General features: G+C 44.6%; 1 protein-coding gene and 1 long non-coding RNA gene across 2 annotated transcripts; one reads left to right on the top strand and one right to left on the bottom strand.

Moving 5' to 3' along the window:
- The first annotated feature begins 32,197 nt into the window (after nt 1–32,197).
- LOC127487344 (uncharacterized) lies at nt 32,198–35,205 on the top strand. The gene is made up of 3 exons (XR_007914116.2): nt 32,198–32,274; nt 34,676–34,754; nt 35,109–35,205. It is a non-coding gene; the product is annotated as an uncharacterized lncRNA (long non-coding RNA).
- A 1,586-nt stretch (nt 35,206–36,791) lies between these two features.
- Nucleotides 36,792–68,541, bottom strand: STMND1 (stathmin domain containing 1). Its single transcript, XM_008274133.4, has 5 exons — nt 68,394–68,541; nt 57,553–57,733; nt 51,919–52,070; nt 38,959–39,090; nt 36,792–37,234 (listed from the first exon to the last, which is right to left on the bottom strand). Exons 1-5 carry the CDS (start codon nt 68,472–68,474, stop codon nt 36,944–36,946), a joined length of 837 nt encoding a protein of 278 aa, XP_008272355.3. The 5' UTR covers nt 68,475–68,541; the 3' UTR covers nt 36,792–36,943.
- Nucleotides 68,542–71,678: the final 3,137 nt, after the last annotated feature.

Below are 71,678 nucleotides of genomic sequence, written 5' to 3'. Positions count from 1 at the left end.
AGGAACTACATTCCAAATGTTTCCTAGGGACTTTTTTCAATGTGAAGGTTAAGAATTATCATGGGGGCTGGCGCTGTGGCTTATTGGGTAAAGCTGCCGCCTGCAGTGCCGGCATCACATAAGGGCACTGGTTCAAGTCCTGGCTGCTCCACTTCCGATCCAGCTGGGATGTCAGCACTGCAGGCCTGGGCTTCAACCTGCTGCACCACAGCCCCAGGCCTTCCCTAGGAGACTCGGTCCTGAAGGTGGGCTCCTCATGGAAGGAAAGAGGCCCCAGGGGGATCGCTGGCCCCTCAGACTTGAGAGGGCTCCCCAGGAAGAAGGACCTCTGTGAGCCAGGAAGCAGGCCCTCTTCAGACACCGGGCATTCTGGCCCCCTGGTGCCTGACTTCCCACACTCCAGACCTGTGAGCAGTGAATCTCTGCTGTGCATAAGCCGCCCACGTCACGGGATTCGTGTTCGAGCGGCCCAAACTGACTGCAACAGGGAGATTACTCTTTGTGATTATTTCAGCTAGCCAATGGGAAAGGCTAGGATATCATCATTTCAAACCTCCTAATGAATTGAAGGGTCTGTGCTATGATCGCCAGTGGCTGCCGACATCAAGGGGAAACTGGCTAGGTGTTTTATTTCTCCAGATAGAAGAACGTAACCCCTGCTTATATGAAGCAGTCTTGAAAAATCTCATCCTGATCCTTATCAAGCCTCTGGACCCACCTATCCATTTACAGGAAACTACAGAGGACAGAGAACCCTGCCAAGACCCCAGAGGGTTCTGATGAGCAGATTCCAGCTGGGAAGCGCTACACGACAGATCGCTCCATTTCTTCAGCACCAGCAAAAATTTAAGGAAGTGAAATGACAATAGAGGATCTTACAGATGCCTTAAAAAGATGTATTTATTTGAAAGGCAGAGCTGGGGGGCGGGCAGGGTGCAGTCAGGAGTGAGCTTCCATCTGCTGGTCCACTCCCCAAACAGCTACCGCAGCCAGGGCTAGGCCAGGCTGACTGCAGGAGCGAGGAACTCCATCTGGTGTGGCAGGGACCCAAGCACTTGACCATCATCTGCTGCCTCCCCAGGTGCATTAGCAGGAAGCTGGATCAGAACCAGGATACTCTGCTATGGGTGCCAGTGTCGCAGGCTGCGTGTGACTTAATCCGCTGCACCATAAGGCCGGCCCCCAAATCCCATAGATTACAAGAGACTTGGAGACATACTAATCAATTACCATTGATGGGCCTTAAATACATCTTGATTCAAACGAACCATTTATAAAGATTAAGATGCACACATTTATGCATTAGTGAAATAATTAGAAGTCTGAACACTGGGCACTGACAGTTGGTGATAATGTACAATTGCTTTAATTTTGAGAGATGAGGTAATCATAGCTTATTGTAAGAATTGTCTTTTTATAAGGTGGATTAAGGACCCACCCTCATGACCTTATTTAGCCTTAATTACCTTTTAGAAGTCCTACCTCCAAATAGAGTCACACTGAGAATTAGTGCTTCAACATCCGCATTTGAGAGTACGCAATTCGGTCCCCAGTGTTCCTCGTGCAGGACTCTGCTGCCCAGGACTGGGTCCAGGCCAGGTCTTTGTGGATAGCTAAGTACCTGAGAGGACCCAGATGCATGAATATTTGCTGGGCTTCACGACAGTCCATATGGCTTGGCACCGTCTTCTGGCACTTGGCTGAATTAATTAGATCAAATCAAAGCAGAGCATCTGATAGGTTACTGCTTTTTGCTTTTCATCATAAGACCAAACACTGAACATAATTAATCAGTCACAAGGCAGAAATGGGAAAGGGGTGTGTGTGTGTGCATGTGTGTGTGTCTGTGTGTGATTTAGTTTGCTTCAGTTTTCAAAACTTTTTCTGTGACAGCAGTGGCAACAGATTTAGCTCACCTGCTTTGAAATAGTTTTATTTTTATTTATTTATTTGAGAGGAAGAGAGAGAGGGAACGGGGAAGAGACAAAGAGGGAGAGAAAGGGCTCCCATCCACTGGTTTACTCCCCAGGTGCTCGCAACATCTGGAGCTGAACTGGGCTGACCAGGAGCTAGGAACTCAATCCAGGTCTCTCGCGCAGGTGGAAGAGACACAGCTAGTTAAGCCATCTCCTGCTGCCTTCCAGGAACTGCATTAGCAACAGGAAGCTAGAATCCTGAACAGAGCTAGAACTTGAACTAGAGCGGGTGCTCATGGGATGTCAGCATCTCTTTTTTTAATTTATTTATTTATGTATTTGAACATCACAGCTACTGAGAAAGAGGGAAAGACAGGGAGAGAGAAATATCTTCCATCTGCTGGTCCACTCTCCAGATGGTTACAATGGCCAGGGCTGGCCCAGGCTGAAGTCAGAAGCCAGGAGCTTCTTCCAGGTCTCCCATGTGGGAGGAAGGGGCCCAAGCACTTGGGCCATCTTCTGCTGCCTTTCTCAGTCCATTAGCAGGGAGCTGAACTGGCAGTAGGGCAGCTGGGACACAAACCAGTGTCCATATATGGGATGCCGGCATCACAGACAGTGGCTTTACCCGCTACACCACAACACTGCCCCCTCGAGTGGTATCTATAGTCTAAGCCAAATGCTAGCTCCTCGCCTGCTTTCCGAAGTGTGAGTAAAGAATGTGGAAACAACATCAGATTCCACCAGCAATACTTCAATATTAGCAGTAGTTGAAAAGGAGGGACGTGGTAGGGAGAAAGGACTGGAAAAAAAAAAAAAAAACAAAAGAAATAAAGTGTAAAAGAACAGTAGCACAGGAGGAAGTGCAGGGCAAGCTGGGAGAACAGGCAGGAAATTACACAGGGAGTAGGAGCTTGGAGAGCTTCTTAGAGCAGACACGGGGCTCAAGAACACCCTTCACCCCTGACGGCATCTGTTATGATTTTGCTTTTCATGAATAGTCATTCTGACTGCAGTGAGATGATATCTCATTGTGGTTTTAATTTGCCTGTTATTGATGCCTAGTGATGGTGACCATTTTTTTTTCATATACTTGTTGGTCATTTGCACGCATTCTTTTGAGAAATGTCTATTCAGGCCATTTACCTATTTTTAAATCAGATTAGTTTTTTTCTGTTGAGTTGTTTGAATTCCTTGGATGTTCTTAATATTAATCCCTTGTCAGATGGATAGTTTGCAAATATTTTCTCCTGGGGCAGGCTTTGGAGCAGTAGTTAAGATCCCACATTCCATATAGGAGTGCCTGGGTTCAAGTTCTACCTGTGCTTCTGATTTCAGCTTCTGTCTAATGCACGCCTTGGGAAGCAGCAGGTTACAGGTCAAGTACCTAGGCCCCTACCACCTACATGGCTTCAGTATGGCTCAGGCCCAGCTGTTTCAGGAATTTGAGCTGAATTAGAGGATGAAAGACTCTCTCTCTCTCACTTTTAAAAAATAAATAAAATTTAAAAGCCATAAAAAAGTATTGTCTCCCATTTTGCAATTTACTTTTTCATTCTGTTGACTATGGTGAGGATGTGCAGAGAGGGGAACTCTTTTTTTTTAAAGATTTATTTATTTATGTGAAAGGCAGAGTTACAGAGAGATAGAGAGAGATCTTTCAGTCACTGGTTCACTCCCAAAATGGTACCATTATCCAGAGCTGGGCAGATCCAAAGCCAGGAGCCAGGAGCCAAGAGCTTCCTCTGGGTCTCTCAAATGGATGCAGGGACCCAAGCACTTGGGCTATCCAGGTGCATTAGCAGAGTCAGAAGTGGAACAGCTGGGACTGGAACTGGTGTCCATGTGGGTGGCAGCACCGTAAGGCTTAAGCTGCTATGTCAATGCACCGGCTCTGAAAGGGGAACTCCTACACAATGTTTATGGGAATATAAATTAGTAGAGGAGCCATTATAGAAAACACTAGAGTGGTTCCTAAAAAACTAAAAACAGAGCTACGATATGATCCCCAAACCCTACCGCTGGGTATAGATCCTAAGGCAGTGAAACCACTGCATCGAGCAGGTTGTTCACACCCCAGCCGTTGCAGAGCTTTGGGGACCGACCCAGCAGGTAGAAAATGCAGCTCTCTCCCTCCCTCTCTGTAACTCTGCCTTTCAAATAAATAAAATAATGTTTTCAAGTGGTAATTTTTTTTTGACAGGCAGAGTGGATAGTGAGAGAGAGACAGACAGAGAGAAAGGTCTTCCTTTTGCCGTTGGTTCACCTTCCAATGGCCACCACGGCTGGTGCGCTGCGGCCGGCGCACCGCGCTGATCCAAAGGCAAGAGCCAGGTGCTTCTCCTGGTCTCCCATGGGGTGCAGGGCCCAAGCACTTGGGCCATCCTTCACTGCACTCCCTGGCCACAGCAGAGAGCTGGCCTGGAAGAGGGGCAACCGGGACAGAATCCGGCGCCCTGACCGGGACTAGAACCCGGTGTGCCGGCACCGCTAGGTGGAGGATTAGCCTATTGAGCTGTGGCGCCGGCCTAAAGTGATAATGTTTTGAACAATGGTGGTGACATCTTTTCTAATGGGAGTTGGATCCACATGACTGATGTTCTTTGCAGCTTTGATGGATGCAAGCTACATGTAAGAAATAGGGGCTTTACGGCCGGCGCCGCAGCTCAATAGGCTAATCCTCCGCCTGTGGCGCTGGCACACCAGGTTCTAGTCCAGGTCGGGGCGCCAGATTCTGTCCCAGTTGCCCCTCTTCCAGGCCAGCTTTCTGCTATGGCCTGGGAGTGCAGTGGAGGATGACCAGTGGAGGCTTGGGCCCTGCACCTGCGTGGGAGACCAGGAGAAGCACCTGGCTCCTGGCTTCGGATCAGCGCAATGCGTCGGCTGCAGCACACCGGCCGCGGCGGCCATTGGAGGGTGAACCAACGGAAAAAAGAAGATCTTTCTCTCTCTCTCTCTCTCTCTCTCTCTCTCTCTCAATGTCCACCCTGCCTGTCAAAAAAAAAAAAAAAAAAAAGAAAGAAAGAAAGAAAGAAAAGAAAAGAAATAGGGGCTTTGTTATGGAATGGAAGAGTGGAGGGCTGAGACGAGACCCACTGGGGTAGGACAGATGGAGGAGGCAGTCTAGTTGTGCATACAGCCATACAGACTTACCTTTAAGGGTACAGCCTAAGAACTTGTCATGGGGCTCCAAACCCATAAAAATCGGTGGTATAAATGGCATCTTCACTATTAAAATGATATTAAATGTTAAAGACAACATACAGAAGTCTAAGCTTCAAAGTGATCATATAAATAACATAAAGTAACCGGTAAAAATAATAGAATTAAAAGGGAAGGAAAGTCCAACATGGGCAGCAGTCCACACAGCAGAGTCCTAGAATGACATTCTCTGTAAATAACACCCTGACCTCAGAATCAACCCTTAAGGCTTCCTGGTCTGGCTGAAAGGCCTGCAAGAGCATTTCAGGCATGGAAGCCAAGACTCTGTGGCAAAAAATATCCTACACAGAGGATCTCTGTGAGACCTCAGAGGAAAGGGCCATCAAAGAAGGAGACACTCTTCTCTGAAGGGAGGAGAGAACATCCACTTTGCTTATGGCTGTGTCCTAATACTGATGGAGTCTATGGTCACAAAAGGCTTCCATAGCCTTGGCAGCCCATGACAATAGCCTTGAATGATCACTGATGTCATAAATAAGTGTGTTAATTGTTAAAGGAACAACAGGAGTCACTGTGCACTTGCTCCGTGTAGGACCTCTGTCCCTAATGAATTATAATATGAGAATTGACTGCAAATTTTCTTCTCAAACTGTACTCTATATGTTGTGTGTGTGCATGTGTGCAAATTGTTGAAGTCTATGATTAGCATGGAGTTGGTCATCTGTATATAAAGTCATACTAAGAATGAATCATGGCTGGTGCCGCGGCTCACTAGGCTAATCCTCCACCTTGCGGTGCCGGCACACTGGAAATCACCCTCTCCTCTACTCCTTAGAACATTCTCCACTGACTCTGCTTGTTTCCCCCTCCCCCTGCTTGCCCCTCCTCTAAGGAGCCTGGGAAGGTTTCCTAGGAATTGGGCTGCAGAGTATTTTGAACCCTATAGCCTGGTGTTCGGGGTTTCTTTCCAGGAAAGAAACAGCCTGTGGCATGCACTCACGGAAGTGGCATTGTCTAACTGTCTAAAGGCGTTGTTAATCCTTGCTGTGGCTTGTTTGAGACTGGGCTCTCAGCCTGTCTACCAAGTGCTGTTTGGAAGTTCTCAACTCTGTCATCCAAAGGCTTGGGGCTTGCAGGTGCATCAGTGCAGCCCCTTTGCAGGCAGTGCAGCCAGCCCAGTGGTGGAGCGTGGGCTTCCTAATTCCCACCAGCCAGGCTGTGTGTGTCTATGCAGATGGACTGACTGCTTTCCTTTTATGTAAATGTCTGATCCACAACAGCTCTATTCTCTGACTGCTTTCATCTTGCTCAGCCCTTTTAAGGTAGGAAGTATTTGGCAGCTCCATCAGAGATGTTGGCCTCCTTATATCAAGAGCTAAAATTTCTGACACAGCCCTGAAATTCTTTGAGACAAATAGTTCATATATTTTCAGTTTGATGGTTGCATTAATCATGAGTTGGTTTTCCCCCCTTTGGATGTGATAAAAGATCAAGTGAAATTAGCTTAAGCTCAGGAAGTGATTTAATAGGATAGTAGTGGAGTTTCTTATATAATCAGAGGAAGGGTTGAACAAACAGCCAAACTGCAAACTACTCTTGCAACGATACGGCTCCACCCAAGGAGAAGCTATGAGCAGAGACTTGAACGTCACAAGGCAAAGCTTTGTCTCAGCTTCTGTTTACCTCTGGACTCCATTATCACTACAACCTGATGCAGATTTTACAACTGGCTGTCCCCACAGCCAGAACAGGATAGACTTTCACTCTCACTAGTCCCAAGGTCAAATACAATGCCAAAGAAGGGCTGTGAATGGCTGAACTCAGAGAAGAAGTACCTGTGTGGAGAAGCTGTTACTTCCAGACAGCATATCAACTTGGGTTGCCATCTGTGAGTCTCACTGTGTCACCCCCAAGGCACCAGCGCTGCAAATGTGGATTATGTTGTCACGTTCATGTCTCTGAGGAAATCGGTGCTTTGAATATGGCATTTGCTTCCTCTAATACAATCATTCTGGAATAAGTAGATATCCACTGCAGCAAAAAACCTTTTCTATTGCAAGTTTATTAAAATGAGACTGATGTTCTGCTGACGGACCTCAATGAGGCGCTATTGTGTGAAAGCTATTGGATGCTATGGAAAAATCTATAGATTTATTAAGCATTACATTTAACATGACTAGGTCTCCCACATGTGTGACCTGGATCCAAGTACTTGAACTATCACCTGCTGCCTCCCAGGATGCTCGTTAGAAGGAAGCTGGATCAGAAGCGGCTCTGGGACTCAAACTCAGTGACTTGAACATGGATTCCAAGTGATGTCTTAACCCCTGTGCCAAAAAGCCAACCCTGTGGTTCTCATTTAAAAGCTAAGGCTTGGTAAATACCCCAGACCTCCTTTCTCTTACCGTCTATGCTTATGTGTGTGTTCGTTCTAAGTGTTTACATGTATGCTTGTTCCAATCTTCTTTGGAGAATGATTCTTAGAAAGAAGACAACATGTTCATGGAACAGCGACAAGGCAGATGGAAGGGCACTGCATTTGGGAGTCAGGGGCTTGGCTAACTCTCTCCATGGCTGACTTGGCCCCTAGAGGGTGACAAGAAAAAGAACCAACTGGCAATCAAAGATAGTGTCACATAAACACTTAGACACTGAGATCCTCATCCAAGAAATGGTTGTGAATGTCAAGTCCATTGTGTTTTCTGAGGCAGGATCAGATGGTAGCCACACATCAGGCTATGCCAATGCAAGAATGAAATATTACTGCTATTTTCCCTGCTCACTCATATCAGGTTTTTCTGGACTGACATCTCTCCTTATTTTGGGGGAAAATGGACATGGCTTTAGCCTTCTTTAGCTCTTGATGTCAAGCTTGGTTTTATAACTGAAGCACTCAAGGATATTCCAATAGTCTCTCTATATCAACGTAGATGCCAGAAAGAAAAACCCATGAGGAAGGGTCTATATAAATGGGTACAATTCGGTGGATGAGCAAGAACCTTGCCCTTTCTAGAGTGGCTAAGAGAATGCCAGTCCCAGGTGCCTCTGGGAATTCTGACCCAGCTTCCTGAGAAGGGAGCTGTGATGGGCAGCAACTGCATCCTGAGTGATGCGTGGGCCTGGCCTCGCTTCTGCTGAATACTGTATGTTATTCCAGCTGAGGACTCAACCCCAGGCTCAGGGCCATGGGTAAGCCCTTTTGTGTTGAGAAGAGTCAGGGACACTTCCCATCTAATCTGGTCTCAGATAACATCCCAACGTTTTAATCTATAAGCATTAATGCAATTCTCTGAGGTCTGATGTGTGTCTGGGTGTTTATATATAGATGATGGAAGCTGTATTTCATTATTGGCTTTCATAGAAAAATTGGAAGCTAAATGCCTGTAAGATGAAGCCTGTGAAGCCACTTAAAACCTATCCTTGTCTTAATCATTGAGGGGAAATGTAGAATTCAATCAGATAATAAAGTAAAGTTTTAAAATTATAGACAACATTTGAATGGATAGTTATAAATACTACTCCAGCAGGCCTAACTTTCTTTCTCAGGTAGCCAAAGATAAGAAAGCCATTTCTGATTGCTTTTGACCCAGGTCTTGACTGAGTAGCATTTCTGCCACAGGATGCAACTTGAGTTTGTCTACAGAGACATTTACTGTGGCATACTGGAGGTTTATGAGTTTGTCTAGAATTTATCTAATGAATAGGTAATTAAGTATTGCTGCTAAAGCCTCAGCACTCACAGCACAATGGGTTAAGTTTCGTTTGGAGAAGTGGTTTTTAGCCGATGTTTCTAATCTGCACACATGTGTATATTTTACATATTGCCTTAGTAAATCCAGCATAGTGAGCGTAAGCAGCCATTTCCAAGGCAAGTCAGAATAGCAAGTGTTTTAAGGCGGGGCCTCTGGTGTGGCACAGTGTGTTTCGTTGCTGCCAGTGACGTGGACATCCCATATCGGACTGCTGATTGGAGTCCCAGCTGCTCGGCTTCTGATATCCAGCTCCTTGCTAATCCTCCTGGGAAAGCAGCAGATGACTGGGGCCCTGCCAGCCACACAGATGACCCAGATGGGAGTTCCAGCCTCCTGGCTTCTGCCTGGTCCAGCCCTGGCCGTTTTGGTCATTTGGGGAGTGAACCAGTAGATAGAAGTTCTCTCTCTCTCTCTCTTTTTTTTTTTTTTCTGTGTATGTGTCCCTCTCTCTGTAATTCTGCCTTTCAAATAAATAAAATAAATCTTTAAATTGTAAAAAGGAGAGTTTTGAGATCATTCCTTTGAAAACTCAGCTCCCAGTATGGAAAACCAGCCTTGTGGATTAGTAATGGACGAGAGTGCAGAGATCTTCACAAGTTCAGCCTTGCCAAGTGCGCATTGTCTTCAGATCTCTGTGTCTTCATACCACTTAGCCTAATGACAAAAACTGAGTGCACACAGATTCCATTAAGTTGGTGCCACCGGTTAATCAAGTTATGGCTGACAAAGATAGATAGCCCAGCTGTTTAAAAAGTCAGTGGAAGGGGCCGGCACTGTGGCGCAGAGGGTTAAAGCCCTGGCCTGAAGTGCTGGCATCCCATATGGACATTGGTTCAAGTCCCCGCTGCTCCTCTTCTGATCCAGCTCTCTGCTTTGGCCTGGGATAGCAGTAGAAGATGTCCCAAGTCCTTGGGCCCCTGCACCCACGTGGGAGACCTGGAAGAAGCTCCTGGCTCCTAGCTTCGGATTGATGATGCTCCGGCTGTTGCGGCCATCTGGGGAGTGAACCAGCAGATGGAAGACCTCTCTCTGTGTCTACCTCTCTCTGTAACTGTGTCTTTCAAATAAAAATAAAATAAATCTTAAAAAAAAAAGTCAGTAGAAAAATGGGACTCAAAGATCAGTTCATTTTGGTGCAAAAAATGTTCTGAAATTCATGTAGTTTTTTATAATATGCATTTCTTTCTTTCTTTCTTTCTTTCTTTCTTTCTTTCTTTCTTTCTTTCTTTCTTTCTTTCTTTTTCTTTTTCTTTTTGACAGGCAGAGCTAGATAGTGAGAAAGAGAGAGATAGAGAGAAAGGTCTTTCTTCCATTGGTTCACCCCCCAGATGGCTGCTACGGCAGGCGTGCTGTGCTGATCTGAAGCCAGGAGCCAGGTACTTCCTCCTGGTCTCCCATGGGGTGCAGGGCCCAAGCACTTGGGCCATTCTCCATTGCCTTCCCGGGCCATAGCAGAGAGCTGGATTGGAAGAGGAGCAATCGGGACAGAATCCGGTGCCCCAACCGGGACTAGAACCTGGGGTGCTGGCGCCGCAGGCGGAGGATATGCATTTTTAAGAACCTTTTGAAAACCCTTTGTTCCTATGCATGGATTAAGCAGAATCTTAGCCACTGTGTAAATCGACCCCCATTCCAAGCCTTTTAACCCCTCCCCCCCACCAGACTGGAAGCAGTCACATTATAGGGCACTTGAACCCTGAGCACCCAGCCAGGGGCTCCTTAGGCTGTAGGTGTAGAGCACTGATTCTCCACCTGGGCTGCACAATGGGATTTTTGTATAATGAATTCACCTTGGAGACCCTGGATAATTGATGTGTAAGCAGTCTGGGCTTTGGGAATTTTAAAAGTTCCCCACATGATTCTAATGTGCTGTCATTGTGGAGGGCCACTGCTTTCAGGAATAAATTCTGCAAGTGAAGAAATGGCAGGATCAGGACCAGCACTATGGCACAGTGGGTTAAAGCCCTACCCTGAAGCTCTGGAATCCCATATGAGCACTGGTTCAAGTCCTGGCTGTTCCACTTCTGATCCAGCTCTCTGTTTATAGCCTGAGAAAGCAGCAGAAGATGGCCCAAGTCCTTGGACCCCTGCACCTGCGTGGGAGACCTGGAGGAAGCTCCTGGCTCCTGGCTTTGGATCAGCTCAGCTCTGGCCATTGCTGTCCTCTGGGGAGTGAACCAGCGGATGGAAGACCTCTCTCTTGCTCTGGCTCTGCCTCTCACTGTAACTCTTTCAAATAAATAAAATAAATCTTTAAAAGAAATGGCAGTATCATCTCTCTCTGAGTTACTAGAGGACAACAAGAAGAAAGTGGGTAATACAAAGCCACTTGGGGATCTGCCTGTGCCCCACGGCTCTGTGCATGTCCCCAGCAGAGTTGCCTGGGAGAATCTTGTCATTGAGATGAGTGGAGAAAAGCATTGAAGGGCATTAGAAAGTTCCCAGATAATCAGTTAATCTCTGCCATTGATTTCTAAACTGTCACACATGAACACTTCACAAGAAGAACAATAAACTGATTATAATAAAATTATTTTAATGATATTCAGGGTTAATGGTGATGGTGTGAAACTGATTTTCAATGAACTGAACCATTTTGCAAATCAACTACACACATGTTCTCACCTTTTGACTCCATAATTTCCTTTCTGGGAGTCTGTTCTAAGGGAACAATTCATGGTATAGGAAAATCTGAATGGAGAGAAATGCTCATCCTGTTGTCTCCAAGGATGCAACATCAAAAGCAATCAAAGTATTCTCAATAAGAGAAAAGTTTAGAAAAATGTGTTTTAGGGAGCGGTGCTGTGGCACAGTGGGTTAAAGCCCTGGTGTGCAGTTGTCGCTCCCCCTCTTCATGGAGGAGCAACACAGGACCCTGCGCTGTTCTTTCGTCTGCTTGGCCCTTCCCGGGTTTGCTGCTGGTTCTTCCCGGGTTGGCTACCGACCCTTCCACCTCCGTGGAAGGGCGGTTCCCCCTGCCACTTTCCCCACTTCCACGGGGGAGCGGCACACCGCCGGCCGGCTCTCTCAGGGGCTGCTCAGGTGTTATTCGGATAGATGTTTCTGGTGCATGTTGTCTCTCTCCACCTTTATAGTCCTCTTCCACCAATCCCAACTCTGCTACCCACACGCTGAGTACGCTGCTCTCCTCCAATCAGGAGCAGGATCAGCTCCTGCAGGTCATCACTCAAGTTGGCGAGAGGCAGCTGCGTAGAAGTTGTTACTCCCTTCTCAGTGCCATATTGTGGGAGAGCAGATGCATAGAATAAGTCTTAATTCCAGTAACAGTCTAGTCCGAGTTACTCCCCACATGCAGTGCCAGCATCCTATATGGGTTTGAGTCCTGGATGCTTCACTTCCGATTCAGCTCCCTGCTAATGTGCCTGGGAAAGTCCCTGGGCCTCTGCACCCGTGTGGGAGACCCGCAAGAAGCTCCTGGCTTTTGGCTTCAAATCAGCTCAGCTCTGGCCGCCTCAGCCATTTGGGGAGTAAACCAGTGGATGGAAGACATCTGTGTCTCTACCTCTCTCTGTAACTTTGTCTTTCAAATAAATAAAATACATCTTTAAAAAAAAAGTTTAGTCACTGGGTGGATTTCATGCTTCCATTGTGAAAATTGGTAGAAATGCAAATCATCTTGCATGTAGAGATGTAATGTTGTTTGTAAATGATGATGTCACTTGGGTTTTTAAAAACGCTGCCTAAGAGATCATCAGTTCCAAACCCCCAACCTAGCCCTTAGAAGGATCTCTATTCCGATAGGCAACATGTTTGCCTTGTATGTCAGTGGCTTATGATAGCTCCATGTTGAGTTCCAGGTCTTCAAACTGTCTATCCTTGGAAATAACTATTGGTCCTTCTTGTCAACAATTACCATGGGAACAAAGGCTTTTCAATTTTTTATCGATCTATCTCGTTATGACTTTTTGAAAGCCAGGGAGAGGCGATGAAAGCCAATGAAGTTCTCTCTGTATTGCCTATGGGAGAAATGAGAAACCCATGCAATTCACCTTTCTGGTGATATATGCCTGGGACCTCACCCCTTCAAGTAGAAACTTTCAGATGTTCTTCCAGACCTTGCCAATCAGCTTAAAATGCCATCAGCTACCAAGGCTCAATATGGAGAGACAAGAATTTCCAGCTTGGGTGATGTGAAAATAACTAAGCAGGGATGTGGTTGTACAGGTGGGGCACTGCTACAAAATGAATAAGAAATGCCTTGAAAATCCATCTGTGAAAGCTGCAGAATGTATATGGGTAGTGGAGCTTTGGGTAGAACCAAAACCATTACAAAGGAGAAAACAGAGCTGCAACTGAGCCCAAACAGCGCTCCTTGATTGGGAAGGACTGAGCCACAGCCAACCCAGAGGCAACTGATGACCACGTCTCCGGAGAAATGCACAGTAAGTGGTGCCAGAGTGCTTGACATATATTGTTAACTTACTATGATATATCATTAAATACTTATTTGAAAAATTATTTAGTCCAAGAATTTTCTACATCATGGCCTGAAGGACATATAAGGGGATTTTTTTTTTTACAAATTTTGTGGAAATTGAATTAAAAGAGAAGTTTGATTGGGTGCAAAAAGTTAGACTTCCATGCATACTTTTTCATAACACTTCTTTTCCACAAGTTTTTGGAGGCCCCTGATACGCATGGTTTTTCAAAATTATTTAGCACCGAAATAAGCTTATGTTTTAATTCTGTTTTCCATGAAGTTTTTGAAGTGTCTAAATATTTTAAAATGAAAGTTCCAAAAAGAAAGCTACAAACCAATATCCTTGATGAGCATAGATGCGCAAATTCTCAGCCAAATACTAGCAAGCCAAATCCAACACATCAAAACAACACATATAACAATCAAGTGGGATTTATCTCAGAGACACAGGGTGGTTCAATATTTGCAAATCCATTAATGTCATAAATCACACCAACAGAATGAAGAACAAAAATCAACAGAATGAAGAACAAAGATCATCTCAGAAGAAGAAGAAAATAAAAAAATCTTTAAAAAAATCCCCATTCTAACAGGTAAATAAAGTTCTCCTATGACATATACACTGCTGGAGAATCTGCTTCTATTTGTTGGCTTACGTTTTCTTCTAGACTGGGTTCTTTGAGCACGTTTGCCATGTTCCCCTCTTTTCCCCTTGCAACTGTCTTTTAGTTTTGCTTTGTTGAGTCTAGCTTGTTGCCATGGAATACCTGCAGAGCAGACAGTAATTTCTCATGCTTTCATAAACAGCTTGCTCGGTTGTCTTGCTGCTCTTATGTGGTGTAATAGATTCTACTTGACCTGTCCCCCCCCCCCCCCGCCCTTATTTTGAGACCAGTTTGTTCACTGTGCCTTTCTAGTTGCAAGGACAAGTGTAGCTTTTGGTTTGCTTTTGTGTAGGCTGATGATGTGATCAGGGGAGCAAGAGAGTCAAATGGAGGTTAAAGTCTGGGGCTGGGGGTCAAGAGTTCTGAAAATTCTGTGAGATGCTGTTGAGTGGAACAAGGGCCCACATGACCCACCAGGGGGACGTCCAACTCTGACAGGGGTCGGCTCTTTACCCTCAACTCAACACGGTGCTTTGGAGGGTGGGAAGTGCTGATGGCCTTCCTGGTATCTCTTAGGGTCTCATAGGGAAGGCAGGACTTCTGAAGTGGGAGACTTAGCCACAGGTTCTCCCAGGGATGTCAGTGTACGCCCTTGGTCCTCTTCTCTGGCACCTGGAAGGCATTTGTGATCATGCTCAGGGTGCTGTTAACTTGGCTTCTGCCCTCAGCCGTGTTCTGGGGGAGGCGGAAGCAGACACCATATCGTATGCTACAGGATGTCTTGGACCTCCCGTTGATGGCTCTTTGAAAATGTATGGCATAGAGCTGTCCCCCTTTGTGGGTGTAATTGCAATTGTATTGTTTCCCTTTGGAATTGTGCTTGTTTACAGTATTTCGCTGGTTGTGTTAGCTTCTGGGGAGAGATGCGACGAGCTGGCTTTGTTCTGCCATCTGTGCTATGAGTCCAGCGGTGCCGCACTTCGTGATCTTTTCTCAGGACTCATCTCCCTCTTCCTCCTTGTAAGCTGTTCCGCGCCCTGGCCCCCGCCCATATCTGACCCATGCCATGAGATGTGTTCCTGCTGCTTCATCCTGGGGTCTCTTTTCCTGACTGATCTTCTCACTACAGTGAAGGTGTTGGAGCGTTCTCAGGGCTGCTTCCCACTAGAATTCCCCAGGGAACATTTCCGAACCACTTCACTCTCAAGCATTGTAATGTAATTAGCCTGAGGTTGAGTCTGGGCATTAGTATTTTTTTTTTTAAACTCTCCAGGGGATTTAAAGAGTGACTCAAAAGGAGAGTGACACCAGGGCTCTCTGCAAAGACAGCCCCTCCCGGCTCCTAGGGTCTCAGCAGCTGGGGGGTGGGGAGGACGGGGGGGGGGGGGTGGAGTTGGAATGGGGGTGTGGGTGTGGGTGGGGTGAAAGTGGGGGTAGGAGTGGGGGTGGGGGTGGGGAGGCTTGCCAGTCCTTCCCATTCCCCAAAAGCTCCTTAATGTTAGCAAGAGGGAGGAGATGATTCCATGAGTAAAAATAAATAGATGAAACACACACACACACACACACACACAGAATGCAAAGGTGGTAGCTGGAGAGATTTCAGAACTGGTGCTCCAGGTGACTTTGGCTTGTCTGTGGCCAAAGAGGGTTTCAGAAATGTCTCACCCACTGGCTTTCTCTTGGTTGGGGAGTGGGGGAGAGGTGGGGAAGGTGTGCTGAGCTATTTGGAACAAATAGCTTTGATCTGCCTCAAACCCCCTTCATCCTGCACCCATTTTCTGGAGCCCTGGGTCTCAAAGCCGAGTGCGCATCCAAGGCAGCGGATACCTTATGACAGCATGGATTCCTGCCTGCCATGCATGATGGGAATTTCAGATTCTGCAGTCTGAGGTTGGTCCTGAGAGCTTGGCTATCAGGTGCTGATGTGGGGTCACCGTGGATGCCCCCAAACAGATGGGTGCTGCCTTTCATGTTAATGGGACCGAGTGCACCGAGGGAGCAGGGATGCAGGAGCACAGGCGCGCCCGCCTGGCCAGCAGCATCTTGCTCCACTTGGCCTCTCGGGCTCAGGCATGCACACATTTCCCTGTTCTGCCACCGGGCTGTGTTCACACCTACAGCCTCTGCTCGCACACTTCTCCCCTGGAGTCTTCTCCTCTTTCTATCTTGGGCAGACTCCCACTCATTAGTCAAGCTTCCACTTGAATGTCACTTTCTCACAAAACCTTTACAGAACCTTTCAGGAATGGAGAGTTTCTCTCTCCTCTCCTTTAGAACGCATCTCAGTGCATTTTGATTGCCTCTTTGCATCTCTCTCTTCTCCTCTTGGAGATCCTGGGCTCCTTATGAATCCAGCTAAGTTTTGTTCTCTTGATCCTTGGAGGGTCTGCATTCCTAAGACTCAACATAGCGTCCTTCCAACACAGAATACAGGCAAATAAACCCTGCACAAAAGATTGGCTGGTGAAAAGAGAACTAAAGGAGGGTCCTCCAAGAAGTTCATGAAAGATGGAATTAAAAGATGATGTGTGTTTCCCACAAATTCACACGAGCAGAGTGGGCTGTCTTTTTTCCTGATAGTGTGAAAACCTTAGAGGGGAAAAGGCAGAAGCATTTTAGGAATGGGGATTCCACTTCGCTGGATCTGAAAATAGTTTCCAAGGCTGGAGAGGTTGGAAAAGATGTAGATGTCCAAAGAAAATTTCCTTAGCTCACTGGACTCTCTACACAGGAATGAACACTGTTCTCCCCATTCCCTAATCCCTTCCCCAACAGGGCTGAGTGTTTTAACTCTGATTGGTCCAGAAGAGAGTCTGAGCAAATAAACTTGTAGACTGCCTCACCTGAAAAACAGCTGGAGAAATGAGCCCTTCACACCTGACAGATAAGACAACTACTATTGGATGGCTGGAGACCCTGAGTCCTTCCTTTTGTATTAAGATGAATGCAAGTATCTTGGGATTTAAAGACGTAAATGGTCATGGGACAAATTGAGCATAGTTCCAAATACTGAACGACAGGTGTCTGTTTTCAGGTTTTTAAAATGTTGGCCAGACTCTGCATTCATAGCTGACTCTGAGTGTGGGGGTGATTTTCTGTCCCTGGCTAATATTTTGTAAAACGTGTCGTCGGGGTTCAGCCTTGTAGAATTTATGTCACAAAGAGCCGTACATTCAGATAGAAGCTGGCTCCAAGAACGGAAGCTGTTGGCAGAGCATATGTTGGTGGATGATTTACCAAGGTGCATGAGCTGGTTTATTTGGAGTTTCCATCTTCCCCATCAATAAAGCATCGAGCAAGGACTTGGAGATGTGCCGGTGCTTGTACTTTGGAAGGGCACAGCCCGGCGTGTCGGGAGTGATGGGTGACGCTTGTGTGCCGAGAACACTGCTGGGATGCACCTTCTCATTCCATACCCAGCACTCAGTCATTTGTTCACTCACTCAGCAAGTTTGCAATCGAGGGTCAACCATGGGCCTGGCGCTCTTCTTGGGCCTGGGCACAAGTTGCAGCGAGCACCGCAGACACCAGTCTAGTTGCTGTGTGCATGGATCTCACAGCCTTGCTGGGAAGAGACCGGCAAGGCAGTAGACGTTGCTGTGGAGGGAATGGAAGCTTGAAGCCAGCTGCAGTGTAGCCAGAGTGGTGAGACTGGTGACAGACGTTGCGGCCAAGGATGAGCCCTTTCTTGGTCTGAGAGAGGTGCACGCATGGCCCGTGCAGCCATCTGGAGAGTGCAAACAAGGACAGAGGCTTGGAGTGGGCCCTGGAGGAAGCAAGGGCTGGGATGCCTAGAGTGAGGGAGGGTGGAGCAGCCAAGAGGAAGCCCAAGAGAACCATGGAGCCGGCTCACCTGTGGTCTCGTATGCCGCTGTAGCGGTCTGTCTCTTCCTTGCTGTGGGCTGGGCCATCTTCGTTGCTGACTGGGGGAAGTGGTAGGATTCAGCTACTGCCCTCAGGATGCACTGAAGTGAGAAGAAGGTAGGAAGATGAAAGAGGGGGCTCTTGAGGTCACTGTGGCTTGGACAGGATTTCAGTACATGGGAGATAAGTAGGGGGCAGTCTGCGTTCTGGAAACAGAGCAGCCAGGTGGTGCTAAAGCTTGGGTAGCAGGTGCATGGGAGAGAAAGAGAGAAATCAAGAACAGCTTCAAGGTTCTTGGCTGGGATTTATTGAGATAGGAAAGGCTTTTCAAACAGTCTTTGTTTTGTATTGTAAATCGACCTGATTGTATGTATTTATGGGGTGCAAAGTGATGTTATAATTTATGAAGACAATGTGGAGTCATTATGTCAGGCTGGGTAATAGCACCATCTCCTCAAATCTTTAACATCTTTTTTGTGCTAAGCACATTTGAAATTTGCTCCTGGCAGCCTTGAAATGCAGAGTACTGTGTTATTAACTGTACTCTCAGTGCCATGCATGCGACAGAGCTCAGAAAACCCCACCCATTCCTCCTGTCTGAGGTTATGTTCCTTTGACATCCCCTTTCCACCCACCCGCTAGGAAAGGCCTGGAGAAGCAGAGAGAGCTCCATCCGGCTGTGTCTGGTTGAGCCTCTTGGCACTTCCAAGTGGGGTCTGGACCAAGGGGACGGCGTCTCTCTGCCTGGGAGATCAAAATGTGGGCGTCCTCTGCCTATAGATGGCATTTTGTCCATCAGGCTGACGAGCCCAGGGAAGATGAGTGTGTGGGCAGGACAGGGGAGATTTCTAGAAGAAACCCTGTGTGCTGTGCCATAGGGAAGCTTAGAGAGCAGCCCGTGATGAGAGAGGATACCCCCCTCGGGGGATAGGGGTGCAGTGTACCAGAGGCCAAAGGGAGGCAGGGTTTTCAGGAAGAGGAAGGACCAGCCATGGCAGAAGCTCCAATCCCAAGGATGCTGAGAACTGAGAGGTGTCCAGGGGATGTAGCAAACCTAGACCCTGAGAACAGTCCAGCGAGCAGTGGGATGAAGACACCACCAGACTGGGGCAAAGGGAGAGGCAACTGGAGGGCGGAGGGTGCAGGTACCTCCAAGTACCTGTGGCTGTAAGGGAAAGAAAGACTGGGCTGGGACCCAGAGGGCAGGGGAGATAAGAAGGAAGTGCAGGTATCTAGGATGAAAGACAGAAAAGCTTATGTGTGTGAAGTTTGGAAAAGCTTAAGAGAGGGGCTGTTGATGATGTGGGAGAGGGGTGCTTGGAGGACTGATGTCCTAGAGTAGCTGAGTTGGGATGGGGTTCGATGAGGGGTCTACATCAAGAATGAAGGTCAAGGGCATGGGTGTGAAAGCAGGTGGGTGGGTGGATCTGGGGTGTGCGGATGAGAAAGCTCTCCTCTGATGACCTCTATGTTAGTTAGCAGTGATGTCCAAAGCAAGATCATCACCTTGAAGTCTGATTTTTGCCCAAAGAGAGGGAGGAGGAGAAGCAAGTCTTGGAGTTTTCAGGGAGGAAAAGGCATCTGGGGGTCAGCAGGGTGGAGCTGAGCGAGTGGACTAGGGAATGACTTGTGAAGAATCACAGCATGTTAGAGATCCCGAGTCCAGTGCGAGACGGCTCAGCACAGGGTAGGCAGTGCCTTAAAGGGGATCACAAGGAGAGGGCAAGTGAAGGAAGTGAGAAGTAAGGATCACACTCAGGTGAATGCTGGAATCACCAAGAGTTGTGACAACAGAAGTGCTGGAGAGAGCAGCCTGCACTGTGGGGTACTCCACTAAGCCTCCACCTGTGGTGCCAGCATCCGATATGGGCACTGGTTTGTGTCCCGGCTGCTTCTCTTCCATCCAGCTCTCTGCTATGCCTGGGAAAGCCTTTGGGTCCCTGCATCCATGTGGGAGGCCCTGAAGAAGCTCCCAGCTCTAGGCTCTGGATCAGCACAGCTCCAACCATTGCAGCCATTTGGGGAATGAACCAGTGGATGGAAGACTTTTCTTTCTGTCTGTAACTCTGCCTCTTAAATAAATAAATAAATAAATAAAATCTTAAGAAAGAAACGTACTTGGGAGAGTAATAGTGAGGCAGGACTTAAAATATTCAAGGTATCAATGATCACAGTTTTGCTGGTTCTGCAATCAAGTAGAAAGATTCAAAATACCCCCAAAGCCTGACAACATTGTAGTGCATTTACAAGCATCGTGCTGTTTCTATCAACTATCCTTTGGCGCCACCTGCTGGACACAGACCAAAGCAAATAACTATGAGAAGGCTGGAAAAAAACAGTTCTTGCAATTTTAATAAATTTTACTCAATTCACAGAAAGTGGAGAAAAAAAGAAAAATTCTTAAATCATGATCACTTTAGGACTTCATAAGAGGTAATAAATTTCATAAATATTGGATTCTGAAAGATCTAGGGAAGAAATACAAGGATACTTCAGTAAGTTTGTGGAAAATGGAGTTAAATACTGAGATTATTTTGGTGCAAAAAGTTCTGAAATCCATGCATAGTGTTTGCATAATATGCATTTTCCATGAGATTTTGAAGAGTCCATATGTGAACATGTGTTTCACATTCCCCAACAGGTTAACATTCTCATCTTAGGTTGTTGGGTTTTTTTGTTTGTTTGTTTGTTTTTTGTTGTTATTGTTGTTGTTTATCTTTTAAGGACTACAAATTTCATAAGTACAACTTTAGGAATATAGTTAATCTTCCCACCATACCCTCCTTCCAACCCCTCCACCTCCTCCCTCTTTCCTTCCCAGTCCCATTCTCCATTAAAATTTGTTTTCAATTAGCTTTGTACACAGAAGACCAACTCTATACTAAGTAAAGATTTCAACAATTTGCACATACATGTGCACACACAAAAAACTGTTAGAGAGCTAGTTTTACAGTTAATTCTCATAATACAACTCATAGGAGACAGAGGTCCTGCATGGGGAGTTAGTGCACAGTGACTCTTGTTAATTAAACAATTAACGCTCTTCTGTGTGACATCAGTGACCACCGGAGGCTCTTGAGATGAGCTGCCTAGGTTATGGAAGCCTTTTGAGTCCACAAACTCCATCAGTATTTGGACAAGGCTATAGGTAAGTGGAAGCTCTCTCCTCCCTTCAGAGGATAGAACATCCTTCTTTGATAGCCACTTCTTTCCACTGAGGTCTCACAGAGATCTTTCATGTAGAACATTTTTTGCCATAGTGTCTTGGCACTATGGCAAAGCTCTAGTGGGCTTTTCAGCCAGACCAGGATGCCTTAAAGGCTGATTCTGAGGTCAGAGTGTTTCTTAAGTGATTGTCATTCTCTGAGTCTGCTGTGTGGACTGCTTTCTGTTGCAATATTCTCTCCTTTTTAATTCTACCTATTATTATTACCAGACACTTGATCCTATCTATATGTTCACTTTAACACTTAGTACATTCATTTTAACACTTAAGATGACATTTTTATGACCCAGCTTAATGGGATTTGGAATCCCATGACAAGTTTTTAAACTGTACCCTTAGAAGTAAGTCCGCAGGAATGTATGCAGAACTATACAGCTTTACAGTTGCAAACTTCCTCCTCTTTCTCTTATTCTCACTCTTAATTTTTACTGAGATCCATCCTTAATTGACTTTATACACATATGATTAACTCTATGTTAAGTAAAGAGTTCAACAATAGTATAAAGAAAAGAAAAAGAACAAACAAACAAACAAAAACCCCGAAACTGTTCCTCCACAGTCAAGACAAGGGCTGCTCAAGTCACTTCACTTTCCTATTTCTTTTGCAGTACAGAGACTTGTCAACTTGATGTAATCCCATTTGTTAATTTTGGCTTTAATTGCCTGTGCCTCTGGGGTCTTTTCCAAGATATCTTTGCCTTTGCCAATGTCTTGCATGGTTTCCCCAATATTCTCTAGTAATTTGATAGTGTCAGATCATAGATTTGGATCTTTAATCCATTTTGAGTGGATTTTTGTGTAAGGTATAAGGTATGGGTTTTCCTCACACTTCTGCATGTGGAAATCCAATTTTCCCAGCACCATTTGTTGAAGAGACTGTCCTTGCTCCAGGGATTGGTTTTAGATCCTTGGTCAAATATAAGATGGTTGTAGATGTTTGGATTGATTTCTAGTGTTTCTATTCTGCTCCATTGGTCTATCCATCTGTTTTTGTACCAGTACCACTCTGTTTTGGTTATAATTGCTCTGTAGTGTCTTGAAATCTGGTATTGTGAAGCCTCTGGCTTTGTTTTTATTGTATAAGATTGCTTTAGCTATTTGATGTCTCCTGTGCCTCCATATGAATTTCAGCATCATTTTTTCTGGATCTGAGAAGAATGTCTTTGGTATTTTGACTGGTATCACATTGAATCTTTAATTGCTTTTGGAAGAATGGACATTTTGATTATATTGATTCTTCCAATCCATGAACATGGAAGATTTTTTGTATCTTCTATTTTTTCTTTAATGCTTTATAATTCTCGTTGTAGAGAGCTTTGACATCTTTGGTTAAATTTATTCCAAGGTATTTTATTTTTTGTAGCTATTGTGAAGAGGATTGATCTTAGAAGCTGAATCTCAGCCTTGGTGTTGTCTGTGCATACAAAGGCTGTTGATTTTTGTGTATTGACTTTATATCTTGCTACTGTACCAAATTCTTCAATGATTTCCCATAGTCTTTTAGTGGAGTTTTTGCATTCCCTATATCTAGAATGATGTCATCTGCAAATAGGGATAGTTTGACTTCCTCCTTCCCAATTTGTATCTGTATCCCTGAGCTTTCTTTTTCTTGCCTAATGGCTCTAGCTAAAACTTCAAGGACTATATTGAATTGCAACAGTGAGAGTGAGTATCCTTTTCTGGTACTGGATCTCAGTGGGAATGCTTCCCACTTCTCTCCATTCAATAGGATGCTGGCCATGGGTTTGTTATAATTGTCTTGATTCTGTTGAGGAATGTTCTTCTATACTCAATGTGCTTAGAATTTTCATCATGAAAGGGTGTTGTATTTTATCAACTGTTTTTTCTGCATATATTGATATAATCATATAATTTTTGTTCTTCAATTTGTTAATGTGATGTATCACATTGATTGATTTGCTAATGTTGAACTGTCCCTGCATACCAGGGATAAATCCCACCTGGTATGGGTGGTTGATTTTTCTGATGTGTTGTTGGATTTTATTGGCTAGAATTTTGTTGAGGATTTTTGCATCAATGATCATCAGGGAAACTGGTCTGTAATTCTCTTTCTCTGTTGCATCTTTTTCAGTTTTAAGAATTAAAGCGATGTTGGCTTCATGGAAAAAAATTGTGGGGATTCCCTCCCTTTCAATTGTTTTGAATAACTTGAGAAAAATTGGAGTTAGTTCTTCTTTAAATGTCTGGTAAAATTCAGCAGTGAAGCCATCCAGTCCTGGGCTTTTCTTTGTTCGCAGGGTCTTTATTACTGATTCAATTTCTATCCTGGTTATCATCTGTTTGGATGTTCTGTGTCTTCATGGCTCAATTTAGGTAGGTTGTATGTGTCCAGGAATATATCCGTTTCTTCTAGGTTTCCCAATTTGTTGGCATATAGCTCTTTGTAGTAATTTCTGATGATTCTTTTTATTTCTGTGGTGTCTGTTACATTTCCTTTTTCATCTCTAATTCTAATTTTACTTATTTGGGTCTCCTCTCTCCTTTTTTTTTTTTTTTTTTTTTTTTTTTTTTTTTGGTTAGTTGGGCCAAGGTGTGTTGATTTTGTTTAAATTTTCAGTAAATCAGCTCTTCATTCTGCTGATCTTTTATATTGTTTTGGGGGTTCAATTTTGTTGATTTCTTCTCTAATTTTAATTATTTCATTTCTTATAATTTTTGGTTTAGTTTGCAGTTGTTTTTCTAGTTCTTTGAGATACATTGATAGCTCATTTATTTGGTGCCTTTCCAATTTCTTGATGTAGGCACCAACTGCTATAAACTTTCCTCTTAACACTGCTTTTGCTTTTGTACCCCATAAGTTTTGATATATTGTGTTGTCATCTTCATTTGTTTCCAGAAATTTTTTAATTTCTCTTTTGATCTCTTCTATGCCCACTGTTCTATCAGGAGCATATTGTTCCATCTCCATATGTTTGCATATGCTCTAGAGATTCCTGAGTTGATTTCCAGCTTCACTCCATTGTGGTCTGAGAAGATGCTTGGTATAATTCTAATTCTCTTGAATTTGCTGAGATTTGCTTTATGGCCTAGTATGTGGTCAGTCCTAGAGAAAGTTCCATGCACTGGTGAGAAGAATGTGTATTCTGCAACTGTAGGATGAAAAGTTCTATAGATACCTGTTAGATCCATTTGGCCTATAGTGTCGATTAAATCTGCTGTTTCCTTGTTGATTTTCTGTCTGGTTGATCTTTCCATTGTTGAAAGTGGGGTATGGAAGTCCCCCATTACTATTCTATTGGAGTCTATGTCTCTCTTTAGATCCCTTACCATTTCTTTTAAATAGCCAGATGCCCTGTAATTAGGAGCATACCTGTTTATAATAGTGACATCTTCCTGTTGAATTGATGCCTTAATCATTACATAATGCCCTTCTTTGTATCCTTTAACAGTTTTTGTGTTAAAGTCTATTTTGTCTGATATTAGGATGGCTACACTAGCTCTGTTTTGGTTTCTGTTGGCATGGAAGAAACCAAAGAGTATCTCCACAAATGCCGAACAACAAATGCTCCAATCCAAGAAACAAGAATAAGGAAGACAACATGATGCCCCCAAAAGAACACAACTTTTCAATAATAGATTGTGAAGATGATGAGATTGAAGAAATGCCAGAAATGCAGTCATCCTTTTGCTTTCAGTCTGTGTACATCTTTGTTGGTGAGATGTGTTTTTTGTAGGCAGGAAATAAATGGGTTTTGTTTTTTAATCCATTCAGCCAGTTTGTGTGTTTTAACTGTAGAGTTGAGACCATTTATATTCAAGGTGACTATTGATAAGTAAAGACTTTGCCCTGACATTTTCCCAAAAACATTCCTATATTTTACTTTGGGAGATTTTCTTCCTTTACCTTCTTTCGTAGTAATGACCATGTTTCTGTGTTATTGTGTGCAGCACATTCTTAAACATCTTTTGTAGGGCCAGATGGGTGGTGACAAATTCTTTCAATTTCTTTTTGTTATGGAAGGTCTTTATTTAACTTTCATTCATAAATTAGAGCTTTGGGGGGTACAGTATTCTGGGTTGATTTTTTTTCCTCTTAAGACTTGGGCTATATCTTGCCATTCTCTCCTAGCCTGAAGAGTTTCTGATGAGAAGTCCACTGTAAGTCTAATTGGAGATCCTCTGAAAGTAATCTGGTGTTTCTCTCTGTCTCTTTTCTTTATGTTTTACTGTGGTGAGTTTGATTACAATGTGTCATGGTGAAGATCTTTTTAGGTCATGTCTATTAGGAGTTCTATTTGCTTCCTGTACTTGAACGTCCCTTTCTCCAAATTAGGGAAGTTTTGTGTTATTATTTCACTGAAAAGGCCTTCTAATCTTTTCTCTCTTTCCACACCTTCAGGAACTCCTAGAAGCCACACGTTGGGTCATTTGCTAGTATCCTTAGATTTCTAACAGTGTTTTTTAGTTTTCTAATTTCTTCTTGTTATTTTTTTGTCTGACTTATAATTTCCTGCAATTAGTCTTCTAAGTTGGATATTCTTTCTTCTGCTTCACTGATTTGGTTGTTAAGGCCTTCCACTGCATTTTTTATTTGTTCTATTGAATTCTTCATTTCATTTTGATTTCTTTTTAAGATCTCAATTTCATGGGAGAAACTTTCATTCATATCATGTATGGATTTCAGTAGTTCATGCATTTGCTTCTGATTACTTCTATGTAATCTTATGATCATTTTTTTTGACTGCATTTCTGGCATTTCTTCAATCTCATCATCTTCACAATCTATTATTGAAAAGTTGTGTTCTTTTGGGGGCATCATGTTGTCTTCCTTATTCTTGTTTCTTGAATTGGAGCATTTGTTGTTCGGCATTTGTGGAGATACTCTTTGGTTTCTTCTTCTTCTTCTTCTTCTTTGGGGGGGGGGTGTGGTGGCTTTTATCTTTGTACTACGCCTCTGTAGATAAGTGGAGTGTCTGCTTTCAGTGAATATCTGGAGGCACTTGGTGGGTGTGTGGCCAGGGAGCTCTGTTCAGTTCTCCAGGATGAAGGGCGTGTCTCAGGTGACACACCCAGGTTTGGCATGGTAAATCCTCCCCCCCACCTTTTTTTTTTTTAATCAAAATGGAATTTTATTCTGCTCAGCTGAGTTTCTCTCCTCAAAGGAGACCAGTGCCTGAGTGCTAGTCCCAGTGGGTATAATATTTGTTCACTCTGCCACAAGGACCACACAAAGGAGCTGTTCAGTCCTCAGTGTAAGCTCAGATTCCCCAGCAATGTCCCTCACCAGGTAACCAGGAAGCCCTGAGCATGTGGAATTTCCCGCAGTGACTGCTCAAAGTCCCAGCCACACCATGAGTTCTCCCTCACAGCCTCATTTTTTTTTTCACAGTCCCAACACACAAGCCTCTCACAGTCATGGGAACCCAGCCCCTGTTAGTTCTCCCCATCAGAGTCAGGAGTCTCCACTCGGCTGGTGGCTGGGTGCAGACAGAGCTGGCTCAGCTGTTAGGTATGTCCAAAATGGTGCCCATTCTATGGGCTTATTACAGGACGCCATTGTAAGGTGATTGAGGAGAGAGAACCGTGTCCCTCCTTTTTTTTTCTTCCTCTAGTTTGGCATGTACACTATCCCCCAAGGGCTCCAAGTTGGGCTCCAAGTTGGGTTCCCTTTAGTCTCTTCCTACAGCTTTATCGCCAGTGGCTAGGACTGCTGTGATCCGATATCACCTCACTCTCCAACGCTAGTGCAGAAGCTCTCGGCTGCTGGGGTCCTGAGTTGTGGGCGTCCATGCCCTCTATGTAGGTCCACTGTGTCCCTCTAAGTTGTGTAGTGTTTCCTCTGCTGTTTTCTCCCTACCCCTTCCCTGAGCTTGCATTCTCTCCACTTTTTTAAAACTATCTTCCTAGACTAGAGCAGTAAGCTCCCACCCTACTCTGCCATCATGGAAGCTCTTGTCATCATATTAGTTTTAAAACTTACCTATTTATTTTCATTTTATTTGAAAGACAGAGAAGTAGAGGGAGATGGATGCAGACAGACAGATACAGAGATCTTCCACCTTCTGGTTCTGTCCTCACATGCCTGCAACCTCCAGGACTGGGTCAAGCTAATGCAAGGAGCTTGGACTCAATCCCAGGTCTCCCTTAGTGGTGGGAGAGACTCATGCACTTGGGCCATTATCTGCTGCCTCCCAGGGTGCACACCAGCAGGAAACTGGAAGCAGAAGCAGAGTCAGGACTCGAACCCAGGTACTTTGATATGGCATGTGGGTGTCCCAAGTGGCATTTTAACAACTGTGCCTGTCCAGGTAGCTTTTTTAAAACATTATTTGTGCCATGCTCACTCTCCTATTGCAGCTTGAAAGAGTAGATTTAATATTTACCAAAGATTTAACTGAGAGAAGCAATTAAGATGAAAGATAATTGTACAACAATGTGAGTATATTTGATGCTACTGAATGGCACACTTAACAATGTTAAGATGGCAAATGTTTGTGTCATCTTAAAAACCACAATGAAAATTACAACAGTTTAAAAAGTAGGTGAGCCCCGTTGTGATGGAAATGTTTTCTGCACTTTGTCCAAGTCATAGCCTCCTGATCGCAATGTTTCTTGAAGGATCTGTCAGATGTGGCCCCAAACCAACAGCATTTCTAAAAAAGGCTATTAAAAAGCCAATAGAATAGCCAGGACAAATAGCATTCATAGGTCTCAGGATAAGCAAGACCTACTCTTGGTAAATATTCACTTGAGCCCAGCTATGGCACACAATTAGGGAGTGAACCAGTGGATGGAAGAGATCCATTCTCTCTCTCTCTCTCTCTGCTTTTCAAACAAACATTAAAAAAAAAAATCACCTAAAAGCCCTGTTAATACCCAGACTGCTGGGCCCCAGAATCTGATATAGTCTGGAGGGTAGGGTCTGAAAACTTCCATTTATGACAAAATCCCAGGTGATGGCCTGGGCTCAGGCTCTGAGAACCACCGGCACAGGCCAGTGCAGCAAGCTGGTGAATGCTGGTTAAGTGATAATCCTCTGTCCAGTCTTCCTGCTATTCCACAAGGGAGCATCACTGTTCATTTTAAATGAGGCAGGAAAAAGCATGGTTTCTTTGTCATATGTGTTTTTCTGTGATATATTATGTTTGGTATACAGATTGCATTGTGTCGTGAGAGGGGAAATTTGTGTATTGATTACTAGAAATTTATTACTACTGACACTGATATTTGGAATATTTATATTTGATGCTTAAAATATTGATCTATTGATTTCTTAAAAATTTATTTTCACTTTATTTAAAAGAGAGAGAGGGAGAGAGAGACACACACAGAGAACTTCCATTCACTGATTCACTCCCCAAATGCCTACAATAGCCAAGACTAGGCCAGGCCAAAGCCAAGAGCTTGGATTTCAGTTTGGGTCACATGGGTGGCAGGGACTTAAGTGCTTGAGCTATTGTCTGCTGCCTCCCAGGGTGTGCCTTAGCAGGAAGCTGGAATTGGAAGTAGAGCAGGGACTTGAACTCAGACACTTGATTTTTATGTCTGTAATTTCCTTTTTGAAAACAAGAGAAAAGGATTCAGAGCCTTAACTGCAAACACTTCTATGACAATAACATTGTGCAAATGTAGCTGGTATTTTTACGTGAGCAACGAACAGTCAGCTTGGGTAGAAGGATACAACCACCCCTCTTTATGATCTGGGCTTGGGCAGTGGACTTGAGATCTCAGGGTCCTAAAGAGAGCTGTCTTGTGAGGAAGTCGACTTTCCTGAATCCGAGAAGGGTCCGGAGGTGGGTATGCAAAACTGAAGGCACCTGATCTTCTGTGTGCCTTGGCACTCATGGGCTTCCACCGCAGTGCAGCCATTCAGAATAAACAGGGGCTGACGCTGTGGCACAGTGGGTTAAGCTGCCACCTGCGATGCCGGCATCCCATAAGAGCATTGATTCATGTCCTGGCTGCTGCACTTCAGGTCCAGCTTCCTGCTAACGCACCTGGGAAAGCAGTGGAAGATGGTCTAAGTCCTTGGGCCCCTGCACCCACGTGGGGGACCTGGCTCCTGGCTTTGGCCTGACCCAGACCTGGCTGTTGTGGCCATATGGGGAGTGAACCAGTGGATGGAAGATCTCTCTCTTTCTCTCTCTCCCCCCACCCCTGTGTGTGTGTCTTCCTCTCTGTCTCTGTGACTCTGCCTTTCAAATAAACAAAAATAAATCTTAAAAAAAAAAGAATAAATACAGGGGCCGGCGCTGTGGTGCAGTGGGTTAAAGCCCTGGCCTGAAATGCTGGTATCCCATATGGGCTCTGGTTCTAGTCCTGGCTGCTCCTCTTCCGATCCAGCTCTCTGCTGTGGCCTGGAATAGCAGTAGAAGACGTCCCAAGTCCTTGGGCCCCTGCACCCATGTGGGAGACCTGGAAGAAGCTCCTGGCTCCTGGCTTTGGATCAGTGCAGCTACGGCTGTTGTGGCCATCTGGGGAGTGAACCAATGGATGGAAGACTTTCTCTCTCTCTCTCTCTCTGCCTCTCCTCTCTCTCTGTAACTCCGACTTTCAAATACATAAAATAAAATAAAATAAATAAATACAAAACTGGGTAGTGCTTTGAGCAAAGTGACAATAGCAGTTTCTGTCCCACAAAGTATGTAGACTGTTGTGGTTTAGCCTTAGTGGCAGGTGAGAAAGGGGATGGTTCACATGATTCACTTAGCAACCCTGTCAAAGTAGATGGCAAAACATAGAGCACAATTGTCTTTCACTATGGGAACCCTTGGAAACAAAACAGGGAAACCAAACACAGTGACATCACTAAGAATGATACTGTGGAAGTAGATTTTTTTAAAAAAGGAAACACAAGTATTACTGAGTGAAAAATACACGGTATAAAACTGCATATGTAGGCCGGCGCCGCGGCTCACTAGGCTAATCCTCCACCTTGCGGCGCTGGCACACCGGTTCTAGTCCCGGTCGGGGCACCGGATTCTGTCCCGGTTACCCCTCTTCCAGGCCAGTTCTCTGCTGTGGCCAGGGAGTGCAGTGGAGGATGGCTCAAGTGCTTGGGCCCTGCACCCGCATGGGAGACCAGGAGAAGCACCTGGCTCCTGCCTTCGGATCAGTGCAGTGTGCCAGCCGCAGCGCACTGGCCATGGTGGCCACTGGAGGGTGAACCAAACCAATGGTAAAAAGGAAGACCTTTCTCTCTCACACTGTCCACTCTGCCTGTAAAAAAAACAAACAAAAAAAAAAACAAAAAAAAAACAGCATATGTAGTATGTATGAGTTGATGATTGCAAGGAAAAAATGTTGAAGTGAGTTCATTAAACATCACTAGCAGTGATTTTAAGGGGAGGGGGAAGTGTTGGATTCCTGGTGTATTTTGCTTTTTATGTTTTTCAGTGTTTCCTATTACTTGTTGCTTTTCTACTTAAAAAAAACAAAGAAGCAGTTATTATTTTTAAAAAGCAAGTACAAGTGACAGAATATAAATGACATCTCCTACAGTTTAATTTTTAAGATGTATTTATTTATTTGAAAGTCTGAGTTACACAGAGAAAGGAAGAGGCAGTGAGAGAGAGAAAGGAGAGAGAGAGAGAGAGAGAGAGAGCTTTCATCCACTGATTCACTCCCCAAAAAGCTGCAATGTGCAATGGCAGGGTCCAGGCCAGGACAAAGCCAGGAACCAGGAATCAGGAGCCAGGAGCTTCTTCCAGGTCTCCCATATGGGTGCCGGGGCCCAAGCACTTGAGCCATCTTCTGTGCTTTCCCAGTACATTCGCAGGGAACTGAAATGGAAGTGGAGCAGCCAGGATTCAAACCAGCATCCATACAGGATGCCAGCATCAAAAGCGTCAGCTTAACCTGCTATGTCACAATGCTGCCTTCCCCACCTCCCCACCCCAGTGTATTTTAAAATGATGCCATAGGGCCTATGTTGTGGCATGGCGAGTTAAGTTGCAGCTTGCAACACTGGCACCCCTTATCAGAGTGCCAGTTTGAGTCCCAGCTGCTTCCCTTCCAATCCAGCACCCTGCTAATGCACCTGGGAAAGCAGCAGAAGATGGCCCAAGACGCCTTGGGTCCCTGCCACCCATGGGAGACCTGGCTCCTGGCTTTGGCCTGTGCCAGCCCTGGCTACTGTAGCCATTTGCTGGGTGAACCAACAGATGAACGATTCCCTTCTCTTTCTCTCTCTCTCTCTCTCTCTCTCTCATGTTCTGCCTTTCAAGTAAGTAAATAAATAAATCTTTTTTTTTTTTTTTTTTTAAAGCCCTGGGACTGGCGCTGTGGCTTAGCAGGTAAAGCCGCTGCCTGCAGTGTCAGCATCTCATATGGGCGCTGGTTCGAGACCTGGCTTCTCCTCTTCTGATCCAGCTCTCTGCTATGGCCTGGGAAAGCAGTAGAAGATGACCCAAGTCCTTGGGCCCCTGAACCCATGTGGGAGACCCAGAGGAGTCTTCTGACTCCTTGCTTTGGATTGGCGCAGCTCCTGCTGCTGCAGCCAATTGGGGAGTGAACCAGAGGATGGAAGACCTCTCTCTCTTTCTCTCTCTCTCTCTCTGCCTCTCCTCTCTCTGTGTAACTCTGACTTTCAAATAACTAAATAAATCTTTTAAAAAAGCCCTTTATTCACTTAGTTCATAAGTTCCACTATGTTTCATAGGAAGGTCCTGGGAGTGAGTTTACAGGATATACATGTAGCTTGTAGCTGCTGCCACAACTTAACATTACGCTTCTTCAGAATGTAGTATTTACTGTATAATTATTCCTGCAAATACTAGCTATTTACCAGTCGTGGGACAAAAAGAGATGGAAATAGACACAGTTATAAATGACTGCTAGTCACTATAGCAACACTACAAAAATGTTCTATTTTTGTCCCTGTGATAATAAATTTACTAACATATATGTCTTACAACATGCATTATTTTAAATATACATGAAACATTTTGAGATACACCTCCAAATTTTATTCTAAGTGTATTTCCTTAAATATAACATCCATAACACATGCCAACCACCCCACGATAAGGTCACTCAAAATTAAATTACCTTCTATTCCATACAGCCAGGTCGTCTTTCACAAGGAAAACTACACAGGTATTTTTCAGTTGCCCCCAACTAAGGTGATTATAGAAATATTTACAGAATCGTGTGCTGTTAAGATTTGAGTTTGGCTGAAATACACTCGTGACTGTTCCAAACTTTATGTTTTAAGAATGAGAAAATCAATTATGCTCTTTCAACACCCAAATCTCCATCTTTCTGTTTGTTTACTCTTTGGTGCAAATAATTCTATAAAAGGAGAGAAAGCAAGATGATCTTGGGATCAGTCTCCTGTGCAGCTGAGGTTTGTAAACAATGTTTCAGGGTCGGGGGTCTGTATCCCACTGGAGGCAGAGCAGGACTTGAAAGTGGGCGTCACCTGGCTTGGTGACAGGCACTCCGTGTCTGCGGGAAGCAGCTCAGCGCCTTTGAGCCTACTTGCTCCTCTCTGCACCATTGCTTATCTTTGTAAATAATAATCTATATAAGGCTTGGGCACATTTCCCCAGCCCCAGGTACTGCATGTTCTCATCATCTCCCTTCTCATCTGGTATGGTGGAGAGTTCCACTAGTGTAACAACACACAGACAATCATTTAGGCTGTGTAACTCTGCATATTCAACTCTGTATACGTAAAGAGGTTTGCAAACCAGGATATCAATGATAATGTTCACATCTACACCAAGTAGCTGGTCCTCTGTGTCTCAGGCAGACTGCTTCCAGAAAGCCCCTTGGATACCAGCACCCGTGATGCTCCAAACCCTTAGATAAAACATTGCAGTTTTTGCATATGACCTATAGAACCCTCTCATATACTTTAAGTACTCCCTTTACCACAATGTAAATGCTGTGGAATAATTGTTACAGTGTTATTTAGGGAATGTTGGCAAGAAGAACTGTCTGTACATGTTCAGTATAGGTGTAGTTTTTTTTTTTTTTAAAGATTTCTTTATTGATTTGGAAGACAGAGTTCAGAGAGGCAGAGGCAGATGCAGAGAGAGAGAGAGAGAGACTCCATCCGCTGGTTCACTCCCCAGTTGGCCGCAATGGTGATTCAAAGCCAGGAGCCAGGAGCTTCTCCCAGGTCTTCCAAGCAGCTGCAGGGGCCCAAGGACTTGGGTCATCTTCTATTGTTTCCCCAGACCATAGCAAAGAGCTGGATCAAAAGTGGAGCAGCCAGGTCTTGAACCAGCACCCATGTGGGATGCCGGCACTGCAGGCAGCAACTTTACCCACTATGCCACAGTGCCCTCCCTATAGGTGTAATTTTTTCCAAAGTGCTTTTGATCCATAGTTGGTTAAATGTTTGCCTGTGGACTCCATGGATGCAGAGGGCTGTTGAGTATATTTTAATTCAACCAACCTGTCATCCAAGCCAGTGACTTCAGGAGGAATTTGTATGTTGGTATTTATCAAATTTGTGAATTCAGCTTACAATGGGTATTAGAAATTTGTATTGAATGTATTTTGCAACCATTTATTTAAAAAAGATTTATTTTATTTATTTGAAAGACAGAGTTACAAAGAGAGATAGAGACAGAGAGAGAGAGAGAGGTCTTCCATCTGCTGGTTCACTCCCCAAATGGTTGCAATGGCCAGAGCTGTGCTGATCCAAAGCAAGGAGCCAGGAGCTTCCTCCTGATCTCCCACGTGGGTGCATGGGCCCAAGGACTTGGGCCATCTTCTACTTCTTTCCCAGGCCATAGCAAAGAGCTAAATTGGAAGTGGAGTAGCCAGGACTCGAACTGGAGCCCATATGGTATGCCTGTGCTGTAGGCCAGGGCTTTAACCTGCTGTGCCACAGCGCCTGCCATTTTGCAGTCATTTAAATTTTACCATTTGTGTGTGTGTAACACTGAAATCACTTTTTGGGCCCCTTTGTATAACTTTTCAGCTAGTTTGATATTTGGTAAGATTGGCACTTGCCACTAGAAGGGGCACCTCTGTAGAAAAGTTGTGGGCAGATGGAAAACATGACGTTGCTGCAATGAGACTTTACATAAAAACAGGCCATAAACATTGCCAAATTCCAGTTTATATGGCTCTTTTACAAGCAACACTTCCTTGATACAACTCTGTGATAGGCAGTTATCCCAAATTAACATCTGAGGCATCTTCAAGAAGCTCACGGAAAGTGCATATGAAAAAACCACGCTGGGCTGATGTCCTTAAGCCTCTGCCTGAGACACTGACATCTCGTATGGGCACTGGTTCGAGAGCCAATTGCTTCACTTCTGATCCAGCTCCCTGCTAAGGCACCTGGGAAAGCAGCAGAAGACGGCCCAAGTGCTTGGGCCCCTGCACCTACATGGGAGACTCGGATGAAGCTCCTGGCTTTGGTCAGGCACAACCAGCCATTGTGGCCACTTGGGGAGTGAACCAGCGGATAGAATATCCCTCTCTTTATCTCTGTCTGTCTCTCCTCTTCTCTCTGTAACTCTGTCTTTCGAATAAAACAAATAAGTAAAAAGACAGAAAAAAAGAAAAAGAGAAAAAATGCATGGATTTCAAAATTTAAAAAAAAAATGTATTTATTTATTTGAAGGACAGTTACAGAGAAAGAGGGAGAGGGAGAGAGAGAGAGAGATCTTAAACTCGACTTGAACAGGTGCCCCACTATAGAACGCTGGCATTGCAGGCAGCAGCCTGGAATTTCACCTATTTTTTGCAGTAAAATAAACATCTTTGAATTCCCTTTTCCATAGGTTTTAGGAAATGTGTATGAGGAAATGGAGTTGCAGAGAACATAGAATACATAACTTTCCAACTTTCCAAGGCCCCATGGTAGGTAGATGGGGGGGGGGGGGTCCTCTGACCTGGTGGTTACGATGCCTGCATCCCGTGTCACAGTGCCTGGGTTTGAGTCCCGGCTCTGTTCCTGATTCTCACTTCCTGCTGATGCATGCCCTAGGGGGCAGTAGATGACGGCTCACGTAGTTGGGTCCCTGCCGCCTATGTAGGAGACCCCGACTGGGTTCCCAGCTCCCTGTTTCCATGGGGCCCAGCCCCAGCTGGAATGAATAAATGAATGGGAGCTCTGTCTCTCAAAAAAAAAATTTTTTTTAAAAGAAGTAAGTGCTGAATCTAAAGGTTTGGGGTCTGCAAATCCCCTGCTCTTCTTCCCCGATCTCCCCTCAGGAGTCTGAAGGCTGTGAACCCCCAAAAGGAATACACAAAGAGGAGGTGCTGAGTGGTTCTCAAGTCTGCCCAGTCACTGGCTGCCAGGAAAATAAGCCGCCTCCTATGGTTGCTCTACTGTTTTTCCAGGACGGATGGGCACATGGATTTGTCTGCTAAAGCAACACCCAGCACCTAGGCGTCATCTTCTCTCCAAGGCACAGAAAATGTAACCCTGATCAGACTGGGAACATCTAATGACTAAGACGGGAAAGTATCCCAGTGCTGAAGGCAAACACAAGAAACTCTGGGCGCCAGAGGTGACTATGAGGGGTGGAGGGTGGGGCCCTCTCCTGGACCAGGGGTTGGATGGAGGGGCATTTGAGTGAGACAGAAAATCAAGAAGGCACAGTGAAGTCAACTAGCAAGAAGGGGCGAAGGGAAGGAGGGAACAGCATGTGCAAAGGCCCAGAGGCTAGGGAGAGTGCTGAGAACAGGGAGAAGTTCAGTTTGGATGAACTGTGAAAGCCCAAATCCTCACCAGCCAAAAGGAGTGTGGACTTTATCTTGGCAATAAGAGTGGGCCAACAGGGCTTTCAAATGGACCACCATCACACAAAGATAAACTGCGGGAGTCACCCAGTTCAACGATGGTGGGGTGGTCAAAACTTGGTAGTGACAGGGAAAAAGTATAGACACTGGGGGTCGGCAGGTAAAGCTGCCACTTGCAGTGCCGGCATCCCACATGGACACCAGTTAGAGTCCTGGCTGCTCCACTCCCAGTCTAGCTCTCTGCTATGGCCTGGGAAAGCACTAGAGAACGGCCCAAGTCCTTGGGTCCCTATACCTGTGTGGGAGACCTGCTACACCTGTGTGGGAGACCTGGAAGAAGCTCCTGGCTCCTGGCTTCAGATGGGCGCAGCTCTGGCAGCTGCAGCCAATTGGGGAGTGAACCAGCAGATGGAAGACCTCTCTCTCTCTCTCTCTCTCTCTCTGCCTCTGTCTCTGCCTCTCTGTAACTCTGCCTTTCAGATAAGTAAGTAAATCTTTTTTAAAAAAAGTATAAACACCGGAGCAAGTGTTCTTTAGGGACACTTTAGTGAACTGCTCGGGCCTGAGCAGGCCTGGCTGTCTCTAGGAGGGAAGAACAAGCAATCATTCCAATGGGATCAGGCAAAAGGCTGAGGTCAGGGAACTCCAGGGAAGAGACGGGTGGACAAAGGGCCAGCTCTCAGAGCCCCGTCCCCCACCTCCTGTCCCCAGCCCCAATTGAAGCTTCCCTTCGTTCGCATCAAGCAAGCTCCACTGGTGACATCATTCTGAGAACCGGATATTGCTCCTTTAAACTCTAGGCATGAAACCAATTCGGCCAACTGGAAGAGACTGCTTTATTCTTTGGTAACACAAAGAAAAATTAAAAACAAACACAAAACCCCACCAAATTAAATGTACAGCAGTAGAAGCACGCAGGTGGTAAAATCATTAACACAAACTCTTGCAATTTGTCTTAAAGGATGTCCACGAGGACGGGCACAGCGAGGGGCAGGAGCAGAAAGGCTGGGGTTCCTTTGGCACACACCTATTTTGTAAGCTCATCAGTGAAAGGCATCTTCACTGGGTTTCAAGGCACACAGGAGGGAGGAACAGCCCAGCTGCTCCCGCCGGCCTCCCTCCTTTTTTCTTAGCAGGTACAGCTGTTTGTTTTACTCAACTCATGTTCAGCACATTTAGCTCCCTAAGGCCAAGGCAGAAATCCCAATGGAGTGACGTCTGATGAGCAAAGGAGGAGAGACACTAAGCACATCACACAGGGAGAGAACAGACGCTGTCTTAGGAAATCCACAAGATCCGGCTTCTTAGAAAGCGTCCTCCTCTCGGTTGTAGGACATGTCTGACTCCACAGCGCCAACACTTCCATAATCGGAGTTTCTGTCGGTGGAGGTGGCCTCACGTTGATCCTGCTCCTTGCTCCCGGGCTCTCCTCTCCGCAGGACAGGGTCAGATGGTTCCAACATGGCAGAACTCACTGTGTGACGTCCCTTGGCAGGTGGCACCTCGGCCCCGCCCACTTCTGCTACCTCTGAGCCCTGGGCTGGGAACAAAAGTCGCTCGTGCTGTAGCCTTTTTCTTGTTTCTTCTTCTTTAGTCTGAAAAGCAGTATAAAAGAATGAAAAAGTGCCCAAGTAACTTTTTTTTTTGACAGGCAGAGTGGACAGTGAGAGAGAGAGAGAGAGACAGAGAGAAAGGTCTTCCTTTGCCGTTGGTTCACCCTCCAATGGCCACCGTGGCCGGCGCGCTGCGGCTGGCACACCGTGCTGATCCGAAGGCAGGAGCCAGGTGCTTCTCCTGGTCTCCCATGCGGGTGCAGGGCCCAGGCACTTGGGCCTTCCTCCACTGCACTCCCTGGCCACAGCAGAGAGCTGGCCTGGAAGAGGGGCAACCAGGACAGAATCTGGCGCCCCAACCGGGACTAGAACCCAGGGTGCTGGCGCCACAGGCAGAGGATTAGCCTATTGAGCTGTGGCGCCGGCCCCAAGTAACTTTCTTACTTATATTTTGTATTCAAAGGGAGAGAGAGAAAGAGAGAGGGAGGGAGAGAGAGAGAGGCACCTCCCATCCCCAAATTCCATCAATGGCTAGGACAGGGCCAGGCCACAACTGGGAGATGGGAACTTAACCTTCACCTCCCATGTGGGTGGCAGGGACACAGGTACTTGATCTATCACCTGCTGCCTCCCAGTCATGCATTAGCCAGAAGCTGGACTTGGGAGGGAATCTGAGACATACACCCAGGCATTCTACTATGGGATGTGGGCATCCCTAACAGTGTCTTCAGCCTGAATAATAACTTTCTCCAAGTTATCCTTCACCTCACTCATCATGAATGATCTGGCTTCTCTCCTCCATTACCCAGGCAGGTGACAAACGTGCTGAGCAAGTCCCATTGAAGAAGACAGACCCAGGACTTACACTGAGTTCCCCTCTCTGAGAGGCCAAAGGAGAGATGGGAATAAAGTCAGCCTTGGAAAGCTGACTGCTGCCAGGTGCACACAGAGGGCTTGCTGTCTGGTGGTCTGGGAATCTCTTCTCAGCCTTATACCCCACCTCTGTCCCTCTTCCACCCCTGCTCCAACACAAGTTTTCTTTGTTTCATGGGAAGACAATGTCATACTTCACTTAATCCTAAGAATTACAGGAGTGGGGCATAGAGGCATAGTGGGTAAAGCTGCCACCTGCAGTGCCAGCATTCCATATGGGCACCGGTTTGAGTCCTGGCTGCTTCACTTCCAATCCAGCTCTCTGCTATGGCCTAAGAAAGCAGTGGAAGATGCCCCGGTCCTTGGGCCCCTGCACCTGTGTGGGAGACCTGGAAGAAGCTCCTGGCTCTTGGCTTCAGATCAGCACAGCTCTGGCCATTTTGGCCTACTGGGGAGTGAACCAGCGGATGGAAGACCTCTCTCTCTCTCTCTCTCTCTCTCTCCCTCTGCCTCTCTGTAACTCTGCCTTTCAAATAAATAAATAAATCTTAACAAAAAAGAATCATAGGAGTGTTTCAAAAACTTAATGGAAAATGTACTCCAGAAAAACCAGTAATAGATTACAATTTTTTTGCCTCAAAATAAACATCTTTTTATTGCATCTTCCACATTTCGGGAATACCCTACACAGGAAACTAATTTTTCACCAACCTCAAGATATCTCTTTATTCCTTCACAATACACAGATAATTAAAATCAAACACTAAACACCCAGCTTAAGGTGCAGGCAGGTCATTCATAGTGAATATTGACCATTTGTGTTGAAGCTGCTCGTAGGACTGGTCTGACACGAGCTGGTGTCCACCAGCACTGCCACCCACAAGCCCCACTACCTTGCGGCGCGCCTCTGCTGCCTGCATTTTCTGGTCTCTGTCTTTCCTTGTGAAGTCTTTCTCTGTCTTTTTGATCTGGAGCTTTTTCAGTCTGGCTGGCGGCTTTCTCTGTGGCTTCTCAGTTGTGTGCACCTGAAAGAAGACCCTTTTTGAAGTAGAGAAACAAGATTGCTCATGGGCAGAGGAGAAAGGCAGGAGAGGTAGTAGAATCAACACAGTTTAAAACATAAATCCTAAGAATTTAAACGTTCCCATGGCAGATAGAAAACAACAAGATGAAAGCAGGTAAGAACAGAATTCCTAAAGGGAAAACCCCGTAAATGTCTCAAAACGTACACGGCGGGTGCTAAGAGTGTAAGGTGTTCTGTAACTGAATAGACAAGGGCTCATGAGAAGAAAAAAAAAAAACCAAAAGGAAATAAATAAGTAAGAGAAGAAGAGGAGGAGGAGGAGGAGGAGGGAGAAGGGGGGAAGAAGGAAGAGGTTGGAGGGGAGGAAGAAGAAGAGAAAGAAGAAGAAACAAAACCTTGGGAATATATATCAGATGGGAAACTGTGGCCAACAAGCAATAAATTTGTAGTTCAAGGTAGAAAGTTTAGGGTAATACTCCATAAGCTGGACTTACTTTCATTTGGGGTAGAGATTACTCTTGGTCTCGTGGGACAGAAAGACAACTAACAGTGACTGAGCAACAGCTCTGAACCGGGCCTTGCTGTTGGCCCTTTACAAATGTTTTCATGACAGCAGGGGAAAAAGTCTCATTTCATATGATTCACTACTTTTTCTTCATTTCGAGGCCGTAATGACTTTCTAATATTAATTTTTAGTTACAAAAAAGTCAAGTGGTTGTCAGGCATTTAAGAACAAAAATACCCAAAATTTACATGTCATTCTTTAAAAATGCACATTCTACAATATGCATTGGCTATGAAAAATTAAGGGGCCGGCACCATGGCTCACTTGGCTAATCCTCCACCTCCAGTGCCGGCATCCCATATGGGCACCGGGTTCTAGTCCCAGCTGCTCCTCTTCCAGTCCAGCTCTCTGCTGTGGCCCGGGAGTGCAGTGGAGGATGGCCCAAGTGCTTGGGCCCCTGTACCCCATGGGAGACCAGGAGGAAGCACCTGGCTCCTGGCTTCAGATCAGCGCAGCACGCCGGCCGTGGCGGCCATTAGGGGAGTGAACCAATGGAAGGAAGACCTTTCTCTCTGTCTCTCTCTCTCTCACTGTCTAACTCTGCCTGTCCAAAAAAAAAGTTAAAATGATAAATACATGATTTCCGGATTCTTGGTTTAATCACCTGGCTTTTGGTCTCACTCCTTGCCATGAAGCTTTGTAAACAGTTCTATGTGTGTCTTCATAGATTCTCTTTCTTTCTTTCTTTCCTTCTTTCCTTCTTTCCTTCTTTCCTTCCTTCTTTCCTTCCTTCCTTCCTTCCTTCTTTCCTTCTTTCCTTCTTTCCTTCCTTCTTTCCTTCCTTCCTTCTTTCTTTCTTTTTTTTTTTTTACAGGCAGAGTGGACAGTGAGAGAGGGAGACAGAGAGAAAGGTCCTCCTTTTGCCGTTGGTTCACCCTCCAATGGCCGCCGCGGTGGGAGTGCTGCAGCTGGTGCACCGCACTGATCTGATGGCAGGAGCCAGGTACTTATCCTGGTCTCCCATGGGGTGCAGGGCCCAAGCACTTGGGCCATCCTCCACTGCCCTCCCGGGCCACAGCAGAGAGCTGGCCTGGAAGAGGGGCAACCAGGACAGAATCCGGCGCCCCAACCAGGACTAGAACCCGGTGTACCGGCACCACAGGCAGGGGATTAGCCTATTGAGCCGCGGCGCCGGCCTAGATTTTTTTCTATGCATGCTTATAGACAGGCATTCCTTGGAGATATGGCAGGTTCAGTTTGAGATCACAAGGCATATATGGCACACAATAAAGAGCCAGGGGATTTTCTTTGGTTTTTCCAGTACATAAAAATTTATGTTTACACTACACTGGAGTTTACTAGGTACACATTAGCATTACATGTTTTTAAAAAATTTATGTATTTATTTGAAAGACAGAGAGAGGTTTCAGGGGGAGAGAGAGAGAGAGGTCTTCCATCCGATGGTTCTCTCCCCAGATGACCACAATGCTGGAGCTGCATGGATCTGAAGCCAACAACCAGGGCAGGACCTTCCTCTGGGTCTTCCACATGGGTGCAGGGGCACAAGCACTTGGGCCGTCTTCTACTGCTTTCCCAGGTCATAGCAGGGAACTGGATTAGAAGTGGAGCAGCTGGGACTTGAACTGGTGCCCATAGGAGATGCCAGAACTTCAGGCAGCGATTTTACCCGCTAAGCCACAGCACCGGCCCCAGTATTACATCTTTTTAAAATGTGCACATCTTTTTATAAGATGTGCACGTCTTAATTTAAAAATACTTTATGGCTAAAAAAAAATGCCAACACTTATCTGAGCCTTCAGCAAGTTGCGAAGTCTTTGCTGGTGGACGGTCTGCTGGTAGTGGCTGGGGTGGCGCTGGCAGTTTCTGAAAACAAGATGACAGTAAAGCTTGCCCCACTGATCGACTGTTCCATTGAGGAGAGATTTCTCTGCAGCATGTGACACTATGTGATACTATTGACCCATGCTTGAACTTCTTCTAAATGGGAGTTAATGCTCTCAAACACTGCTTCAGCTTCATCAACCACATTTCTGTAATATTCCAAATTCTTTGCTGTCATGCTAGCAATGCTCCCAGCATCTTCCATCTCAAGAAACCACTTTGTTTTTGTTCATCCTTTAAAGTTCTGTCAGGACATTGAGCTGCTTCGGTCACATCTACAGACTCCACTTCAATGCGCTTGCTGTGTCCACCATCTCTGCTGAAGTCTTGAACCCCTCACGGTCAACCTTTGAGGGTTGGAATCCACCCTTTCCAAACTCCTATTCATGTTCATATTCTTACCTCCTCCCATTAACACAACTGTTCTTCATGGCAGCCAGAACGTTGAATCCTTCCAGAAGGTTTTCATTTACTTTGCTGAGCGTTATCAGAAGAACCACTGTTTATAGGGAGCTGTCACCTTACAATATATTTCTTCAATAATAAAGCTCGGAGGTAGAAATGGCTCCTTGATCCACGGGCTGCAGGAGGGACGTTGTGTTAGCAGGCATATAAGCATTAATATTGTGTGCATCTCCATGAGAGCTTTTGGGTGACCAGATGCAGTATCAATGAGCAGTAACAGTTTGAAAAGAATCTTTTTTAACAATGGGCTTAATGTATTCAGTAAATCATGTTATAAACCATGACAGATGGGCTGTCATCCAGGCTTTGCTGTTCCACTGACAGAGCACAAGTGGAGTAGTCTTCTTTCTTTGTTTTTTAAATTGTTTTATTTATTTAAAAGCACAGAGAGACAGGGAGATAGATAGATTGATCGATTGATCGACTGATCTATCTTCCATCTGTTGTTTCATTCCCCGAATGGCCACCAGCTGGAGCTGGGCCAGGCTGAAACTCCATCCAGTTCTCCTAAAAATGTAGGCGGGGCCCTAGGCATTTGGGCCATCTTCCATTGCTTCCCCAGGAGCATTAGCAGGGAGCTGGATCTGAAGCAGAGCAGCTGGGACTTAAACCAGTGCTCACATGAGATGCCAGTGTCACAGGCAGTGGCTTAACCCACCGCACCACAATGGTGGCCCCAAGCAGAGCAGATTTAATGAATTCTTAAGGGTTCTAGGATTTTTGGAATAATAAATGAGCACTGGATTCAACTGAAAAGTCGGCAGTTGCAATAACCTCTAACAAGCGTCAGCCTGACTTTTGAAGCTTTGAACCTGGCTGTTGACTTTCCCTAGCTATGAAATTCCTAGATGACATCTTTTTTCAATATAAGGCTATTTCAACTGCGTTGGAAATCTGTTGTTTAGCGTAGCCCCCTTCCTCAGTGGTCTTTGCTGTTTATTCTGGGGGGACAACTTGCTGCAGCTTCTCCATCAGCACTTGCTGCTTTGTCTTGCTCTCTGATGTCTTGTAGGTGGCTTCTTTCATTATCCTCCGTGAGCCAGCCTCTGCTAGCTTCAGACTTTTCTTCTGCAACCTCCTCCTCGCCTGTCACAGCTTTCACAGAACTAGAGGGTTGAGGCCTTACTCTGAATTAGGTTTTGCTTTAAGGGAATGTTGGGGTTGGTTTGATCTTCCATCCAGACCATTGAGACTTCTCCACGTCAGCAGTAAGGCGGTTCCACTTCCTTATTCATGTGTTCACTGGAATGGCATTTTTAATCTCATTCAAGAACTTTTCCATTGCATTCACAGCTTAGCTGACTGTTTGGTATGAGAGGCCCAACCCTAGGCCTATCTTGGCTTTCAACATGCCTTCCCCTCTAAGTTTAATTATTTCAACTTTTGATCTAAAGTGAAAAATGTGCAACTCCAGGGGTTGGCACAGTGGTGTAGTGGGTAAAGCCGCTGCCTGAAGTGCCAGCATCCCATATGGGTACTGGTTCGAGTCCTGGCTCCTCCTCTTCTGATTCAGCTCTCTGCTATGGCCTGGGAAAGCAGTAGAAGATGGCCCAAGGACCCCTGCACCCATGTAAGAGACCTGAAGGAAGCTCCTGGCTCCTGGCTTCGGATTGGCGCAGCTCCAACCTTTGTGGCCAATTGGGGAGTGAACCAGCAGATGGAAGATCTCTCTCTCTCTGCCTCTCCTTCTCTCTCTGTGTAACTCTGACTTTCAGATAAATAAATAAATCTTAAAAAAAAAAAAGCATGCGACTCCTGCTTTCATTTGAACTCTTACAGGCCATTGTAGGGTTATAATTGGCCTACTGTCATTTAAATATCACTGTGTTTCAGGGACTGGGGTGGGGGGCTGCACAGACAGAGACAGATAAGGGAACAGCTGATGAGTAGAACAGTCAGAACACACTTCATAGCAATTACCTCTCAAATTTACCAGCTTATATGGGTGTGTCTTGTGTTGTCCCCAAGCAATTACAGTAATAATATCAAAGATCTCTGGTCACAGATCACAATAACAGATATAACAATGAGCAAGTTTGAAATATTGTAAAAATTACTCAAGTGTGACACAGAGACAGGAAGTGAGCACACACTGTGAGAAAACAGGTGCCAGCAGACTTGGGTATCACAGGGTTGTCACAAACTTCAATTTGTAAAAACCACAGAATCTATGAAGTGCAATAAAGCAAAGTACAATAAAACACAACGTATGCCTGTGTATGTGCAGGACATCTACAATGTGGACCAAAACCTCCATGAGATTATAATATACAATTTTCTTTCCTTAATTTAATACAGATATCTTTCTAGGTCAACATATAGAGGCTTATTATGACTGTGGGAAGGCCTGAATAAACTCCAAGTCTTCATTATAAAGTGAACTGAGTATTATTCTAGATAATTTCTCTAAAGATGTTTTTAAGGGCAGTGGAGCTCTTAGCATTTATTATAATTTCCCAAAGACTCTCTCCTCAGACTACAGTGCTGTAGGTACTGAGAAATTAAATCCAGCAAAGAGAGTTCAGCACAGTAGAAAAATTTATCTTTCTGACGGGAACTCAGAAAGAACTGGATTTGAGTCCTGGCTTGGCTGTGGAATGACTTTCCACAGATTCTTAAACTCTGCAGGCCCTAATTTCCCCCTTTAGATTACAACTGGTATGCAGGATTCTCACAAGGAGAGTGAAGGAGAGTCGGAAGTACACGGGAGCCCAAGTGGAACCAGAAGTGGAAGGCCAGGGAGCTCTACTACCAACTTCTCACTGGACTCCATGTTCTCAACTGTAAAGTGGGAATAGACTTTTCCTTCCGGTTCTAAAATCTGGGTTCTTCAGGAAGTCTTCTAAAGGGAAAACATTTCTTGAAGATTTGGCTCAGTTACAGCCATCAATTTTACACCACGTGATGTTTTTCACCACATGAAAACTGTGGGGTATTCATCAGGGCAAGTCCTCCCTCTTTGTCCATGTGTGTTATTCTTTAAGACACCTGGCTCCTGGGCTTCTTGTTGGCAAAAGCTGTCTGCTGAAAGAGGGACACACTTGCTCTAGGGCTCAACTAGCGATATGGTGAAGTGGGTAGGAAATCGGTTTCCCAGTGATACTCACTCATAGAGCAGTAAGAGGGAAATCAATCCAAGACCCAGTAAAGAAATGCTGGGGCAGGCTTACTTAGCATTCTGAATGTTGACTCAAATTATGAGAGCAGCCAGCAGTTTCAGAGTTTAGATTTTCTGGTATGGGTGGTCTCCTCCCGTGGTTTGATCCTAAATGATGCCTGCAAAATCATGCTCTTCCTCCCTCTTTAAGGAAATTAATCCTCTGGAACCTGACATTTTAAGTCAAAGAACAGAGAGACCTGTAGAAGGATATCTGGATTCCTGACCACCTAGTTTTATGCAATTGAAACTTATCAAATGTTGGAACTTGAAAGTGATGCCAATGACCAAGTTATGCTTACAGAGATGCTATAGAAGTCACTGGTTCAGTTATTTCTTTGCAAATACCTTAAGAGGGCTGCCCAGATCAAAGATGCTGCGGCTTGTTTCCAGCTAACCTAATTTGTACACTTTACTTCTTAGATCTGTTGTGTGTGTGCCTCAGAGCTTTCCTAATTAACTATTGACCTAGGGATGAACTTATCTTGCTTTTGTTGCTTTAAGGGAATTTTGTACATAGAAAATGCCTGCCAAAGAGCTGGTCACTCCTGTTCTGTCGCTGTTAGACCTCCTGGAGACGTTCACTCTGGAAGGTAAGTGGTGTGCCCGAGATGAGATCTAACTGGGTCAACTTCCTCCCCCTTAAAACATTCCCCAGGAGGTTCAACAAATAATGTCAGAGACTCTGGTGCAATACGAACAGACTTCCTCACTACGCTAAAGGTCACCAACTACAGAAGTACTCTGAACGTCACCAAGCAGAGAAGGCTAGGAACTCTGAGCAGACACAGGAAGAATTAGCGACGAATTCAAATTCACTGAGCCTGGGGTAGGCGGAGACCCAGAACATGCTAGAAGGCAGGAAGAAACGAGTTTGGGATAAAATACACCCAAAGTCAACAGCATCTTTATGGATAAATGAGAGCCAATCACATCTCTCAAAAGAGGTCTACACCAATCCATGCACACTTGGACTTGAGAGCATAAAACCAGTACACATTTGTAGTAATTGCCACTAAGTCTCACTTGATCTGATATTTATCTTCTGAATAGTATGATCCTCATATATCATTTAGCTCCTAAGTAAACTTGAAATCTCTCAGGATGAACACTCTTGAAAGTATTTGAGTACACTATTGGTCCACAGAAGAAACTTTATTTAAAAGTAGTATTGTGGCCGGCGCCGCGGCTCACTAGGCTAATCCTCCACCTTGCGGCGCCGGCATACTGGGTTCTAGTCCTGGTCAGGGCGCCGGATTCTGTCCTGGTTGCCCCTCTTCCAGGCCAGCTCTCTGCTGTGGCCAGGGAGTACAGTGGAGGATGGCCCAAGTGCTTGGTCCCTGCACCCCATGGGAGACCAGGAGAAGCACCTGGCTCCTGCCATCGGATCAGCGCAGTGTGCCGGCCGCAGCGCCCCGGCCACAGCGCACAGGCCGCGGCGGCCATTGGAGGGTGAACCAACAGCAAAGGAAGACCTTTCTCTCTGTTTCTCTCTCTCACTGTCCACTCTGCCTGTCAAAAAAAAAAAAAAAAAAGTAAATAATCCATTTTAAAAAAATAAAAGTAGTATTGTACATTTGAGTGGGAAGTATAGTTTTTCCTAATCTCTTACCATATATGAACTATTAGGGGAACACAGTATATAGTAAGTTTTCCCACTTTTTTCTCTATTGTTCCTGCACTGGAAGGAGCAGTCCTTCTCCACCTCATACTTGGTGAGAAGTCAAAAGAGAAAGTGAGGTCATGGTGAATTATCTTACTAGCAGTGTGGTCAGTTTACTCCTATCTCTTCTACCCTGCCTCACACTGCTTTTTCTGCTCTCTGGATTAATTCAGTTGCCTATTTTCAAGTGCATATACAAATCACACATATCTATTTTGAGAGCATTGTGGTCCCTCTGCACTTCATAGTTTGCTTGACTTCATTTTTTTTTTTTGCCTTTCAGAGAAGTTATGGATAAAAGATGATCTTGCTTCTTGTGTTATTCTCATGAAAGTACTATCATTTTTTGTTGAACTAGGAAATAAAGTTTATAAATACAAGGAGGTTGAAACTTCCATTAATAAGTCACACTTATTTAATCTCAAAACTGCTTCTGTGAATAGTTGTAAAAGTCTGCTTAGAAGAACTTCCACTTTGATTATGGCCTTGTCTAAATAAGGTAGGAGTTTGTGAACTCAAGAGGCTTCCATAGCTTAGGCAGCTCATGACAAGAGCCTCGGGTGATTACTGACGTCATAAATAAGAGTGTCAATTGTTAATCAACAACAGGAGTTACTGTGCACTTACTCCCCATGTAAGATCTCTGTCTTTAATGTATTGTACTATGAGAATTAACAGTAAAATTAATCTTCAAACAGTACTTTATATTTTGTATGTCTGTGTGGGTGCAAACTGTTGAAATCTTTACTTAGTATAGAGTTGATCTTCTGTATATAAAGATAATTAAAAATGAATCTTAGGCCAGTGCCGTGGCTCACTAGGCTAATCCTCCGCCTGTGGCGCCAGCATACCAGGTTCTAGTCCCGGTCGGGCGCCGGATTCTGTCCGGCTCCTTTTCCAGTGCAGATCTCTGCTATGGTCCTAGAGTGCAGTGGAGGATGGCCCAGGTCCTTGGGCCCTGCACCCACATGGGAGACCAGGAGAAGCACCTGGCTCCTGGCTTCAGATCGGTGCAGCGTGCTGGCAGTAGCGGCCACTTGAGGGGTGAACCAACAGAAAAAGAAAGACCTTTCTCTCTGTCTCTCTCTCTGTGTCTAACGCTGCCTGTCAAAAAAAAAAAAAAATCCTAATGAAGAATGGGATGGGAGGGGAGAGGGTGTAGGAGATGGGATGGTTTGCAGGTGGGAGGGAGGTTATGGGGGGAAAAAACCACTATAATCCAAAAGTTGTACTTTCAAAATTTATATTTATTGAATTAAAGTTTTCTAAAAAAATCTGCTTTGATTCGTCTTAGCTCTGTATATGATTAGAGGGGTTTATTTCTAAGCTGTGTAGTGTATCCCCCATTGTATTTAACCTTTTTATTTCTAGTTTATGTTTAGAAAAATTGTGTGTTTATTGGAAGGAAAGGAAAAGTCATATTTATTTGAAACTAACATTTTCCTTCCTAAAATGTCATATTTTCTTTTTTGTTTCTTATTCAAAGATGACAACTTTTTTAGATTAGCCAGTCCAGATGCACTAATCTTTGAAAAAAATGACTTAATTTCAACTGTGTAATAACTATTAGTATTTAAACTGTCTCTTATCTGTGTGCTTTTGGTTAGTTTTTGTTTGGTATACATGACTTTATCTATTTAATTACATATTTGTTAATAAATAAGTTTCAATCTCATGAACTACAATAGAGGTACATTCAGTGACCTGATTGGGATTAAAATTCTATTCTTGAAGAAAAATACAAAAATAAAAGATTGCAACGGTTTATATGAATTACATCGATTCTATTTTAAGAGGCGAAAGATTTATATGATCTGAAGAGAAACCAGAGTATTACATTGATTCAGTTTTAAATTGAAGTTTTTAATTCAGTGATTTTCAGTAGCCTTAAAAAATATGTGGGGCCGGCGCCATGGCGCAGTAGGTTAATCCTCTGCCTGTGGCATCGGCATCCCATATGGGCGCCGGTTCTAGTCCTGGTTGTTCCTCTTCCAATCCAGCTCTCTGCTATAGCCTGGGAAAGCAGTGGAGGATGGCCCAAGTGCTTGGGGCCCTGCACCTGCATGGGAGACCAGGAGAAAGCACCTGGCTCCTGGCTTCAGATCAGTGCTGCTTTGGCTGTTGCAGCCATTTGAGGAGTGAACCAACGGAAGGACGACCTTTCTCTCTGTCTCTCCCTCTTACTGTCTGTAACTCTAACTCTCAAATAAAATAAATAAAATATTTTTAAAAAGTGTGATGACTTTTTAATCTGTAGAATTGAAATATACTAATAAAATACATTAATATTTTTTTAAAAATAGCATGGTATTTATTCCACTCTTCTCATATTTCATTTTTTAAAAATCCCCCAGAAAAACAGATTGATACTGTTTATGCATGTGCTATATCTATCACATTGTAGTAACTGCTGACAGGGATAGCTTTTTTTATTTCATTAATTAATTTATTTATTCATTTTTGGAATCATTCCCTTTCTGTTTTCCTGGACTCTGCGTTTATTGTTTAGCCAGTGTTTATCAGGTCTGGGTTTTTTTTTCCCCCTAAAACTATTATTATTTAATAGTTCAAAGTATTGATGTCTAATAACATTTCTGTTCTTAACATGATTCCTCTTTCTGTCTGTCCACACTCATTCTCTTCTCTTTACAGTGGCCTCAAAATCTGCAAGATATTGGTGTCAATCTGGCACACTTACAAGCTTCTTCAATGGTTCATGGAAGAACGGAATTAAGAGAAAAGAATTTTGGTGCAAAAAAATCTCAAAATCCATGCAGATAAAGAGCCTTCAAAATTCACAGAAAATGTGTATAATGAAAATCTTGCATGGATTTCAAATATTTTTGCACCAACATAACCTTCTCTCTTTTTTTAAAGATTTATTTATTTTTATTTGAAAGTCAGAGTTATGCACACAGAGGAGAGGCAGAGAGAGAGAGAGAGAGAGAGAGAGAGAGAGCTCTTCCATCCACTGGTTCACTCCCCAATTGGCTGCAACAGCCAGAGCTGCACCAATCCGAAGCCAGGAGCCAGGAGCTTCTTCCAGGTCTCTCACATCAGTGCAGGGGCCCAAAGACTTGGGCCATCTTCTACTGCTTTCCCAGGCCACAGGAGAGAGCTGGATCGGAAGAGGAGCAGCCGGGATATGAACCTGCGCTCACACAGGATGCCGGCGCTCCAGGCCAGGGAGTTAACCCACCGCACCACAGTGCCCCCATAACCTTCTCTTTTAATTTCACCATTCCCTGAACTTTTTGAAGCACCCTTGTGTGTTCTCAACTATATCTGAATTGGAGACTTTCTCTGAGACCCTGAACAATTGTATTTCTTTTTTTATTTCCAGACACTTCTCAGGTATAATCTTCATCTGTATTCCTGAATAGCCATATTTTCAAGAATATTTTAGAATTCTCTTTCACAATGGGTTAGGTATGGACTACGATTCTGAAAGCTCTATCTCTGCAGCCTGTCACATTAGAATCTTTCTGAGGATGCTCCAAACCCCTCCTAACAGCTGTTCCATTTCTCTGTGATGTGAAAGTCTCGTTTTTGCTTCACTATAGGATGTTATTGAAAGCCAAGCCCACAGTTTTCATTTTTTTAACAGCTACATTTCTTTTTCAGTGTAGCTTCTACCCATTAACCTTGCCAGCTCTCTCTCAAGGTCTAAGTCAGAACTCAGTCACCTCTGGCATCATTGAGAAATGTTCTCGTGTGATTCCCTCTGGCCGTAACATCAGGTGTTTGCAGCCTTTTCGTAAGGAGGCATGGCGTGGCTGGCAAAGGTCAGTCTGTTCCATCCACTTGCACTTCTTGCCTGTCTCCTTTTGACACAGCTCCTTTTTCTGACTGCCCCCAGAGACTCACCCGCAGCAAGAAAAAGTCCACTCCTCCTGCATAGCAGAGATCCATCCCTCTTCCAGCACTTGCAACTAAGATAAATACTCCAGGATGTCCCGTATCATGACAGTGTTGCGCAAGCAGACACTGTCATTATGTTGGCGTTAACTCTTCCGTCGTGTGACCCATTTTTACCTTCCGTTTCCCCACACCCTCTTACCGTGGGCAGCCTGACAATATTCATAACCTTTGGCATTCTCCTCTCCATTTCCCAAATGTACTTCAGGACATGGTTCCCTTTTTCAAAGGAAAATGCCACTTTGGCTTCAATCACGACTTCTCAACATTCCCTACACACAGAGAAAGAAGCTAAACTTTATTCAAACACAAAGGGATGTGGTCTAGGTGCACGCTTGATTTAGATAATGAATTTATTTATTCCCAGTTGATTATTTTCCCTACAACACAGAGTTGGGTAATCATTAGGGGACCTTTGAAGCAAATTCTAGTCTCTATTGCCACTGTTTCTGTTTCTTTCTTTTCCATTGATTTTTCTTCAGTCTCTGTTCATTGCTATTTCTTATTTTTACCTTTTCTCTTCTGCCCGTGCTTCAAGGATTACAAATGGGACCTGGGAGTATTGGCTTAAACAAACAAACAAGGCAAAACAATAACAAAACCAAAACCTGCTATCCTCTTCTCAGGTTTAAACAGAACTTAATACGCATCTGGAACTCGAGATTTTAGCCAAGTCAGTTAAAATTAGAGTAAAAATATTATGCATGCTTAAGAAAAATAATGACATTGGTCAAGATGAATCAACAAAGAAAAATAATAATACAGCCATGTCTAGCATTGTGCTAATTTCCTCATGGTTGATTTTAGGGTGTGTCAATGTATAAATGTAAATGCACATATATTGTAGCTTTGCTATTTATGCCTACTTTCTCACTGGATAAGTAAGAATCCAGTTTCATATTCCTAGAGGCAATGTTTAATAAGAAATTATTGAAAGAATGAAGGCTTGTTATTCAATGGGGCTTACTGTGTCTAAAAATTAGTGAAACCCAAGATATGTATTATTGAACTCATTCATCATTAATTATTAGAGAGATCCTTGAATCTACAGATATGGATGGTGTGCAGATGTGTAAGGAGACTTATGGGATTTATGGAAGTAAAAAACACGATGTCTTCTCTACTGCAATTCGAATATGCTGGAAATAATGACTCTTGATCAATCACATTCCACTATTGCTTTTAACTACAAGCCAATTCTAATTACAAGATTACTTGCCATGACATCATATGATTCTCCATTTCTAAATACTCTGCTGCGGCTCTGTATTATTCCTTGTACAATCAGTTCCTCCAGGATGTCTGATGACTTTTGTCGCTCTTGATTCTCTAGGGCTTGGTGCTTAGCAATTAGTCCATTGATCACTAGTTCTTCCAAAGGGAAAGAAAAAAGAAAGCAAAATTTAAAGATGCAGATTTTATGAATCCAATGCTAAATGGATGCCTTATAAATCAGGGCACTTAATTAAATCTTAGTGCAACACCCTTACTTAAATATCTATTTTTATTGTAAATCTTCATAATTCTTTGAAGCTCAAGTTCATTTTTTCCAGATTATTTAAACATTTTTGTGAAATATAGTATGCATACCAAAAGTGTACATAAGTGCACAGATAAATGAGGTTTTTGTCTTCTGAGCACACTCCTAATGAACACCCAAATTAAGAACAAAGCACTACTAGTACCCCAAGGGTCCTCACTATTCCCCTTCTCTGTCTGTCTTTCTTTGTCATCTACATGGTATGATTCAGCAAAGCATATTTATAACTAAATGATATGACATCCACACAGTTTTTATATACTTTAAATTCTTAATGTTCTTACAGAGAATACACACACCAACATAGTATGTTGTTTACTTCACAGGTCGCATGATAACATGACAAAAAGTCTTTCCGGTGCTGTTGTGAGCTACCTCCTTGTTGTAACAACAGTTATACACTTGGGTACAAGGGCTCCCTCCACTAATTATGAAGCTGAACCACAGCTAAGAATCAAATAGCCTTTTGGCAAGTCTTATGAGTTGCAGTTTGGTTTCTATGCTTTGTATACAAAGGATAAACAGCGTGATGTTGCCAAGAAACTTCTAGTTCTGCAACCCTGAGTTTACAATTACGCCATCTGCTAAATCTACATAAAGAAAAAATAACACCTCTTTGAGAAGTGTCTTTGAATCAAATCAGAACTGGCCTTAGAGTGACATTAGCTAAATTTTCATTAGTGATTCTAACAATGAGCACTGAAACAGTTCATAGGGGAGCCTTAGAGGAGCTGCAATCTTGAAAGTGACCTCTCCCCTTACAAATCCCCCACTAAATATATATTTAAAAGTAAGCAGCTACTTTTATGTCATCACATTAAAAATAAAGGGTGCTGGCTTATTAGGTCAAGGACAGTTTTGCTTGTCTTTTCAGAATCAGTGCAATGTGGAATTCTGAGAAATGAGCTAACTTCTAATATTATAATCAACAGGAAGCCCTGACACTAACAAAGCCCCTTCCATTTAGTGGACAGAGTTTTTTTTATGAAAATTTCTAAGTGCAATGGCTAGCAAAGACAGCTCTCCTGAATTTGTGCCGGGCAGGTGGAAGATACCCACACAGATGCCCAATGGGCTAATCAGATGTCTCTTGCATGCATCAGAGTATTAACCTAACTGCTGTAAGAGATTCCTCTGGTTGACCACTACAAGTAACTCCAACTAACTCTACCTTCTCAGTGCCTTGCAAAGGCTGTTCTACCCATGCAGATGTTTGAAATAGAGCCAATCCCCATCTTAAAATACTATATGCGTATTGTGGTACAGAGTGGCAAAACATATGCACTAGGCATGTGAACTAGAAACTTTGAAACTCAGTAAGAAGGCCAGAGGTGACACATCCTCATGGAAGGAGAATGATGTTTTTGTTGGGGGTGGAACTTATGTAGAGAGATTAAAATAATAATTACTATCTATCAAACATTATGCACCTGCATCATACTTACTATATTCATCAATGAAGATGGATTCCAGGACCCCTGTGGATATCAAAATCCATTAAATGCTTAAGCCCGTCTATAAAATGGCATGGTATCTGTGTATAACCTGTGCACACACTCCTATATACTCTGAATCACCTCCAGATGACTTATAATAGCTGATACAATGTAAATGCTATGTAAATAGTTGCTGCACTGTATTGTTTAGGAAATAATGACAAGAAAAGAAGTCTGAATATGTTCACTACAGGTGCAATTTGTTTTTCAAATACTTTCATCATTCAAATCCACAGATGTGGAGCCCACGTATGCTTTAACATCTAACTCAAACATAAACTCTGTATAAGGAATTTTATCATCTCTATTTTATAAATAAACACACTGGTAGGAGGAGGGCTGATTAAACTGCTCAAGGTGACCCAGGAAGTAAGTGGGCTAACCGGGATTGAATCCAAGTCTGACTTCAGCACCCAGGTTCTCAGTACCTCTTGGTTCTCCCTCCCAAATCCATCATGTAAACAGCTTCCCTGTCTGTGGCCCATTTTTTCTTCCATGATGCTTCTGGAAGGAAAGTCATGTTTGACATTTGCCACTAGCATAATAAAATTATTGTAACCATTCTGATCCATTCTTTGCTCTGTCTACTCAAGCATATGGCTTGACATTTATAGTAGCTATCCTACACAGAAATTCTTGGAATACATCAGTTCTTTCAACTAATTTTAATTTCTTGGGACATTGGAGAATACTAGGGCAATGTTTAAAATAATATTGTGCTTTTTTATTATAATATTTAAACATGGTCATGGTAGCAGATATAGAAAATAATAAAATAAAATGCTCCAAAGACTATCAGTGTTAACACATTAAAGTTTATTTTTATAAATTTAACATAACATTGGACACAAAGTTTTGTCTCCCACATAGTTAACATCTACATTCACATTTTCTCATGTCAACAGACATTCTCATAAGTGTAAAAATGAAATTATGTAAGAAAACACGGGTGAATTCATCTTTGACCTTGGTGTAGGCAAAGCTTTGTAACTATGACTAAATATCCAAATTTAATAAAGGAAAATATTGGGACATTTTGTTACATTAAAAGCACTCAGGGCAAAAAAATGAATTAAATATAGATATAATGTGCCTCCTAATTTAATACACTAAGGCACAGCAGCATTTTTGGAATTCTTGACAAAAATGCATAGCCTGGACCTAATCAAGAGGAAACCTCAGATATACTCAAATTAAGGGACATTCTATAAAATAAAAGACCTATACTTTTCAAATACATCAAGATCATAAAAGACAAAGAAAAGCTGAGGGACTGCTGAGCTGAAAGGAAAATAAAGCCACGTGACACAGCTAAATTGAGTAAGTGATGCAGGATTGTGAGCAGATTCTGAATCAGAATCTTATTTATAAAGGATATTTGTGAGCCAATTGGTAAAATTTAAATATGGTCTATAGATGAGATAGTGGTAATATTTCCTGACTCATCCTTGCAGGGATAGTGTGCAAAGAGTGTCCTTGTTTTGGGGAAATGCATACTGGTTTATTTAGAAGCACAGTGTCTTGAAGTCTGAAGTTTATTCTCAGAATAAATGTTCTCAGAATAAGTGTGTATGGCAGAGCAATATGGTGGTGACATGTGAATGCCTGGGTTATCTGGGTGAAAGAGTATAGGCATTTTTTTTGTTTACTTGAATCTGAAAATATTCAAAATACAAAAGGTGTTTTTTGTTTGTTTGTTTGTTTGTTTGTTTTTTTGATATGAGAGGCAGAGAGACAGAGAGAACTACAGAGAGTGAGTGAGAGAGTTCCCATTCTCTGGTTCACTCCCCAGATGCCTGCTACAAGCCAGGACTGGGCAGGGCTATATCCTGGAGATGGGAACTCAATCCAGGTCTCCCACATGGTGGTAAGAATCCAATTACTTGAGCCATCAGCGGCCGCCTCCCAGGGTCTGCATTGGCAGGAAGCTGGAGTCAGGAGCCAGAGCTGAGAATCAAATGCAGGAACTGATGTGCAACTTGGGCATCTTAACCAATGTCTTAAACAGTAGGCCAAATACCCACTCCTAATAAAACAGCAAATACAGATTATCTCTAACTTAATATGGTTTGACTTAGAATTCTTTGACTTTATAATGGTTTGAAAGCCAACAGTCATTCAGTAGGAACCACACTTGGAATTTTGAACTTGAACCTTTCCCCAGCTAGCTCTCTGTGGGCAGCAGTAGAGGGCAGTGAGCACAGTTCCCAGAAGCCCCACTGTCACCTGGGGAAACCTCCAGTGCTCGGCAGTGCAGCTGAGCTAGGATGTGCAGAGGGGCAAGTGCATTCAATGTATTTTCCATTTAATGATATTCTCAACCTATGTTGGGTTTATTGGGACACAACCCCATCATTAGTCAGGGAGCATCAGTTATTGGGAAATGTTAGTTTAGTGAGAAACTTGAATTCCTTAGCAGTATGCTCAGTGGGTATGAGAAGTTGGATGAAAAAAGACGATGCAAAGACTGGGAGACAGAGAGGAAGCTGGGCAGAGAACACACAAGTCCAGAGTGCCAGGTCTTACACATTCTGCGCTGAGATTCTTCCTGAAAAGTCATTCACACGATATGTTAGAAACACCTGCTTTGGTAGCTGACTTCTCCGCGCTGTGCTCTCTCACACTCCCCTGCTTGCCTGCTGCCCTCCCACACTGCCTTTCACCGTGCACTCCAGGCCAACTGACTGCTCCAACACACACCTGTCCCTCTCCTGCCTGAGAATCTGCAGTCTGCAAACAACACAGGTATTTAGCATTCATGTTGCCATCTAGAAGGGAATCACATCAATTATCAGAGACAAAAAAAGAAAGATGTCCCCACTGGCTCAGAACTGCATCCCTTGCCTCCTTGTCATTGCCAGAGGTCAAATGACACCGCATCAGAACCACAAAACAAGGGCAGACATAAAATCTGCGATAACCAGAGGGTGCCGAGAAAGCCCAAGATAAATAAAATCTTATGCATGAGGACATTTGGAAAAGTTCATGGAAAATACAATCTAAAGTTAGGTTTATTTTGATGCAAAAGAATTTTGAAACCCATGCATAGTTTTTCCATAAAATACACTTCCATGAACTTTTTGAAGACTCCTTGTGCTAACCCATCTATTTTCCAATCTTAACTCATATCTAGGGAAGAAACTACAGTGACCAGGAATGAAATGAGTCTGCCCCACCCCGTCCCCCACCTCCAAATAAAACAGAGTAATTTTCCTTGGGGTCTGTGCAGTTTAATTTGATTCAAAGGCTGATCAAACATAAATAAGTCTTAAATCAACACCAGGAGGCAACTCAAGCAGAGGGAAAACACACCATATGATAAACCACAAATGGTTTCTAAACAGCACATTGGGCTGTAATTACTTCTTTTACATTTTTTACAGATTCTTTTATTGTTCCTGAAATGCTACTTTGGAAGGGGAGAGACAAGGAAATGGTTTGATGAAGGCTTTATTTATTTTTGTAAATGCAGACTCTCTCTTGGGGACATGTGAACATGTGGAGTTTAAATTCCTTTACACTGTGTAACTCCTATTCCTAAGGTCTGTTCCCAACTGCAGATAAAGGCTTTTAGTTAAAAAAAAAAAAAAAAGGTGGTTTTCATTATTTCATTGGCAAGGAGATTAAGAGTTAGTATTATTTACTTGCATAACGAAAGCCCAAGGCTAAGTTGCAATGTTCTAGAGATAAGAACTTTGCCATTTAAAGTACTTCATGGCCCACAAAGCTATCAGAAAAGGGCTACCAAATACACATTACATAATATATTTAGAGATATGGCATTTTGTGAAGATCAACACGAAAGGGGGCTTTTTACCTGAATTTTCTTTTCTGCTTTTTTCACTGGGAGATGGAGAACTTTCTGGAATGGCCCCGGGTAAACTTCCCATCTGGGCAGGGGGCTCTGAGCCTTCTGCATGGTCCACAGTATCCCTGGACAGTGCAGCTTCAGTCTGGGGACTGCAATGCTCCTTGGAACAGGTCTCATTGACATCAGCCTGTGACAAGAGAACAGTTTTGAGAGAATCAAGATTTCCTGGAAATTGAAGCCAATGTTGTAGGGTCTGCTTTGGGGATGCTTAGCCACCTAGTGTCTGTGGGAGACCAAATAGTACTCAGAAACCTGCTGATGTTGGTGTGTATGGTAACATGATGCAGCAGGTGTGTTTAAGTTCAGGTTCTTGAGATGGCAGGGTTATCCTGATTGGTACAGGTTGGTCCTGAGGGCAGCCACAAGTGTCCTCCTTTGAGTGAGGCAAAGGGAGTTTGACTGCGGAGGGAAAGGTAAGGTGACGAAGGAAGCAGGGACAGATGGAGAGGTAGCTGAGGTGCTGGAGCTGAGAAGGAGGGAAGAGGATATGAGCCAGGGGAGTAGAATGCAGATCTAGAAGCTGCAAAAGACAAGTAAGAGGATCCTCTCCCCAAGTCTCCATAAAGTAACCAGCCTTGTCCACACCTGGACTTTAGCTCAACACAACCGACTCTGGGCTTCTGTCTGCCAGAACAGTAAGGGAATATGTTTGGGTTGTTTTAGGACACTAAACTGGGGTGGATTTGCAAGCAATGGCAACAGAAAACCAATAAGGTTGTACTACTCCACATTCATATCTAGTATGAACCTACTAGGGGGAGGCTCTGATGCTGTGCCTTCTGGAAGATACCAGGATGAAATGCATAATATTCAGGTGTGAAAGTAAAGGTACTCTTGGGCTGGCGCTGTGGCGTAGCAGGTAAAGCCGCCGTCTGCAGTACTGGCATCCCATATGGGTACCAGTTCAAGTCCTGGTTGCTCCACTTCCCATCCAGCTCTCTGCTATGGCCTCGGAAAGCAGTGGAGGATGGCCTAAGTCCTTGGGCCCCTGCACCCGTGTGGGAGATGTGGAGCTCCTGGCTTCAGATCGGCGCAGCTCCAGCTGTTGCACCCAATTGAGGAGTGAACCAGTGGATGGAAGACTGCTCTCTCTCTCTTCTGCTTCTCTTTCTCTCTGTGTGTAACTCTTTCAAATAAATAAATAAATAATTCTTAAAAAAAAGAAAGTAAAGGCCGGCGCCGCGGCTCAATAGGCTAATCCTCCACCTAGCGGCGCCGGCACACCAGGTTCTAGTCCCAGTCAGGGCGCCGGATTCTGTCCCGGTTGCCCCTCTTCCAGGCCAGCTCTCTGCTATGGCCCGGGAGTGCAGTGGAGGATGGCCCAAGTGCTTGGTCCCTGCACCCCATGGGAAACCAGGAGAAGCACCTGGTTCCTGCCATCGGATCGGCGCGGTGTGCCGGCCGCAGCACGCTGGCCGCGGCGGCCATTGGAGGGTGAACCAACAGCAAAAGGAAGACCTTTCTCTCTCTCACTCACTGTCTCTCTCTCTCACTGTCCACTCTGCCTGTCCAAAAATAAAAAAATAAAAAAATAAAGAAAGTAAAGATACTCTTGTACTTTTTAAAAGTTTTTTTTAAAAAAATTTAAACTACCTTTGTTTTTTTCTTATCAAAAATAACAGATTCATTGCAAAACTAATTAAATAAAATGGAAAGAAAGTGGGATAATCATTTTCATGTGTTAACTGGACAAGATCATAGAAGGCAGTTATTCAATGGAACACTAATCGGGGGATTGCTGGGAAGGTGTTTTGTAGATGTGCTTAACAAGTCTAGCCAACTGATCCTAAGTGAAAGAGATCATCCTGGATAATCTGGGTGGGTTTTATCCAACCAGTCAAAAGGCTCCACGAATTTAAATGAGGTTTTCTTCGAGGAAGAAGAAATTCGGCCTACCTCAGCTCCTGCATCTCTTCTGATTGCCTGCCCGATCCCATGGATTTTGGATTTGTTGAGCCAGCCCATGATTGTATAAGTCAATTCCTTGCTATCTATATATCTATCTATCATCTATATATCTATCCATCTAATCTATCCATCCACTGTTCCCTCTGTTCATCCTATTAGTTCTCTTCTTGTAGAAACTTGATACAGAAACACAGCAGAAAATAAGAAAATCACCCCCTAGAAAGAAACACAATTAACAACTTAGTATATCACTTTCCAGATATTTGTTCATACATCTTTTAGAAATTTGTTGGAGTTGGGCAACAAACACATAAAAAGATAATTCATTAGCATAATGCAAATCAGAAACAATGATATGCTTCACACCCGCTAGGATGACTATAATGGAAAAAGGTACATGATAGCAACGGTTGGTGAGGACGTGGAGAAGCTGGAATTGCTCGGGGATATAAAATGGTGCAGGAAGTGGGTGTTCGGGCTCTCAGTTAAGATCATTGAGTCCCACATTGGGACGCCGGGCTTGACTCCTGGCTCCATCTTCTGACTCCAGCTTCCTACCAATGTAGATCCTGGGAAGAAGAAATGATGGCCCAAGAAATTAGGCTCCTGCTGCCCACGTGGGAGACCTGGATTGAGTTCCCAGCTCCTGACTCCGGTCCACTGAGGCATTTGGAGAGTGAACAAACAGATGAGAGCCACCTCCCACCTTCTCTCTCTCTCTATCCCATTCAAATTAAGAAAAAGCAGTGCAGCCCTTGTGGAAGAGAGTTTGTGAGTTCTTCAGAAAGTTAAACAGAGTTGCCTTATGAACTGGAAAGGTCATCCCAGGTATATATACAGGATGAAAACATACATTTACACAAAAGGATACACACAAATTATTAATAATATCCAAAAAGGGGAAATAATCCAAATGTGTATTAATGGATGAATGGATGAATAAATTGTGAGAGTCATACAAAAATATTACTTGACAATTAAAAATTGTCATTCATATTGCAACTACACTTAAAAACACTGCAATAAGTGACAGAAGTGAGATACAAAGATTATTCCTGTTATAACATTCATTGTAAGACAGACTTATAGAAACAAGATAGATATTTAGTACTTGCTCATGGCTGGTGGTGGGGTGGGGTGGGGAGATGAGGACTGACTGCTAATGAGTAGAGTTTCTTTTTAGGAGAAACAAAAATGTTCTACAATTAGGTTGTGGTGATAGTGGTCAGTGGTGAATTTTATGAGTAATGTGTATGCTGTGTGAATTCTATTTCAGTAAAGCTGCTTTCAAATACAACAAATCAGATTATATATAAAATGATATTGTATTTCTATAACTCATTTATTTCCATAACTATGCCACTGTAGTCTATTTCATTCTATTTAAGGATGGGGAATAGAAGGTTTTATTGTAGTTTATGGCATAACTATGCCACCATTTACTTAACCAATTCCTGATGAAAGAGTTCTAGGTTTCTTTTTCTTTATTTATTTGAAGGGGGGGGGAGAGAGAGGGAGAGGGAGAGGGTGAGGGTGAGAGAGAGAGAGAATATGTGTGAGTGAGGGTGTGTATGTAAGTGAGAGAGATCTTCCATCTGCTGGTTTGCTCCCCATACGCCCACAAAAGCCAGGGCTGTGCAAGGCGGAAGTCAGGAGCTGGAGACTCGGTCTGGGTGTCCTACATGGGTGGCAGGGACCCAAGTACTTGAGCCATCACTTACTTCATCCAAGGATGCGAGTTAGCAGGAAGCTGGAATCGGAAACAGGGCCGGGATTTGAAGCTAGGCACTCTGACAATGGGATGCAATCCCAAGTGCCACTGTCCTGCCAAACACTGGGATTATTCTAAGTTTTCTATATGATAAATGGTGTCTAAACAATATCTGTGCATTCTGTATTACTGTGGCTCTAGGAGAAGGAATGTCTAGATGTGGCCGTGCTGCGGCCAAGGCTATGCTCGCTGCAGGGTAATACAGTGTGCGTGTCCGGACCACCCTCCATAAATCCTGCAGTTGTTACCCGCCTTCCCATTTCACGGATGCTTCTGAGGGGTCTTGTAAAAGTTTGAGAAAAATGTGTCTTAAGAAAGCCATGCATGGATTTTAACATATTTTTTGTGACATAATACACATCTCTTCATTCAATCTTTGCACAAACTTTTTGAAAGACTTTCCTCTTTATCCATACCACCACTCCATGGCTTGCAAATATGACCCGTGACTTAGTAAAAACATGGACACCATAATACTGGTCCACATCAAGTTCTGCATGGTTCCACAGCAAAAGAAGAAATGCAAGAAAAATGAAAAGTTCCCCCCAAAGCTATATTAATTAAAGAACTGTCATTTCTTTTTTCTGAACAAGTACATTTTAAGTACTTTTTCTCATATCCCCTCTAGCTACTGTGTCTGCTCTCTCCACAGCTGGCTATTCCACTACTTGGGCTGCACCTTTCTCATTTCTCATCTCAGTGGAAGCCATCTGCCTTGCTACCATCTAAGCTTCCTTGGTGTCTCCAGAAGAGACAAGGACACACGATCTTTTGCTGAGTACCTTCTTAACAGCCAGCCCTCCTATGTCTATGTACCCACTTATATGGTCCACGGGGTGCCCTTCTCCCCTCCTCATGAGTCATGGAAGGGACTCAATACCCTGCCCTTCACCTCCCAGTCTCTGTAGCATGGCCCTGCTGTCACCTGCCACGACAGAATCCCATGTGGGCATTGGCTCAAGTTCTGCGTATCTTGCTGGGGGTAGCAGAAGGTGTTCAACGGGAGGCTCTTGAATTGAGTTTTAATGGATGAATTTCTCCAGTGGGCCAGGAGAAAAGGGTATACTAGTCGGAGAGCAAAGCACTCAGCGACACTGCAGTAAGAAACCACATTGTGTGTCCAGGAACTTGAATTTTCCAGCATAAAGGACACTGACTGAAGCAGACAGTGGAGGATGTGGAGGTTGGCAAGGTAAGTCTCTTGGGATGAACAAAGAAGAATGACTTTGTTTTGAATGCAACAGGAATCCTTTGTAGGGTTTTTAATCCATAGATGTGAAAAAGATGATCAAGTGCATTTTTAAAAACTATCACTCTTGATAATGAAGGGAGTGTGAAAAGGGAAAGGAAAAAATACGGAAACCAGTGATGATTATTGCAACTGTCCAGGTAAGATTTGACTGAACATGAATGAGGACAGCAGCAGTAAAAATGGGGGCAGACGGTGGGCCCAGAAATCTTGGTAGAGAACTGAGTGTGAAGAAGCTCCCAAGCTCAAAACTATGATTCTAGGAGCTATTAAGAAAATACTCCCTTTAGGAAGACTGAATAAAAACCTAGGACATTGTTATGAAATTCTTGATAGTTTCCCAGCCAAAATTCATACACATATTTCACACACACAAAAAAATAGACCATGGGGCCAATGCTGTGGCATAGCGGGTTAAAGCATCACTCTTCAGTGTGGGCATCCCATAAAGGCGCTGGTTCAAGTCCCAGCTGCTCCACTTCCTATCCAGCTCTCTGCTATGGCCTAGGGAAGCAGTAGAGGATGGCTCAAGTCCTTGGGCCCCTGCACCCACATGGGAGACCTGGAAAAAGCCCTTGGCTTCTGGCTTCTGATCCTCACAGCTCTGGCTGTTGCGGCCATCTGGGGAGTGAACCAGCAGATGGAAGACCTTTCTTTCTCTCTGCCTCTACCTCTCTGTGACTCTGCCTTTCAAATAAACAAATAAATCTTTTTAAAAGAAAGAAAAAAAAACCACAAGCCATTTTGCCACTTTCTGGATGCACTCCAAAGTTGTTAGTTCCTTCAAACTTAGGGACAAAGTAGAAATCACCCTGGATACATTACAAGGGTGGCTATCACTCACAGGTTCTCCTAAGTCAACTAGGGACTCTTGAATGTTGGTGGGGAGACTTACAGAGCTCCTTATCACCGTGTTTACATAACGTGATCACTCCAGCTGAACCAACATTCCTTCACTGTGAGGTGTTGAAGATGAATTGGTTCTATAGCTCAAGACTACATGGGAAGATAAGAAAAAACAACCAACCAACCAAACTAAACAAAGTAGCAAACCCAAACTCAATGGATCTGAAAAATGAGTCAGCACCAGGAGAAAGTCTGAAAACAGCCAAGAGCTTCTCTGCTCCCCACTCCATCTGTCTCAGTCTAATTTACAGACTCAGTGACTGCCCACACAGTCTCCTTGAGTAAGTGTGCCCAGACAACCTGTCACATATCACACGTAACACACACCACACACGTGCTCTATAGATTTGTTTCATGCAACATGGAGGAGACCTTGTCTGATGCTTTTCTTCCAGGGACTCACCATTCATCCTGAATGCAAACATGCAAACCATGTTGAGCAGTCTTTCCTCCTTCCCAGATAAAATCATTAAAAGCCAACCTCTGCAGTGACAACTTCATTTTTTTTTTTGCAGGTCTATCATTTATCGAACCCAGCAAAGCTCTGAGTTACATGCAGGGACTAATTTTGTCATGGGACATCTCCAGGTAGAGACTCTGAACACCACAGATCGATTTAACAGTGCAACAGCAGCAGTAACAAAAAACGTCCACAATGAATTGAGAGCAACTTTAAAGACTTTCGGTCTACAAGGTGAGTTCTCACAAAGAAGTTCTGCAGACCACAGCTTGCAATAGCCTGAAATACCACGACCCTGAATGACCTCGCAATTGTTGCATGAAAGCTGCTGTAGCTACTTGGATCTGGAATCCAGGCCTTAACAAGGATCGCTGCCCATCTGTGCTTATTTGGAGGCAGTTTGCTTAGCGCAGTTGTGACCAAAACTTAAATTACAGCAGACGAAACACAATCTTCTAGCATAAAATAACATGTATCAGCCTTCAGTTTCCAGAGCAAAGAAAAAAAAAGAAGGCTTCTTTTCACATGAAAACTAAGACTGTCATTCAAATATCTTATCTACATGCAACACATTCTGGAAATTTTATCCCAATTTGATAATCCAGACTTGAGAATCAACACAGTTCAAAGAGTGGAGATACTTACAAATTAATTAAATCTATGCCTCTTGGGGATGTGGCAAGCAGTGTTCTCCTATCCATGCATGCAGAGTCTATATTTTCATACCAGCACGAAGTCTGTCTTATGGAAATAATGGCACTAGGGGATGGGGTGAGGGGTGGGTAGAAGGGTTTATCCTTCCCCTAAGATGAAGTTACAAAGTGCAGTACAGAATTGATGTGGTTCTACATGTCGTATCAATTTTATTTTATATCCCAGCTTATTGGGGATATGATTTTATCAATTTTAGATAGGACTTTTAAATTGTGAATTTCAGGGTAACCATTATGCACAGCAGTCTTCAGCATCCCCAAAAGGTAGTACTTTCAACCCTAGACAGGTGGTTTTGTTTGTTTGTTTGTTGTTTATTTTTTTGGTCTAGAGGTATTACAACTTTTGTTTGCAGAACGGCTGGAGGGAATCCATTTGTTGAGGCTCTCTGGAGATGACACCTTCTAAAAATCAAAGTACTAGCAGGTGCAGTTTGCAAATAGATTTGCTCATGGACATTTGGAAGGAATTTGCTCTTTAAAATCAGATTTTTCTTCTAATTTGCTTCTAATAAATATACTAATAAATAGCCACTCTTCAACAACACATAGAAATATGATCTTTTGAAAAGTTGAACTTTAAGAAGTAATTTAGTCCCTACTACAGACAACAGATAAGAATTCTTCTTATCACCTATTAGGGAAGAGCTGTGACTGCTCCTTGGACAGCATCCATTCCCTGGTATCCCCCTTTCTATAGCAGGCAAGGAACTTCAAGTTATTCATACAAACGAAGAGCATTTTATCCAATGAGGGAAAGTCCTCCTTGCTTTTTTTCTCAATTATGTCTTATTTTATTAGCGTGTCTTCTTGCCACGTTAGACAAAGATAAAAGTGAAGAGAGAGTCTATAGACAAGTCTCAATAGTTTAATTCTGAAATGTTAAAATTGTGCACCTAAGAAACATACATATTTCACGCAAGCAAACATGCTCATCTTCTTTTAAAAGTACTGCTGAACCACTCTAAGCCCCAGGCATCAATGAAGGGGTTGAAAGCATTGCCATTCATGAGGCCCACACTGTGGCATACTGGGTTAAGCCACATAGTCTGCAGTGCCGGCATCCCATATAGGCACTGGTTCAAGTCCCAGCTGCTCCACTTCCAATCTAGCTCCCTGTAATGCACCTGGGAAAGCAGTGGAAGATGGCCCTTGTGCTTGGGCCCCTGCACCCATGTGGGAGCCTTGGAAGAAGCTCCTGGCTCCTGGCTTTGGCTATCTAGGGAGTGGACCAGCAGACGAAAGACTTCTCTATTTCTCTGTAACTCTGCCTTTCAAATAAATAAATAAAAAAAAGTGATAGGAGATGCCAACCCTGGCAGTACAGTGGCAGGGTGGGGTCAGGGGGAGTCAGGAAAAGGTTAGGGAGAAGGAGATGGAATGGTGTGAAAGGAGAGAAAACAGGGTTTGCAAAGGCATGGGGACAGGAGCAGAGTGGGCTTGGGGAACAAGGAGTAGGAAGGTTGGTCTAGAACATGGGTGTGGGGAGGGATGAAACTGGAGAAGTCTGTGGTGGGGCAGCTCAAGGATGGGCTCAGATGGCATGCTAAGGAGTCCAGGTTTTATCTCATTATAATTGTAACTTAATTAAGTATGAAGGAGTCCAGATTTTATCTTATAATAGTAATAATAGGAACTTATATTAAGCCTTTGCTCTTGATGTGAGCAGAATTCGTCTCATCCTCACAATGACTCTACACAGTAAGCACTCTTATTGTGTTCATTTTGCAGACAAGGAAACTGGGGTACAGAGAGACTGCAGAACTTGACTGAGCTCACACAGATCAGAAGGAATGAATCCGGAAATCAAACCGAGGTTGTCATCTTCATGACTGTTGGGTTATGTGCCCACCTCCTGGGTTGGGGACTTTGTTCAGCAGAGGACTGACCCAGGAGGTTTTCTTTTAGAAAGAACATCTGGAGGCCAGGTGCCAGGTGACAGCGGAACACAGGTGAGGACAAGTGGTAGAGAAAGGATGCTGTGTGATCAGGACAAAAAAAAAAAATGCAAGCCAGAGGTGATGGCTGTCTTAGCTTAGAAAATTCAGGAGGAAACCCTGGCACCCTCCCAGGCTTAGCGGTGGCTTGGGCCAGAAGGATCTAGTATACTTGACATTTGTAGGGTGTTGTTTTCCTTAGCACTTCCGTCTGCCCTATACAGCATAATTATTTTTATTGAAGCCTTGTATGCAATCATGCTAGCAAGACAAATGAAAGATAACAGAAACGTTTTTGTACAAGCAAGGGAAACAAGAACCATGGACTTACAGTTTTAAGTGACATTCGTATATTGTTGGAAAAGGGGAGGTGAAAAAAAATAGTCTTCCTACACAGCAGTCCAAAGAAGTCACCAGCGATAGCCACGTGTGCTCCGGGAGCCCACAGATGTTCAAGGAAGAAGCACCTTTCAGCATCTATCAGGTGGCACAGGAGTGTGGTAGCAGTTGTTCTGGGCTCCGTGCTGAAGGATGGGTAGGAGTTAACCAGCACAACTGGGGATGAGGCCCAAGGAGGGCATTCCGGGGAGAGGGAAAGGCACGGGGGTGGGGGGAAGCCTGGAAGTGCCACACACTGGAAGTCATTTGGTTGGGCAGGACCGGAAGTCCAGGGGGGAGAGAGACCAGGAGTCTATGGCAGAGAGACGATGGTGTCCAGAGCAAGGGATGAGGGTTTTTGTACACAGTAGCGGGTTTTTGCACACTTCAGGGACTCTCCCCTTGGGAAGACAGGAGGCATGGAGAGGGGAGAGGCACACTGGCTGGGGGTGGTGACAGGAGAGGCAGAGAGACCAGGGCAGAGGACGTGGGACTCTGAATGCCAACAGTAGCACTTTAGGGATGGAAATTAGTGTGAAGACAGGTGTGAAGGCGTGGACACAGAGCCCGGGTCTCAGCCCTTATGACCCCCTGGTTTATGTTTTGTGAATGTACTACAGTAGCCAGATGTGGCCCAGGTACAGTGGCGACACTCACTGGTGTTCTGCATGGGCCCTGCTGAGACAAGGTGTGTGCCTTACAATGGTTGCTTGGAAAACGACCCTCAGGGAGAGGCGGTCCTAAGCCCCCGGTTTGCTGGCTGCGGCCAGACGGCGTGCAGAGACATGTTGACAGTGTGCCTTTCACTCTGAGCGGGCTGATTTTGATGCTGCATTTGCGGTGGCCCCATCTGTGGGTCACCTCCCTGCAACAGACCCTGAGGGCTCCCCCTGCTGTTTACGGAGGGTGGCAAGGATGGGAGGACATCACAGTCTCCCACTCCCCAACAAGCGGGGCAGCCCAGGGCAAACCTCTGAGTTTGCAGGGTGCTCACCTGTTAAACCGGAGGCCTCTCAGAAACAGCCGAGTGTCTCAGAAGCAAGTGGTCTCTCCCAGCTCTAAGTAACCCACTTTCTGCACGCCAGTAACACATAGCAGCTCCCAGGCACCAAAATCCCAGGCTGAACTCAGATCGGGGGCTAAGCACACCTCCTTCCCCTCACTCCTGCCCTTCCCCTGGGCTGTGACCACCCTTGCAGGCTCTTTGCACACAAAAGGCTCTTAAAATCGGGGCCTATACCATCACTCACACACACACACACACACACGCACACACTTTTTTTTCCCCTCCTGGGTAAGACACCAGTTAAACTCATCGCTCCCACCTCCAACTCATGGCCCACCCACTTCCTAGGAGGCTGGGAACTGTGGTAGATGCTGCTCCAACAGGGTCCAGCTTGTCCCCAAGGGTGGGCACCGTGAGGCTTGGCTGTCTGTTATTGTTATTATTTTTAATTTTTTTTTTTACCTTGACTCCCTCTTCCCAGCCCTTCTTGGGCGCGGGGACGCGTCTCTCGCCTCCTGCAGGCTGCGAGGGTCGGCAGCCCATGCCGCACCCGCGCGCTCCACCGCCACCACCGGCACCGTGAGCCACCCGCGAGCGCTGCCCACCACGCCCCTGCCCCTGCCCCTGCCCCGGCCCCGGCCCACGCGCACGGGCGCCGTCTGCAAGCACTCGGCAGGAGGCGCTCAGCTTCTGGGAAGTTGCCGGGAACGGTTGCCATAATAAAGGGCGTCACGCGGACCCGGGGCCCAGAGCGACGGAAGGGAGGGAGGGCCGACCGCAAACTACGGCAGGCAGTCAGAAGCATTGTGCAGGGACCTCTCGGATCGTTTCCCTTGGAAAGGCACCGAGGGACCCGCCCCCACCCGGATGCCTGGGCTGGGTCAAGCGCGCAACGATGGGGACCGTGGTGAGGGCGATTGCGTGTGGAGGGCGCCGCACCTGTCCCGCAGGTGGACAGCGCGCAGGAGGGCGGCAGCAACTGGCAGCCCCTCAGAAGGGGCGGTCAGGCAAGCAAACCCACTCCCGCAAGAGCAGGCAGGACCGAACACAGCTTGGCAGCCGCCAGATGAGTCATGTAAATCATTTTTATGGCAAGTGCATTTTATGAGCTGTTATGATGTCAGGAAAGATCGTGGCTATGCATGTTTCTCTCCAAGAGTTAAGTCCATCAAAAAAGGCTGCTCCAACGAACAATTTTGTCTTGGATTTTTTTCCTATTTTCAAATTTTGAGAATTTTAATTTATTATTCTTTTTAAAAAGATTTATTTATTTATTTCAAAGGCAGTTACAGAGAGAGGCAGAGACAGAAAGAGAGAGATCATCCATCCCTGGTTCCCTCCCCAGTGGCCACGACAGCAGGAGCTGGGCCAGGCTGAAGCCAGGAGCCTGGAACTCCATCCGAGTCTCCCACGTGGGTGGCAGGATGCCAAGTAATCTGGCAATCTTGTGCTGCTTTCCAAGGCACATTAGCAGGGAGCAAACAGCTGGACGGGGGCCTTGAACCAGCGCTCATATGGTATGCTGGCGTCACAGGCCACGTCTTAATCCACTGTGCCATGAACCTGGCCCCATTTTGGAGAATTTTAAAAGGAGCTGAAAGGGACCTTAGAGCTCTTCTGTCCACCCTGCCTTTTCCAGGCTGCAAAGTTAGTCTGGGAGAAGCTGAGTGAATTTTCCCAGATCGCAGGGGAGCTGGTTAATGAGGGCGCTGGGAAGAAGAACCAGGTGGCCTGACTCAGTCCCACCCTGTGTAGCCAAATCCCAGGAAAACACAAGGAAAGTTTCTTGGAAATGTAAAAGTCCTGGATCCGTCCGAGGAAAATCACAGTCAGCAGTGTCATGGGATGCTGCTTATTTCCTTTAGAGCATTTCAACGCATTTCCCCCTGTCTCCCTCGTAGGCTGGGACGGTGTCGCTCGTCAGTTTTCCCTGTACTGACATTGAGGATGGGGAAGAAAGGTGAGAGGACAAAGCTCTGTAGTTTCCGAGCCACACGCATTGCAAACAGAGAGCTGAAAAGAGACTGCAGTGCGGTCCAGGACACTGTCTCCGGAACTATGAGCTCCTGGCTGAAATAAGTCCGTGTGAAATGACTGGAGACCAGAACATACTCAATTAGAATAACCTGATACCAAGGGCACCTGTAAAATGTTCCTGAGAAAGTTTCATGGATGTTTGTAGAACTAGAAGAGTGAAACCCTGGACACAACTCTTTTTTTTTTTTTTTAAGGCAATCTGTAAACAGAGGTTTGCCATGAATGAACAGGGCTGGGTACCCGAATGTGTTGTGCAGGTGTCTTTTGGAGCATCCCATGGCTACAGTCCAGAGTGGTGAGGGGGTATGCGAAGGACCAGCGAGACTAGGCTCATGTGAGTTGCTTCTCAGGAGTAGCTTAACCCAGCCATTACTAAAATTAATTAAACAAGCTCTATAAGCTTCTGATTAATTAATTATGTTAAAAGCAGAAGTGGGGGTGGGTCTTTTTAAGACACCTTTTCAATGAAACTCGATGAAGGGTGGAATGGGAGAGGGAATGGGAGAGGGGAGGGCCTCGGGAAGGAGGGAGGTTGGGGTGGGGGAAGCCACAACAATACAAAAATTGCACTTTGTAAATGAACATTTATTAAATAAAAAAATAAAGACTCCTGTTCAGATGCCCAGGTCTCATACGCGAATGCCTGTGTTTGAGTCCTGGTTACACTCTCAACTCATTTCCTGCTAATGAGGATCCTAGCAAGCAGCAGGTGGTAGCTCAAGTGGTTGGGTCCTTGCTGCTCACGTGGGAGACCTGTGAGTCCCTGGCTCCCAGCATTGGGAAGTGAACCAGCAGATGGAGTGTTCTCTCCGGTTGTCTCTCCAATAAGAAGAAAAAACCTTAAAGTAACTAATGCCACCACATTTTTTGGTAGTAAGGGTATAGAACATGTCTGAATGTTAAATCATTGCTTCAAAAGGCAGAAAGTAAAAGGCAAACAGGAAGGAAGGAGAAAAAAGGGAGGGGGGAAGAAGTGAGATGAGATCTGCTAGATAATCGCAGGGGAGGAAGAGACACTGCCTCACCTTAGCAAGGCACAGTATTTCCAATCTCAGAAGACCTCTGTGTGTAGAATGACGAGCAGGAGCTGGTGTTGCATCAGCTTCCCGTGGCTCTTCTCAGAGAAGGGGTCATTGTCAGTTACTGAATCGGGGTGAAGGAGCAAAGAAAAACCTTCCTTGCCCCCAACCAACAGCTCCGGAGTCAGTTTTCCTGCCGCCCCCCTGTGCTGGGAGAAGGTTACCCTGGGAGTAACCCACAGGGCATAGGCGGCCCCTGCGGCACGCAGGGGGTTAATGTGTCAGGGCAGGGGCGGCCACGTACAGCTTAGGGATCCCAAATCCCATCCTGAAAGCCTTCCAACTTCACTTCAGACTCTGAGCTTTTTATTTTATTTGCTTTTTAAAGATTTATTTATGGGGCCAGTGCCATGGTGTAGTGAGTAAAGCTACCGTCTGCAGTGCCGGCATCCCATATAGGTGCTGGTTCAAGTCCCAGCTGTTCCACTTCCAATCCAGCTCTCTGCTATGGCTTGGGAAAGCAGTAGAAGATGGCCCAAGTGCTTGGGCCCCTGCACCCATGTGGGAGACCCAGAAGAAGCTCCTGGCTGCTGGATCAGATCGATGCAGCTCTGGTCATTGCAGCCATCTGGGGGAGTGAACCAGCGGATGGAAGACCTCTCTCTCCGTCTCTGCCACGATGGCTCAGTTC

The sequence above is a fragment of the Oryctolagus cuniculus genome, chromosome 5 (genome assembly GCF_964237555.1).
Source record: "Oryctolagus cuniculus chromosome 5, mOryCun1.1, whole genome shotgun sequence".
Taxonomy (NCBI): Eukaryota; Metazoa; Chordata; class Mammalia; order Lagomorpha; family Leporidae; genus Oryctolagus; species Oryctolagus cuniculus.
The sequence above is the reverse complement of the archived record's forward strand: the minus strand, read 5'-3'. Positions and strand labels throughout refer to the sequence as shown.

Coding starts and splice junctions, on each gene's coding strand:
- STMND1 (XM_008274133.4), bottom strand. CDS start 68,474: ATGGGCTGCCGACCCTCGCAGCCTGCAGGAGGCGAGAGACGCGTCCCC. Junction 52,071..57,552: donor AAGCAGAAAAGAAAATTCAG/GTAAAAAGCCCC, acceptor TCCCTTTGGAAG/AACTAGTGATCAATGGACTA. Junction 37,235..38,958: donor CAGCAGAGGCGCGCCGCAAG/GTAGTGGGGCTT, acceptor ACTGCTTTTCAG/ACTAAAGAAGAAGAAACAAG.